This window comes from Dermacentor silvarum, chromosome 2 (genome assembly GCF_013339745.2).
Source record: "Dermacentor silvarum isolate Dsil-2018 chromosome 2, BIME_Dsil_1.4, whole genome shotgun sequence".
NCBI lineage: Eukaryota > Metazoa > Arthropoda > Arachnida > Ixodida > Ixodidae > Dermacentor > Dermacentor silvarum.
Genome location: NC_051155.1, coordinates 22,239,142 through 22,311,230, shown reverse-complemented (window position 1 = coordinate 22,311,230; position 72,089 = coordinate 22,239,142). Strand labels below are relative to the sequence as shown.

The 72,089-nt window shown below is 48.3% G+C and overlaps 1 protein-coding gene and 1 long non-coding RNA gene across 3 annotated transcripts; both read left to right on the top strand.

Annotated features, from left to right (window-relative positions):
• Positions 1-33,262: 33,262 nt before the first annotated feature.
• Positions 33,263-43,179, top strand: LOC119441355 (uncharacterized). Of its 2 annotated transcripts, none has more exons than XR_005189884.2 (4): positions 33,263-33,520; positions 36,003-36,185; positions 37,682-37,845; positions 42,304-43,179. It is a non-coding gene; the product is annotated as an uncharacterized LOC119441355 (long non-coding RNA). The 2 variants fall into 2 exon arrangements; XR_007465421.1 differs by lacking the exon at positions 33,263-33,520 and adding an exon at positions 33,990-34,321.
• A 2,234-nt stretch (positions 43,180-45,413) lies between these two features.
• Positions 45,414-46,654, top strand: LOC125942924 (uncharacterized). The gene is made up of 2 exons (XM_049661183.1): positions 45,414-46,278; positions 46,339-46,654. The coding sequence occupies exons 1-2, from the start codon at positions 45,753-45,755 to the stop codon at positions 46,566-46,568; spliced, it is 756 nt and encodes a 251-aa protein (XP_049517140.1). The 5' UTR covers positions 45,414-45,752; the 3' UTR covers positions 46,569-46,654.
• The last annotated feature ends 25,435 nt before the right edge of the window (positions 46,655-72,089 follow it).

Sequence of the window (72,089 nt, the reverse complement as noted above, 5' to 3'; positions counted from 1 at the left end):
AGGAGAAACTACTGCATTCGCATTTCATAGCACACTGAAGGCCGGCCATTTCACATGATGCGATTTTCAACGCACCGGATATGCGATTTCCGTCGCATGCGACGAAAATCGCAGTCGCAGTGCCAAATCTGCGATTTTCGGCTGCGACCAACCGGTTGGTCGCAGCGTTGCAACGTCGCAGCGATCGCAGCGATTTTCCGTCGAAGTTGTGCCGAGAGCTATTTCGCGGTCGGTTTTGAAAAGTGGCGTCTCGCTCAACAAGTGCGAGGCGCGCGTTGGTGGATTGCTGAATCCGGTACGTACGCCAAGGGAGAATAAAATACTTGTGCCGTAGATTCTATTCTCCAATTTCTATGCATTCGTTGACGCGCTACCTAGCAAACGAAGTGCATTTTCACTTTTGTCTCTGGAGACGAGGCCTTCACGTCAAGCAAACTGCTCGCAAGAGCGCGTGTCCAGTGCCTTGCAAGAGCCGATGGACATATAACTAGTGTTACGTATCAACCTGGTCCAGAGTACACCTTGGACGTTTACCACGAGGCAGCCCCTTTCATCAGCGTCGCCCAGACGGCGACAGAGGTCGACCCCGACGGTGAAGGCTGACAAGCGTCCCAAATCGGGAGTGCGTGCCTTTGGATGTTGCCCCGAGGCAGCGTTTTCATCAGCGTCGCACTGACGGCGACAGCGCCCGACACGGGCCATGACGAGTTAACCGGATTGAGGCGAGAGGCCAACTTCCAGGAATTGCTACCGTGGGAGCGACAACGATCTCGGTTTCCCAGACGACCATGCAGTGGCAGCAAAGACGAGAGCGAGGATTCGACAGTAGAGGATGAGTTGGGTGAACAATACAACCACTCTGATTGGCCGCAGCAAGGTCAGCAGAATCCCCAGTCGAGTCTCCTAGGGAAGACGAAGGGATTAAAAGCGGAGGAGTGGGGAGGAGGTTGACGTGACCTGATACGAACTGAGACGTTGAATGTGCTCCTGATGGAGTGGGCTTCCGTACCCGGAGCCAGTGTACATAATGTAAATTAAACCATTTTCCTATTTCCTTCTACTGGATGTACTCATCGATTAGCTTAGTGGATTCTTGGCCCAAACGCCACGGAGAGCCGCTACACCAGTCAGACGGCGCTCTCAGCGCCTAAGGCACGGCCGGGCTCGACTGGTGCGAGCGCTCGCTTCTTACGGCCTTCGCATCGGGGCTAGTTCATGCCTATCGCCGCTGCTTGGAGGGGAGCGCTGCGACCCCAACCTCTTGCTCAGCTGCTCCCAGCCGATCTGTGCAGCGCGCGCAACGCTGGAAGATTGGGTCGGGCACGCTTCTTACCTCACCGTGCATTCAAGAACAAGTCGCCTAATTGTAGAGGACGCGTAAATGGTTCATCTAGGCTTGTTATAAATGGATACAGTGTAACCGTATTAATACATCGAGCTTCTTTAAATTCACTGGGGATGCATGTGCCGGGAGAACAGCTCTCCGCCATCAAATGCATTTTGAGGAATGAAAATAAATATTTATTGCTCGTATGCACTTACAATGGTTGCCATACTTTCAGGCGAAAACTCTTGCGGACACAGTAGCTCACAAATGTGTCTTATTCACAATTACAATCTAAAGTGTTTCCTTGGCGGCTTGTGTACAGAGGCCGAAGGCTTGTCGTTTTCGTCAGTCAGTTGGTTTGACTGATTTACAAGGAGTATTCTCAGAAACTTCTCGGAAATTAGATTTGCGGATCGTATCGCATGACTGTCGTCAACACCTTCAGGGCAGCTCAAGATGGGAGCGCGTTGTATACTAGGGCTGGACTGCTCTTTCGAGTACTTCTAGTACACTCCTGCGTGGCAGGTGTTCGGAGGCTTTCTCGAAAAAGAAAACGCTATTATTTATTTATTTTTATTTTATATATACTGTAATCACCATGCGGTGATTTTAGCAGGCTGGTTCAAGCATAACGAATACATTGGTATGTACAGAAAATGCACAGGTTAATAAAAAAACTGTTATTTGAATAAATACAAAACGTACAGATTGCGCACACGCAACGTTGCACTAAAGAAGTAAAACACTGTCACTGGAAACTTGGCACAAACGAAATAATGTCACTGTAAACATGATAAGGAAAAAGTTAATGTTGGCGCAGAGACGACGTCATTTTTTAGCTGGTTCCAGTCCACTATTGTGCGCGGAAAAAAAGAATGCTTAAAAGAGTTGCTGCGTGAGGAAAAAGGAGTTATAGTGAAATTATGTATTTGCCGAGTAGCGTATCCGGAGGAGAAGGCTACGATCTTTGCTATGTCCATCTTATAATTCCCCTTTTTTAGTTGACGCTATCTTGTCCAAAAGCGCTAGAAACTCGGGCTAGAAACTCGATCATTGCTTGGGAACTGGTGAAAAGAAACACCGGGTGTTTTCCCGGAACGGGACTTGCAATACGGAAGACAGCAATACACCATCACACAGCAGTTATATACCGATGTGCAATGAACGGCGCCAAGTCTTGGCATTGGCAGCGCGTACTAAAGGCTGTACGACCGTCTTCAGGAGCCCACAAATTACTGCATACTGAACAACACTGACAGATCACCGAATAAAATGCGCGGGAAAACGAACGTGCGAGCGCGAAGGCAAGCGCATGTACGCGGAGCAGGGGAAGAAGGGTCTTTAGAAGGGTCTAAAGCCCCTTGATGTTAGAAAGTAGCGACACTCTCCCCCACGCGCGCGCTTTCCTCCTCAATTCTCCTCGGATTTCTCCCCCTCACTGGGCCGGCGCGGCGCTGAACCCTCCAGTGGGGAGAAGCGCCTGCCTGCACTCGCTGGAGCAAGACGTGTTTTTCTTGCTCCCTTGCGCCGCTTTGTTCCCCTCCCAGGACCACGCTCTGAGCGTAGCCCTTATCAGGGCTCCCAAGGGAGTGGGACGTTTGGAACCTTAGCTCTAGCTGAGTTATCGTATAGCTAGGCGGCTACACTCAACATGTAGCCATCCAGCCCAGCACTCTCACGATGGGTGACCTCTCGGACGGCGAGTCCGGTTTCGCGCCCAGCGGCACCCCCGGCCGCTCGCGGAACATGGAGGCTCTCCTCAGAGCCACTCGACGGCTCCTGACCCATGACCTGCACCCACCGGCTCTCCAGTCTGCATCCCAGAAGGTCGGAACAGTGGGTAAAAAAATGCGCATTGCCAAGCGCCTCCGGCCTTCACCCAGACGCACCGGCGCCCCGACCCCTGCAACGGCCCGAAAGCGCAAGCGCCGCAAAGTCGCCGCAGCCCCCCGGGATGCTGCATCCCCACCAGCCACATCACAAAGCCGCCCCAGTTTGAGAGAAGCTGAGACCAGAACCGGTTCGCCACAGCACACCGAACTGGTCTCACCTCCCCCACCCGCGCACCACGAAGTGGCCACGCACTCCCCCCCCCCCCACCCCCCCAGCAGCCTGACACAGCAGGGGACGGTGCGGCAGACGAAAAGAGCCCGCATACAAGTACGCTCTCCAGTCCCCCCCTCTCATCCGCTTCCACGAGCCCTTCCGAGAGCCCCTCCCCCCCGCCATCGACCGAGAGCACTCCGAGCAGCGAGGACACCTCCTCTCCAGCTTGCACCCGATCCCCTTCCCTATCGGATCGAGAAGCCTCCGAGCTGTCAGAGGGAGAGGAACCTGTCCAGCAAGTCCACCCCCCAGTGGGTTGACGTGGCTCCCGAGGTGGCGGAAGTAGAGGAACCGGCTGCTCAACCACCCGCACATCACGAGGTCCCCAAGTTCCCGGAGGGAGACAAACCGGTTGAGAGTCAACAACTCTCAGAGCACGTGGCTCCCAAGCTCCCGGCGAGAGAGAAATCTCCCCAGCGACACCACCCGACGGCGGACCAGGTTGACACTGCTCTACCGGAGAGAGGGAAACCGATCGGACAGCTCCCTTCCCCGGCCGGAACGGCGCGCCCCAGCTGTGTGCTTGGTACCCGCGCCCCCCTGGTCGAGGATGCGTTCCCACCTCTACCCCCTCCAGGCAAGCCGCCCCTCCCCCACCCTGGCACAAAGGCAAGCCTGCCACAGGCAAGGAGGGAGAGAGACAACCAGCTGAAGGAGTCAGCTGTGGCTCCAAGGAAGCAGCCCAGCGACCGGGCCGGCACACGTGCACTCAGCGGTGCCCCGCCCCCTTCAGCGATGCGAAACCGCAAGCGCCGCCGCCGCGGAGGCCGTCGACAGCGTCCTCGCCGTGCCCCAGCCCTTCTGCCTTTGCGGGAACCCTGCGACACTGTGTTGTATCGCCCCCTCGCCAGGATGACAAACTTCCTCGCACACTCGCAGGAGGCGATTGCGGCACAGCTGTCGCGGGTGGCTGGCGCGCGCCGGGTCAGAGTCAACTTCCGACTCAACATTGTCGCGGTTGACGCTGCCACCGACGCTCCACTGGACCCGCTCCTCGCTGTCACGGAAATATGTGGCGTCCCGGTTCGCGCGACGTCAGCCCCGGCCGAGTCCTGCACGGGATACGTTTTCGGCGTCGACCGCAACCTCAACGACGACATCCTGCTGGCGAATGTCGAGTCGGGTGTTGCGGTACTTGGATGCGTCCGTGCGGGCGGAAATGTTGTCCTCCGCTTCGCGGGCAGGAAGCCCCCTGCTGAGGTCGCATTGTTTAAGGTGCGCCGGTCTGTGCTCCCGAAGCGCCCGCGTCCTAGGCAGTGCCACCACTGTGGCGCCTACGGCCATATAACCGCGACCTGCACCTCCGAGCAACAATGCCTGCGTTGTGGGGGCGCCCACAAAACGTCCGGCTGCACGGCCAAACAAGCCACCTGCCTGAACTGCGGCGGCCCGCACGCGGCGACAGAGCCGCGCTGCCCCAGCTGGCAGCACGAAAGGAAGGTCGCTGAGACCCTCGCCTCGTCTGAGCTGCCCATAACTCGCCGCCAAGCTACCGTCCTCGTCCGCACCACGGGACAGCCCACCACACAGGGGCCGCAACAACACGCCGCCTCCCTTGTCCCGTCCCGAGTGCAACCTGGCCGGAGCTACTCCGACGCCGTGGGCGACCGCCCGGCGAGGCCGCCCCTCGCGGGCAACACGTCGACGCCTGCGCCCCGATTGCCCTCGGCGTCTCCCGACTCACGCGACGCCGTCATCGCGCTGTTGACTGCCGCGCTCGCGTTCGCGACAGAGTTTTTGCCGCAGGACTGCCCCGCACGCCCACTGTGCGCGGCCGCCCTTGCCGCTCAACGAACACTCGCCAGCCATGGCAGTTAGACCTCAGGGTGCCTCTCGGCCGCGCATATTGCAGTGGAACTGCAACTCCCTGCGCCGCCGACACGCTGAGCTCGCAGAGCACCTTCCTCTGCACGACTACGATATTCTCGCTTTACAGGAAACGTACGCGCGTGCAGAGGAGGTCTCGCTGCCGGGCTACATCGGTTACAGCAGTGCGTCGGACTGTGCCATGCCTGAGTGTGACGCTGCGCCGTGCTCTGTTGACGCGCATCCGCCTGGCCGTCCCCGCGTTGCCGTCTACGTGCGAGCCGCCCTTCCTCATGCGCGGGTCCCCACGGACCACCTGTGCTCCGCGATGATCGAGTGCGTGGCCGTCACTGTGCGCGTGCGCGGCACGAACACCTCGGTGGCCAGTGTTTACGTTCGCGCGGGTGCCCGTCGCGCCGACTACTCGTTCGTTGTGCGCCTCACTGCGCTGCTCTCGCCCGACACCGTCGTGTGCGGCGATTTCAACGCTCACCACCGCGACTGGGGCAGTGCCAGGAGCAATGCGCAAGGAGGCGACTTGTCGTCTGCCGTTGCGGCTGCGGGCCTCACCGTCCTCAACAGTGGGGAAGCGACGTTCGTGCGGTGGGACGGAGTCGCCACAGTGATCGACCTGGCGCTTGTCTCGGAGCGCTGCTCTTAGTCCTGGCAGCACCCGATCACCCTGTGCCCCACCAAGCCAAGTCGCGGCGCCACGCGCGTGTACGCTGTCGTGCGGTGGCCGCTCTTCCGCGAGATGTGTGCGAGACCGTCGCACTGCAGTGATTACTTCGCGCACATCGCGGAGTGCGCGGGCCGTGCCACGACACGCGTGATCGTCCCCGCCGGCACGCCCTGCCCCGACATCAAGTTGCTGAACGTCCGCGCGGCTCGCCGACGTGCTCAGCGACGCGCGGTCCGCTCCGGTGCCGCCGCGGACTGGACTACATACAACCGACTTGACGCGGTGTGCAGGCGACACGCGAGGCAGCTGCGCCGACGTAGCTGGGCGGGCCTCTGCTCGTCGCTCGCGAGACCCCGCAACCAACACCGCGGCTGGCGCGTCCTGAATGCGCTGCTGAACCCCAGGACACCACGGTTCCCTGTGCTCGCCATCGCTGTGGTGCAGGGCATCAGCGAGCTCGCGCTCGCCGAACAGCTGGCGGACGCCTTTGCTGCTGCCGCCACCGCTCCCCTCCTTGGTGTGCCTGCGGTCGCGCTGCGGGCGCTCTACGTGGCTGTGTTCGTGCGGGGTGGAGATCAGTCAACCCACGCGCAGGCAATCACAAGTCTGTGCGAGGAAGACTTCACCTTTCACGAGCTGCAGCGCGTGCTGTGCCGCGGGCGGCGCCGCAGTGCGCCCGGGCAGGACGGAGTCACCCACCAAATGCTGCGCAACCTGGACGAAGATCAGCGACACTTCCTGCTCGACGCATTCAACGGTGTCCTGCGCAGCGGGTGCCTCCCGTAGTCCTGGCGCTCCGCGCTCGTGGTGCCAGTACTGAAGAGTGGCAAGCCGCCTCGCAGCCTCGCCTCATACAGGCCCGTCTCTCTAACGTCAGTCCCTGGCAAGACGATGGAGGCGATGGCCCTGTCGAGGCTCCAATGGATAGCGGACATCCGGGGTGTTTTTCCACCTGAACAGTGTGGGTTGCGCACGCACCGCTCCACGGCCGACTGCCTTGCCGCCGTTGTGGGCACGCTGGAGCAGGCAAGTCGCGACGGCCACGCCGCGTTTCTGCTGCTCTTAGACGTCCAGAGCGCGTTCGACTCCCTGCCCCACGACACCATCATCTCGGCTGTGCGCGCTCTTGGTGTGGGGGGCCGGCTCCTGGCGTACGTGCGGGCCTTCCTAACAGACAGGTCGTCCGTTGTTCGGGTTGGGCGTGCGACCAGCTCGCCCCGTTCAGTGACTTGTGGTGTGCCTCAGGGGAGTGTGTTGAGCCCCTTTCTGTTCAACCTTGCACTCGCGCCCATCAGCGAGTGCGTGCGCAGCAGTGGGCACCTCCCTGTGCGTACCGTGGTCTACGCGGACGACGTGGCGCTCTTCGTCCGTGGCCCGCCGGCAACGATGGCACAGATGCGTCTGCAGCTCCAGGCGGCGTCGGATGCGGTCGGCGACTTCCTGCGGGCTATTGGCCTGCGCTTGTCGGCGGCAAAGTCGGAGGCCATCATGGTCCACCCACGCGCTGCTGCCCGGCGCCACACTGGCTGCGTGGTCGTCGACGGTGTTCCTCTTCCCTGGCGGCTGACGGTGCGCTACCTCGGGCTCACCATCGACCATCGCCTGACATGGCTCCCCGCCGTGAAGCGGCTTCGCGCTGCCATGCGCCAAGTTGAGGGCGCGGTGCGCGCGCTCCTCGCGCGTGGTGACGGCTGCCCCTCCTCGTTCGCGGTTGGCATGTACGGTGCAGTGGCGCTGTCCAGGGTCCTGTACGCGCTCCCACTGTGCCATCTACGACCGCATCTGTGGCGACGCATCGACGGCGACCACCGACGAGTGCTTCGCATGTGCCACGGCCTGCCCAGTGCTTCCCGTGTCGCGGAGACGCTCGCGGAAACCGGCGCCTGGCCCGTCTCCCTCACTGCCGATCTGCGCGCCCTTGGTCACTTGGAGCGCCTCTCCCGTGCCCCCGGTGCCGGCCCCATGCTGTCATACCTGCGCGAGCTGCCCAAGTCGCGTGTGGGGATGCTCCTCGAGCTCTTCGACAGCCTGGTGGTCGACGCCCCGGCCTCCCCTGCTGCCTGGCCGCCACCAAACCACCGAGTGCCGTTGCGAGTGTGCCTCGACCTGCCGGGCGTCCGCTCCAAGCACCGCACGCCTCGTTGCGCTGTGGTGCAGGAGGCTGCTGCACGGATACACGACGACCTGGTGGGGAGGGCACACCTGTACACTGACGGTTCTGTCCGCCAGGATGGTTCCGCGGCCGCCGCCTGCGTTGTGCCGCACCTCGATGTCGCGACAGTGCCGCCTGTCCTACCGAGCTTCCTCCGCCACAGCGGAGCTTGTGGTACTACATCTGGCGGCCGACATCCTCGAAGAGTCGCCGTTCCTGAACCGAGTGGCGATTCTTTGCGACTCGAGGTCGGCTTTGCGCCAGCTGCTGCTCGACGAGCGTGCGCCGCCACTGGCACAGCGCGTTGTCTGCAGGCTGCATGCTCTACAGCGACAGGGGTGCGACCTGTGCCTCCAGTGGATACCGTGTCGCCGGGAACGAGGCAGCTGATGACGTGGCAAGGCGCGCCCACGATCCCCTATCCCCGCTGTCGACGCGAGTCAACTCGTTCGACGTGGCACGGCTTCATTTCAAACGGGAACTCGCGCTGCGCCACCCCGACAGCCGCGTCGCGCGCGGTCGCCCGCCACGCCTGCTTCCGGAATCCGGCTTCACGAGGAGAGAGCGAGCCTTCCTCCTCGCACTCCGGACCGGTTCCGTCTGGCCCGCCGAGCCAACACCACCTCCGAGCGCAAGCACCGCCTCCGCGGAGCCTCCTCGCCCCTCTGCCAGGACTGCGGTGCTGTCGAGACGCTGCAACATCTGATGTGCGAGTGCAGTGCTTCGTCGACGGCGCGCGCTACTCTTGCCCGCGTTTACCGCGCGCAGAACCTCCCCTGTTTGACGGTGGAGGACGTCTTGCACCCCTCGGGCTGCACATCGAGCCACGGCAAACTCTTCCGCGCACTGCTGAACTTTGCCGACGACGTGGGTTTGGTCGACCGCCTGTAGGCCTCCCGTGTGGGCTTCCGGCGGCTCTTTCGGGGCCGCCCGGGGTGCTGTGTTGGCGTTGGGGTCTGGCGGGTGTCTCTCGGCGGCTACGCCCTTCCTCTGTTTGTTTGTTTGTTGTTGTTGTTGTTATTGTTTTTATTGTTGTTGTTACTTTTTTTTGTTTTTTTTCCCCTTACGACCTGTTCTTATTTCCGACAGTGTGCGACGTAGACCCCACGCGCCTGCGGCGCCTTAGATGATGCTGCTGCTGCTTCCGCTCCTGCGCCTGCGACCTCTTTCCTTTCACTCCCCATCCCACTGTGCAGCGCGGTTGAGGTGTCCTCTATTGAGAGACAGTTATCGCGCTGCACTTTAACCCAATCTTTCACCCTTTCCAACAATAATCTCTCTTCCTCCAGTGGCTCGCTGCAGCCGCATTAGACAATGCGCGCGCTTGTTTATTCGGCCCTTTGAAGCGTTGTATGGGAATTTATCCCTTGTGAAACTGTCCTGACGAAAGTACGTTTCCGATAGAACGTCGTGCCATTTTTTTAGGACGCTTCGATAAATACAAGCGGAAGCGCTCCGAAAAAATGAGTACCAAGCAGTGGCTGAGCTGTTTACCTCTACGTCGCCACTTGGGTTGTCCGTAACGCGGAGGTGTATTGTGTGCATACACGGTGTAAGAATAGTAAAAATATAAGTAGCGTAGAGTATAAACGAGAATTTGGTTCACTATCTTCGCTCTTAAAAGGCTCAGAGAAGGTAAATAAGAAGAAATGTGATAGTTTACTTAAAGTGAATTCGCCAAAATGAGTGGGCCAAAAGCCTTTGTACCAATGCCACTGTGCGAAATACGTGCTGTGTTTGCGAAACAGCCAACATAGAACTTTACACACGCGCCTGTATTCCGTCACTATGAAACGACAAGAAATTACATTCCATCACGTCTGGGAGTAACCTAAGTCTCTCTCTCTCTCTCAAAAAAAAAAAAAGGCTGATTGCTTACACGGAAACTGCTAAGACTGGCACTTGATAATTAACTTAGACTTCAAGATGTCAAGTTTATCAGAATTGAGGGAGATTATCTGAAGCGCGTGGCTTGTACTTAATGAGCATGCGCGAATAATACATAATACCACTTATCTACCTATATATTGCGGTTCATGCCTTCGCAACATAAAGTACATAAATAAAAAATGCTCGCAGTATTGAAACTTTGTATTGAAAGTATAGAATAAGCACGCAATAAGAGTAAAATAGTTCCTTGGCTTCACAAGTATCAGGCGCAAGGATCACACGCACACACACACACGCGCACATACATACACGCACACAAGCACGCACATACACAAACACGCACACACACGCACACAACTACAAAATATGAGGTGCAGGCATTAACTCACAAATTACATACATTTGAAAACTAACGCACGCGCGAAAACACAAAAAGCTTTGTCATGGCTCGAAGAGTCAACGAAAATTTCCGCCGACTCAATTTAAGAAAAAACTATATGCACAGTTATCCGTGCTCTGTATTAAACTGAACGAAGAGTCCGGCTATGCGAAGAGCATTAAAATCTCCATGCAACTTCATCCACAAATATGAGGAAAGCTGCAACATTCACCTCGAAAAGAACGGCGTGCTTAGAAGGGGCGAAATCCCTTTTCCCGAGGAGCCACTGCTTCCGACGCACGACATTCCGGTCACCTCGGGGGATATAAAATAAGGCTTGCCCTTTCTCTGGCCTGCCGCTGCATTGAAACGCGCAGCAGCAAGGCATTTTCACGGAGAACGAATCTCGGATTCCTACGAAAGGATGGAAAAACTTGGGAAACACACGTTCGGAGCGGCAGGGCGACCACCACTTGGACTGCTCATGGCGAGCGGGAGAAACTAAAGGCGCGCGAAAGCAAGTTTCGCGCCGTTTTCGTGACGTCAGGGTCACCTGACGGGGTAGTCTCGAGCGCCGCAGCCATTCAGCGTGGCGGATGCGCTGCTCCGCGAAAGAGGGGGAGAAAAAGAGGAGGTTGACCGCGCCGGCGAGGGTGTTGCGGCGTAGATCAAAGCGTGTCGCTACTTTCTAACATCAAGGGGTTTTAGAAGGGTCAGGGTCGCAGCGCCCCTACCGCCGACGGGCGGCGAAACGTGCTGAGAAACTCTCCCATTGTTTCCCCGCCCGACGGGTGAGAAGGCCGTAAGAAGCGAGCGCGCGCGCCAGTCGAGCCCGGCCGTGCCTAAGGATAGAGGTGTGCGCCGTGTCGGTTTCGACCGGCGGCGGCGTGGTGGTCGTTTCTGGTCGGCGGTGGCGGCGGAGTCGGCTTGGCGCCGGGTCTTTGATCGGCGGCTGCGCACTGCCATTTTTCGTTAGCGGCGGCGGCGCCGGCGCCGGCGGCGTGGGAACCGAAACCACAAAATTAGAGAGCTGTTTTGCTACATCCTTCATTGCTACATTGATTGAAATTCTGGGCTTTTCATAATAAGGGCGGAGAGGACGGAATATAGAGGCGTTGAAAGTGGGAGAAACGCAAAACGTTTTGATAATCTTTTTGCTTTTTAGCGGACACATTTGGAAAAACATTGAGGAAAAACATATCTGAAGGCGCGTAAAGTGTGTTTGTACATTTCAACCCCCACTAATATGCCGATCCTTGCTTATTTCTTGCGTCGTTGTCGCAATTGTTTTCTGCTTTGCTATGCCTCGGTTTATCATTAGCATTTATAATGTCTATACTTAAATCCGGCGACAGTTCCCTTCCTAGCAACTACAGGCCGATCTCATTAACCTCAATTAGCTGTAAGATATTGGAACATATAATACACAAGCATATTATAACATATCTAAGCGAAAACAACCTACTCCTTATCAATCAGCACGGCTTTCGGAAAAATCTTTCCTGCCAAACGCAACTCTTTGAATTAATAACTGATCTTCGCCATTCACTACACTCATCGCTATACGTCGATGCAGTCTTTGTCGATTTTTCAAAAGCTTTTGAACGCATCCCCCCCATAACCGTCTGATCTTAAAATCCGTAACCTTAAACTTGATCAGAAAACAACGCAATGGATCGAACAGTTTTTAACAAACCGTCATCAGTGCGTCAAATTTCAAAACCATACCTCGAACGCCGCACGCGTCATATCGGGGGTACCAGAGGGGTCAGTGTAGGGCCAACTTCTATTTTTAATTTATATTAATGATATAGCAACTAACATAAATGCAACGATTCGACTATTCGCAGACGACTGCGTAATTTATAAGAAAATAGCAAGCCCTACCGACATTACTCACCTGCAGTCTGCCCTCATCAAACTATCAGAATGGTGTTCTGTTTGGCAGATGCAAATTAACATAGACAAAACATCTAAAGTTTAGCCCGGCATTGAAAACACAGGTCAATACTTACGCAATTAACAATATACATATTGATTGAGTCTCTACATTTAAATACCTAGGAATAAAATTTAACTCTAGTTTAACATGGAACGATCATATAGAACACATAAATTCTAAATCATTAAAGAAACTCGGCCTACTCAAGCGGCGCCTTAACTTCGCTACACGTGACACTAGACTATTAGCATATAACTCGCTCATTCGGCCTTCGTTAGAATATGCTTCCATCATTTGGCATCCCCATCACGTCACCTGGACTAACCATCTCGAAGCGGTCCAAAACAAAGCCGCATGGTTCATCCTGTCATCTTACTCGCGATTCCAAAGCGTCACCAAACTGAAAGACTCCCTCAAAATGCCATCACTCGCCATGCGCAGAACATCTGCCCGATTAGCCTTTTTTCACACTATGTACCATAGTAACACGTCATTCTCCCGCTCACATATTTCTCCAGCGCATCACATATCCACTAGGTTAGACCACGCGTACAAAGTCAAACCAATTTTCGCTCATGCTGAAAAATACCGGAACTCACCTCTAGCACTATCAATGCATCAATGGAATTCATTGTCTTCTGGCATTGCCACTATCAATGATCCTCAATCTTTTCAGTCGGTGCTGCAATCCTTTCTTGAACGTCAAGGCATTTCACAATAGTTTACTTTTTGTATACAGTAACAGTTGGCGTTTTCATTGGAAACTGACACAAATCACAAACGTTATCCACCTGATGCTCGCATTGTTTTGTTAAGTGCTGCCATGCATGGTTTTACCTGAAACGTATTTCTTTTTGACACTGAACTGACTGTGTATTATGCATTGTTTTTATATTTTATATTTTTGCTTTGTATCATTTTGTTTAGGATACGATGTGGACTTGTCCTTTGTGTTAGTATTATATCTTGTTGCGTTTAGTTTTCGTTCACCATGCTATATATGTACTTGCATTCTTGTGTCTACTCGATTGCCATTTTCACCTGCACTGTGACTACTTTTGTTATTCCCGTTTCAATACCCCCCCCCCCCCCCATGTAATGCCCTTCTGGGCTTTTAGGGTATCCAAATAAATAAAATAAATAAATATGAGATATTGTTCCATTGAGCAAATAGTCAGTGAATTCGTCTAGAATTGCTAAGTCAGCACCGACGCACGTGACACTCTCTAGATATGTTAATCTTGCTTCCACTTCTCCTGAATGCTTTATGTAAAAATAAATAAATAATGGAACAGAACTCTTCTATGACAATCTATTGCTGGGTTCAACTCTTAAGCAGTCAACCAATCACCAGATGCTATAACACACATTCCCGACTGGACAGTAAGGGAAATCACTTGTTCTGAATATTATTGACCCTTTGCTTAAGTAATTTTTCTTATAACGGCCTTTTTCCTGGAAGAAAAATGAATCAAAATACTTTTTTTTTGTTTTTGCTTCAAATGAATATTTTTTCAGCTGATATATGTTATGATGCGGTTCAAGACCAATGTGCTCAATTTGATAACTCGTTATCACCAGTTTGGTAGATCCAAGTGCGGATTAGTAGAAATGCAGGCATTGCTCGAATGCACAATTACTTCAGGGGGGAAAAAGTTCTTTTTTTTTAACCTGCACGTCGAAATTGTTTTGTAGTTCAGTGCAGTTATCGGTGTCGTTGCATTCAATTTTTCATGTGAATGCTCCAAAGAAACAGCACCATGCAGTAGACATGTAAAAATATTTTTATTTAGGAAACGAACAAACTGGGAACAAAACAATGATTGGATCAAACAATTTCTTTCACAGGCAAGATTTGCAAAGGCTGTAGTTATCATGAATACACAAGAGTACCCACGACTGTCAAGCCGTCATTGCGACGTTCTGAGGTCGCTGTACCTTCTCGTCGCTCTATATTGCGCTTTTCAAAGAGGAGTTTCGGAATCCCACGTTGCGCTGACTGGTGACGACACGCATGCGCAGACGCGCGGAGCGCAGGGTTGCTTTTGTTTGTTTTATGTTGCTTCATTGCTCGCCTATGATTCAATGCCTGAGAAGGAAAATAATTAAACAAGACAACACAAATCTCGAACGAAGCTGGATTTACTTTTAAAAAATCTTTATTCCTACTTAAATTGCGCGCCGATCGCGCCGAGAAAAAACGTCGGCGGCGGCGGCGGCGCGCCGGTCAGTTTGCGTCGTAGGGGGCCTGGCATCGAGGCACCCTATTTGCGTCGGCGGCGGCGGCGACACAAACACAGTCGGCGGCGGCGCGCCGAGATCTCGGCGCACACCTCTACCTAAGGAGCGGCGAGATTGTCGCGACCGCTCCAAAAAAGAAAGATCGCGCATCACTGGGCCCGGCAAGGGCTCTGTGAGCTAACTCATCTCATTTAAACACACAGCACAAAAAAAAAACACTTTCAACATGAATACACAAATAATACAGTAGAACGTCAGCGGTCTCCTCCACAACCTCGATGACGTAAAAGGAATCCTACACAGGTTTAATGCTAAGGTGCACTGTGTTCAAGAGATACACCTTAAATCTACACAATGCCACTTTCACCGTCAATACGCCATTTTTCGTAAAGACCGCGATGACGTGTCATCCGGTGGTGTTGCTATAGTAGTTGACGGGTGTTGCCTGTCGAAAACTGAAACTTCGTACGCCCCTAGAGGCAGTTGCTGTCCGAGGGGTGTTGTTTGACAGGCTTGTCACTGTTAGCTCTATATACATACCTACAAATTATCACTTTACTAAATCTGAATTTCAAAACTACATAGATGAACTTCCGGCGCCATACATAGTCGTGGGAGATTTAAACGAAATTGTAAACTTTCTCTTTTCCTCATGAGCATGTAAACTCAATAAGAAAGATCCAATGTACTAAAGCGTGGCGCACAACACATACTGATCCATAGATTTAAGTATCGTGTCGAGTACACTAATGCCTTACCTGGAGTGGTCCGTTCTCAAGAACGCTTTTGGAAGTGACCACTTCCCAACCATGTTAAGCTTAAAAGAAGATGGATGCTCGCCACATGCTCCCCGATGTAAGGTTGACACAGCTGACTGGTAACGTTTCCGAGAACTTACATATTTAAGCCGGGATGATATTGCCTCATTTAATATAGACGATGCTGTAGCGTATATAACAGACTTTATAATTGAGGCTGCCACAACATGCATCCATGAAACTAACGGACAGGCGAATAAACGTCGTATCCCGTGGTGGAATGAAGAATGCAAAAAAGCACGGAGGAATCAAAACAAGGCTTGGAGACGACTTGGCGACTCCCCAACTGCCGAAAACTTGATTAGCTTTAAACAAATAAAGTCCCAGGGTAAAAGAACACGTCGACATGTTAAAAGGGAAAGCTAGGAGAAATACATCTCCAGTATAAATTCTTACACGGATGAGACGAAAGTGTGGAATCGAGTAAATAAATTAAAAGGCCTGGAGGTACACCCACTCCCCTTAGTAAGTACTCAAGGAGAGAGCCTGGAAGATCAGGCAGGTTGCCTGGGCGAACACTTTGAATATATCTCCAGTGCGTCCCACTACACACAAGCATTTCTGAGGTTCAAAGAACGCGAAGAGCGCCATCCCCTTAAACGTAAAGGTTCATCGAGTGAGGCCTACAACTATCCATTTACTTTAACTGAACCTAAGGCATCCCTCGCTTGCTGCAATAACTCGGCGCCAGGCGGTGATCGTGTCATATATGAAATGATTAAGCACCTACATCCTGAAACTCTGAAAACACTCCTGTATCTTTTCAATGCCATGTGGGCGGATGGGTATATCCCGTCCTCGTGGAAGGAAGCTATAGTCATCCCCGTGCTTAAACAAGCCAAAGACCCATCCCTAGCCAGCAGCTACAGGCCAATAGCACTAACAAGCTGCCTGTGCAAACTATTCAAAAAAAATGATAAACAGGCGCTGTTTCCTTGAACATAACAAACTACTAGACCCCTTACAATGTGGTTTCAGGGAAGGTATGTCCACAACAGACCACCTTGTTCGCATTGAGTATTATATTAGAGATGCTTTCATACGTAAGCAGTTCTGCCTCTCAGTGTTCATCGACCTAGAAAAAGTTTACGACACGACATGGCGCTACGGCATTCTCCAAGATCATTCGGCGATGGGTGTTCGTGGCAAAATGTTAAACACAATTGCAAGTTACCTATCTAATCGCACATTCCGCTTAAGACTGGGTAACGCTTTGTCTAAGTCATTCACCCAACAGACCGGTGTGCCACAGGGAGGCGTGCATAGTTGCACACTATTTATTGTAAAAATGAATTCCCTGCACACAGTCATTCCACGCACAGTGTTTTATTCCGTTTATGTCGACGACGTGCAAGTCATGCAACATTGCCATCTGCGAACGACAAGTGCAGCTTGTAATACACAAATTGTCCAAATGGGCAGATGAAAATTGTTTTAAAGTAAATGCCCAGAAGAGCACTTGCGTACTCTTTACTAACAAGAGAGGCGTAACGCCAGTCCCAAGTATACAAATCAAAGGAACTGCGCTCTTTGTGAGCAGCGAGCACAAGTTTTTAGGAATCATGTTAGATCCTAAACTCACATTTATTCCTCATCTCAAGCATCTGAGGGCAAAATGCCTGAAGACAATGAAATTTTTAAAGCTTCTGTCGCGTACGACATGGGGTAGTGATGGAAAGTGTTTGCCTACCAAGGTAGTGCGTTGGGCGAGTTGGTTGGTGCATAGCTAAGCAAATGAATTGTGGCGCGAGGAAAAGAAGAAGGAAAACCAAGGGGAGACAGGATAGGGCGCGAATAGACAGGATGGCGCCCTATCCTGTCTCTCCTTGGCTTTCCTTCTTCTTTTCTTCGCGCCACAATTCATTTGTTTAGTGTTTGCTTAACTTGTATAAGTCTTCTCCTCTCACGCCTTGATTACGGGTCGAAAATTTATATTTCTGCAACGCCAAGTGCATTAAAAATTCTAGACCCCGTTAACCACTTGGGTATCCGTCTCGCGACTGGTGCTTTCAGGACAAGTCCAATCCAGAGCCTCTACGTAGAGTCGAATCAGTGGTCACTTCATCTGCAGCGGTCATACAGCAGTTTTACATATTTTTTTGTAAGTACAAGCAAATATTGAACATCCTTCTTATTCAACAATAAACGATGTAACCGCTGCCACACTCTTCCATAACCGACCATCAGCGAGAAAGCCGTTCTCATTGCGTATAAGAAACCTTAGTGAGGAAATGGGTGTTCTAATTCTTGAACAGTGTCGTATGGCTCCAGCGGAACTGTTCCCTCCGTGGCAGCTGATAGATTGTGACACATCATTTATAGTGGTCACGAAGCACGCGCTAGAGGCACACATTAAAATGCATTTCCTAGAACTTCAGTCCAAGTACTCGTGCACAGAGTTTTACACAGACGCTTCTAAGTCACATGCCGGGGTTTCTTATGCAGCCGTCGGCCCATCCTACTCGAAATCCGGTGTACTCCACCCGGAAACAAGTATCTTTACGGCTGAGGCCTATGCAATATTATCGGCTGTAAAGTATATAATGAAATCAAAACTTAAAAAGACTATCATATTTACAGACTCGTAAAGTGTTGTGATAGCATTGCAATCACTCTGTAAACACAAAAATCCTGTACTTAATGAGCTCTATTCTATTCTGTGTAAAGCATATATATCTAACCAGCATGTGATTATATGCTGGGTGCCGGGCCATAGAGGCATCGAGGGTAATGTTCGAGTAGATCAAATGGCCACATCAGTTACATCTCAGGCATTACATCTCCCTACAGCTGTTGTTCCTGCAACATATTTGAAGCCTTTCGTGCGAAAGAAATTGCGAAGCCACTAGCAACGCTTGTGGGATGCGGAAAGAAATAATAAGCTTGATTTGATAAAACTTCAGTTATGTTTCTGGCTCCCCGTAACTAAAACACGACGAAGTAATGTCCTGTTCTGTCATCTAAGAATAGGACATACTAATGGCACCCACAATTTTTTGCTTACTGGTGATAAACCACCAACCTCTCGTAGATGTTGTGAGAGGCTGACCGTCCTCCATGTCCTTGTGGAGTGTCGGGAAGCCGAAACAAAGAGAAAGAAATATTTTCCACAAGCGTACCGATATCATGTCCCTCTTCATCCCATTATGTTTCTTGGTGAAGAACCGGTTTTTAATGCCAAAGCAGTCGTCGATTTCTTGAACTATCTGGTCCTGCATGTTATTAGCCCATTAAGGTCGTAGCGCATCCTCTCTCCAGAGGATGCCGCTGTGATAGTAGTTTTTTTTATAGCATATGCCTCCAGGCCCTTGTGGTTCAAGGGCTCTGTTTAGGCAGTAGTGCTTCTTGCCAATTACTGCATCTTAAATATTTTAAATATCGTGTCATTCTTTCTCAATGCATTCTTCATTTCATAGTACACCTCATTACTCATTGCCATGATTTTAGTACATGTATATTTTACGCACTTTACAGCGATTATTTTAGGCTCCTTAACAGCCATGCTTCATCTACTCAGAATTCATCGCTCCACTGTACACTCACAAACACTGGCATGGTGCATTTGTCGGTCAGGAGGCTCACTCATCGTTGCATTCCGCGCTTTCACAAGCGAAACAAAACAAGGCACGCCGCGAATATGATACGCGCGCCAACTTCTCGCTCACGTGGGATGAGCTAATCTAGGGTGCCTCGATGCCCAGCGCCACCGCTGGCATCGAGGCACCCTAAGCTAATCCGAACTAAGGCGCCGCACACCGTCCGCGCCGCCAAACAGGGAGGAAAAAAAAGACCATGGTGATACGTCATCGAGGCGAGGCCCCGCCCCTGCACGGATTTGTTGTGAAAACCGTCGCACCCATGGCCTTCACACTCCGGCTCCAACGGCGGCTTGCCGGCGCCGGAGCGTGAGCCATGGTGCCAGCTGCGTAGGCGCGCGCTCACGCCACGTGCGCAGCCCATCAGAGCAGTTTCCCTTTTGCCAGGGATAGGCGCTGAGCCGTGCTCCCTCAAGGGCTGCAGAAGATAGCGCCAACCTTTCCCTTTCCCTCAAGAACCACTTATATCCAGGGAGGGAAAGGCTGACTCCGAAAGGGCCGGACGTGTTTCGTGCGCGCTGCTTTAGCGCTGCGCCCGCTTCGTTTCAGTTCAGTTTAGTCATGGGCGTCTTGCGCTGGAGTTTGAGGTATAGTAGCGGCGCCTGGTGGCGGCGAAAAACGTTATCTGGGTAGTACCAGCTTGGATAGTATTGAGCCCTGGCTGTGGCGAAGCACGTTTCTGGGCCGCGTTTTGCGTGGATTCGCACTTTTTTCTGCCCTGTTTCGAGTGCGAAAGGGCTCGTAACTTCTCATAGACCATGGCGATCAGGCTGCGAGCTGGCCGCAGCCAATAGTTATACGAAAACGGACTCTCCGTGTGCCGTAATGCTGGAAGCAGAAGACATCGGCGACGCCGATCCGGAGAGACCTATCTCAGCCTCAAAAAGGCGTCACCGTCGTTACTGCTGCGTCGTGGGCTGCCATGAACAAGAAGGCCTGAATCCCAACATCAGATTCTACCGTTTTCCTTCAAGGCCTCACGAAGTGGAGCGTCGGGCGCGCTGGATAACTGCAGTTCGTCGCGCTGGGTAAGCGAAATGGAAGACCGACATAGCAGCAGGCATGGCTCGTGATTCACGATTCGAGACCCGGCCACAGCGACAATTAACAATTCGACCGGTGCGAAGTGGTGAAGTGACCAGGTGTGTGCAAATGACCACAAATGGTCGGGCTGATTCGGTGACAATTCACTACCCCACTACTAGCAGCACAGGTTAGAGAGTTGAATGTGCTCATCCTTGACCTCAAGCCAGCACGTTGAGGCAGCACAGCAAGGTAGTATTGATTACAGCACATCGATGTTCGAGCGCTGTCATTAAAAGCTACGTCAAGCGAGCAGCGCACGTACGAGCTCGCGCTAAAGAGCGATTTGCCCGTACGTACGTTACTGAGAGCTTATGTGCATTGCATCAGTTATTTATCAATTGCTAAAGGGAGATATGGCCGCTACTACAGCGCACGCATAATTACTTGTCTAGAGGATGCAGTCAACAAAGATTGCACGAGACCCGCTGTTTCGCGGCATGTGGAAAGACCGCTGCCGTCGCGGCGCGTATACGATCGTGCGCTCGAGCAGTTCGTACACCGCGGCATGCTGAAAGACCGCTGCCGTCACGGCGCGGACCGTCGTGCGCTCGAGCAGTTCCGTACACGTCTGCTTATCGCTGCTGTGAATTCATTTATAGAAAGCATTTCCTCGCGTTTGTGCGCCTGAATCTAGCAGCGTGCAAACCTTACCTGAAGTTCAACTTCGCACGTGTGTGACTCGCTTCACTTGCGATTGACACCGCGCTAAAACTTCGCCGCTTATTTCTTGAACAGCGTACACGTATTCGGCGTTGCATAATTTCTTGCCTTTACGCAACATGCCACCCATGGAAAAATCTTCGGCGCCCTATATTCGCTACAAGCCTTAGTACAACACAACCGAAAGTGGCGGGTCCATATTGTAAACGTGCTTCCCGAAGCAGACGACCGAGCTTGGTACTACCCAGTTTCGGATTGAGGGCGCTTTTTAGCACCATTTTTGCAGCGCCCCCTGGGCAACGCAAGAGCCCCATAGAGTAACATGCAAGGATAAGAGAGGATATTTTCATAGGCCCCTGCGGCCGATTTTAAAATCCCTATATAAGAAAAGTACCGCCATCCTTTAATAAACGTCGCTTCCCTCTCTCCTGTATCTCCGATTGGACGATGATAGCGCGCGCTTTGCACTTCTTTATATGTTCTTTTTTTTCCGCCTCAGAGCCATGTTGAAAGTCCTCTGCGCAGCCGCAGTCGCCGGCGGCGGCGGCGGCGCGCACCCTGCCTGAAAGCTTCAACGTGGACTTTCTAGGTGCGCCACCGTCGACTTGGTTTTCGCAAGCAAAAAGTAAAGAAAAAAAGCAAGCGCTTTAGGAGAGGAGGCGGCGGAGGAAAGAGTAAATGGCGGTACTTTTCTTATATAGGGATTTTAGCCGATTTTGGTTCGCAGCGCGCCTAGCGGGTGTGTGGAATCTACACAGACTCAGAGATTGGTGCCGCAGCAAAACTAATCTTAAAGGCTATCTTCTGGTGATAAGAAACATTACACGGCCTCCAAGATCGCTTCCGTGCGAGTGCTCGTCCCGGAGGTTATACTTCGATTTTTTTAACGCGTCGCTTGCATGCATCGAGTAGCTTTGTGTAAGCTGTACCGCCAGAGCAGCAAGCACACGATGCCACTGTGTGTTTATGCAGACATTTTAAATAAACATGACATGTGTTGGAAGAGACGAAAGATTTTATTTTCAAGTCATATTCTCAGTAAGCACATGCACACTTTTTTTTTCGCGACGTTCGATGAACGCAAGCACAGAAAGATGGTTGCATGCAAAGTGCAAGACATGTCAATACAGGTGCCATATGGTGAGAATAGATTTCACAAAAGGAATAAACAGGCGATATTATGAAAAACTCCACAGAACAGTAAAACTGCAGAAGAAAGCATTAACATTAAAGAATAAAACAATGCTCGTCCTTTGAAGCTTAACCTTTCTTATTAAGTGGTAGTTTCAGGCTGCATAGCAAACAAGGAAAGAAGGCTGCTCACTGCAGTTGTGCCAAGCACGCTTTCTCCCTGTCCTGCCGTTGTTACTGCACCACGCAACACAGCAGTAATTTCCGTAGTACTTGACTACGGACGGCATAACCTGAAAAAAAAGTATTGGTTGTGTCTTCTTCCCCGCCTTCGAACAAATTTTCACCTACGCACTTCAGATCGCCCTTTCGCGAAAAGCGTCACGTGCAATTGTCGCACCTAAAAAAAAAAAAAAGAAAGAAACCTTCGGTGCCATGCATGCGCTACTGGGACAGGAGTGTTAAATCAGAATACGTCGTAGCCACAGCTTACACACATTCATCTCAATTCGCAAGTTCTCTCTAATTGCGCTGGTAACAACGGCTTCAAGCAATCTGAGCACTCCACGAATAACGATACTAAGCATAACTGCATTCTTTCACACAATTGCACACACTTGCATCGAATTCAGACTACATATACCGGCGTGTGCCGACTCACTTTCTCGCGCCAAGAAACGATTTTCTCGCAAACGTGCTACGCAGCATTCCTAATTGCTGTTTCTTACATAACGTGAAGTAATCCACGTACACCATGCGCGAAGTGAAGAACACAAAAAAAAATCTCTCTGCGCCGAACAGCACAATGAGACAAATGTCAACTTACGGCTGAAGTGACAAATACATGAGCAATTTGCAAAGTAATGAAGGGAAAAAAGAACGTAATGAAGGCCTTCTTACCAAGCAGCAGCCAAGCAGACATTCGTTCTGGCAGACGAACCCAGCAAAGACCACGCAGACGTTATCGCACATCTTTTGTAGCGTCGCCTTGCCTGATCACACCATGGCCGATATTTTGTAGCGATGCATGCTTTATTCTATACACTAGTCTTATCATCCACCGCTCACGGCCGGCTGATCCCGTTGATAACGTCTACATCTGCAGCCACATAGACAAGTAGACGTATAGTGCACTAGAAAAGTTGCTACAGTAGATAACGTGCGTTCTCTTGGAGACAGGGAGTGTTGTATTGCCCTCTAGCGGGTGGCATGAAGCTGCGTAGCTCGACCGCTTTTAGGCTGGAGTGGCCACTCTTGTAACCGGTATGTTACCGATTACATACCGATTACATGCCACCATTTCAAGCAGACGGAGCCGCGCGGGCGGCGCGTGGATTGGCTCATGCTTCAGCTGCGACTTCCCCTGAGTGACAAATGCAAATCTCGAAGGTCATGCTCCTGAAGCGATGCGAATCGGGGAGGCAAGTTCCCCTTCTTTAACCGCAGTGTGGCGCTGCTGCAGTGTTTTGCTGAATCTCATCTACAAAGGCAAAGGAGATACGGATAAGACGAGCTCGTACAGGCCAGTTACAGTAACGTCGGTGATATGTAGAATGGCAATGCAAGCCATAAAATAAGAACTGTCGAAGTGGGTGGAGAAAAACGACGTATTGGGGGAACTATAGAATGCGTTCAGGCCAGGCAGACACTTAGAAGACAATATATTTGTACTAACTCAGTGCATAGAGATTTCAGTAGCTGCGAAAAGACCTTTATGGATAGCATTTCTAGATATTAAAGGAGCTTATGACAACGTAGACAGGGAATTGTTCTGGGATATTCTTCAATACGAAGGCATAGATGACGATTTCGTGGAGCTGCTGAGGGAGATATATAGAGACAACCAAGTACAAGTGGTATGGGAAGGTAGAAAAGGAAATGAAATGGTGGGAATTCACCGAGGATTGAAGCAAGGATGCCCTCTGTCACCATTGTTGTTCACGCTTTACGTCAAGGGTATAGAAAGACGACTAGAAAACAGCGAATTAGGTTTTGATTTATCCTACATGCGTAATGGACAAATGGTGCAACAAAAGGTCCCTGGACTGATGTACGCAGACGACATTGTGCTACAAGCGGACAATAAAAAAAGATTTACAGATACTTGCGAATATCTGTTGGAATGCAGCGACAAATCTAGGCCTTAAGTTTAGCAAAGAGAAATCAGGAATTATGATCTTTAATGAACACACGAGTAACTTCGTGGTGTCAATTCAACAGCAAGTAATACCCATAGTGAAGCAATTTAAGTACCTCGGCGTACAGATAAACCAAGGAAAGAATTACTCAAGCAACCACCAAGATAATCTGAAAATAAAGGGGAAGCGGAATGCAGCAATAATGAAACACAGAGCACTGTGGGGCCACAATAAGTATGAGGTGGTGCGTGGAATCTGGAAAGGAGTAATGGTGCCAGCGCTAACATTCGCAAATGCCATTATATGCTTAAAATCGGATACATTGGCGGGTTTGGAAGTTAACCAAAGATCAGTAGGCCGGTTGGCTTTGGGAGCCCACGGTAATACCACAAATGAGGCAGTGCAGGATGACATGGGTTGGGCCTCTTTTGAAGTCAAAGAAGCACAGAGCAAAATTAATTTTGAAGAAAGGCTCAGGAACATGGATGAAAATAAATGGGCGGCTAAAGTGCACAAGTACCTCTACATGAAAAGCGCGGACACAGAATGGAGGAAGAGGTCAAGGAAGTTGACAACCAAGTACAGGATAATCGAAACTGTAAATAGACAACCAGGGGTCATCAGAAATAAACTGAGAGAAATAGAGACCGTGAATTGGATGCAAAGAATGGAAACAAAAAGGACAATGGAGATTTACAAGAAAGAGAAGAAAGAAATTAGAAGGGAAAATCTGTACGATAACACAAAGTGCAGTGCCTTGCAATTTGAGGCTCCAGCCGGTTGCCTAAGGACCAAAACATATCGGAACAAATATTCGGAACTAGATGAGACATGTTTATGCTGCAGTAAAAATCCAGAAACCACTCAGCACATCCTGATGGAATGCGACGGGATCCACCCAGCGAGAGCCGTAGGTAACGTGCAACTCCCAGAAGCGCTTGGGTTTAAAGTGGAAGGTAACATAAACAGATCAGCCGTAGAGATCAGCAAGAGATTAGAGTACTGGTGGAAAAAAAGCAGGGAAAAGATGGATACGACCTGATGTCTTACAATCATAGGCAGCGGCACAAGGTAAGTTTTTGAAAAAGAAAAATAATAATGAGAGGTATACAAAAATGCTAGATAAAGAACATGTATAGTATACCTGATTAAATCAAGCAGGCTAGGTGACTATTTGTCGCCGCCCCGTTTCAAAGGGGATGCCAATAAATCATCAATCATCATCATCAGCTCAATAAATCCAATCCAATTCAAGTTGCTGTAGTTTATGGACCACGTTGGCTGTGCGCAAGTGCTCGTGGCAGTGAGGCGGTAGTTGAATTTTATAAGTGCCTAGGCAAAATGTGCTCCTTATCGTGTGCATTAATCATCGCACAACCTCTGGATTCGTGAAATGCCGTGTGTTCGCCGTGTGTTTCGTGCGATACGCCAGTGTCAACAGTGGCTTAGTACAGCGCCCGTCCGGGCTGCCTTTGTTCCCGCCTGCCAGCGCTCTCTCGTGATAAGCCTGGTACTGGAGCTTCGAGTCACAGTGTATGGAAGAATTTTTTGAAGGTTGTGCTTTCGTGGTGCTGTAGTTCATCGGCAGTTCTACAGTGTTTGCGCCCGTAAGAGAGTTGGTGCCACGGTACCTGTGAGGCGGAGAGTTTGCTGACTACGTCTTGAAAGGTAAGTTTGGCGCTTGTGCGCCTTGTTGTAGCTTATGGTCCATGTAATGAGCTTTGTGTGACTAGAGCAGAGCGCATTTTAAGCGTAAGTTGCCCATGTTTCTGCGCACATTTAGTAAGCAATTTTACGAACGTTTCTGTTGATGTTATCGCGTACTTGCATTTTCCTGTGAAGTATGCTACCCCGTCTGATTGCTATAACCGAATGGGAACACAATTGGATCATGCTATGCGCACTACGGAGTGTACCTCTGCCGGAAGTGGCTCGGATGGATGGATGGATGGATGGATGGATGAAGCTGAACCCTTTAAATCGGGCGGTGGCATACGCCACCTAGCCATGACTATTAACATATTTTGTACTTTGTGGTGGGTGAAATTTCACCCCTGGGGGCCTTGGTTTTATCCACCAATCATATAACCTCCGTTTGGGTATTTCTACCCGCGTAATGTCTATTTTGCCTTCACTGTCCATAATCCCCAATGCTTTGAAAAAATCAGCCCCGTTGCTTTGCACTGTAGGGTTAAGGCCTTTACAAAAAAGTATAAGGTGTTCAGCCGTTTCCTCTTCTTCTCCACACGCACATCACAATGTGTCTATACCTTGGTACTTGACTCGGTACATCTTAGTCCGCAATACTCCCGTCCTGGCTTCAAACAACAAAGAGCTTCGCCTAGAATTATCATAGATATTTTCTTTGGCAATTTCTTGCTTGAAAGTTCTGCATGTTCCCAGTGCTGATTTCGTCTGCATCCCTGTTGTCCATAGACCCCTCTCAGTTTCATTAACCTTTTTATAACCGCTGTTTCCTGGTTCGCACCCCTCCTGCAGTCCAAATGTTTGATTGACAATTTTCTGGTCGGCTTCCTCCATTTTGTGTCAACATCCTCATGTACAAATAACTGAAAACTCTCCTTGCCCACCGCTTTTCTGCCATTTCTCTCAATCGCTCCTCAAATTCTATCTTGCTGCTGGCTTCCCTGCCCTCGAATGACGTCCGTCCCATGTCACCCTGTACCCCCTGATTTGGTGTATTTCCGTGTGCTCCCAGAGCCAGCCAGTCTACCTACCCCTCACTGCTTAACTTCCAACCTTGCTCGAACCTCTGATCTCATGCACAGGACCGTATTGCCGAAAGTCAAACTAGTGACCATCACCCCTTTCCCAATCCCTCTCACCACTTCGTACCTATTGTAATTCCACAGTGCCCTATTTTTCATTACAGCTGCATTTCTGCTACCTTTAGCCGTTACATATATTTCATGTTCCGTTAGGTACTCAGCCCCATTGTTTATCCACACTCCAAGATACTTGTACTTATCCACCACCTCCAGCGTAACCTCCTGTATCCTATGCTCGCTGCCCTGATTATCATTAAAAATCATGACTGCCGATTTTTCTTTACTAAACTTCAAACCTAAGCTATCTCCCTCTTTACCACAGATGTCCATTAATCTCTGCAAGTCTTCCTTGCTGTTAGCCATAAGTACAATGTCATCCGCGTACATCAGTCCTGGTATTGACTGTTTAATCCAGTCTCCTTGCTTGAAAAAGGAAAGGTAGAAGCCAAGTCCGCTCCTCTCTATTTTTTATCTAATCCTTGTAAATACAGCATGAACAACAGAGGTGACAGAGGGAACCCCTGCCTAAGCCCCTGCTTTATCTCTATAGGCCCAGATACCTTGTTTTCCCATTGTATAAGCACTTTGTTACTTTTATAGATACCTTTTAAAAGATTACTTACTCCATCTTCCACATCTGGAGTGCCCAGTATGTCCCATAAATCCTTTTGGATTACACTGTCATAGGCTCCCTTGATATCCAAAAGTGCGAGCCATAGGGGCCTGTGTTCCTTTTCTGCTATTTCAATACACTGCGTCAATGAGAAAAGATTATCTTCTAAGCTTCTTTGTTTCCGGAACCCATTTTGTAGTTACCCCAGCACCTCCTCGCTCCCCACCCATGCCCGCAGTCTGTCCTTTATAATCTGCATCACCACCCTGTAAACCACTAACGTCACTGTTATGGGACGGTAGTTTGTCGGCTTTGTCCCCCTTTCCCTTACATATCATGCTCATCCTGCTCAGTCTCCACCCGTCGGGGGTTTTACCGTCCATTATCATTTTGCTCACTGCCTCTCTTAATACTTTCTTAGATTTTGGGCCCACTGTCTTTATCAACATAATTTGGATGCCATCAGGACCTGTCGACGTGCTATTAGGAACGCTCTTCTCTTCCCTTTCCCACTCGCTTTGTGGAAGTTGTCGAACTAGTCTAACTAATCTAGCTAACTAACTAATCTAACTAGTCTATCCTCACCTGATTGAGCATATGCTATGGTTTGTTCGTTAAATTTTTCTGTCATCATTGTTCTTATATGTTCCATTGCCTCATCTCCCTCTAGCCGAACACCTTGAGCTGTAACTATAAACCTCTGCTCTAGGCTAGTCTTGTTACTCAAGGAGTTGAGATGTTTCCAAAATTTCTTCGCTGCTTTTCTATCCTTTTTGTTTACTTCTGACAACCATTGGCTCTCCTTTCTTCTAATCTTCTCATTGATCAAATGGGATGCTTCCTTTCTACGGTTTAAGAAGTTATTCATTTTCTGCCTACATCAGCTTCTGGTTCACCCCTCCGTCGGTGCACGAATATACAGCGCCATCTAGGGAATGGCAATTGTAGCTTGGTGAAACTTATTTTTATTGCGATAGCAATTATATGGACACTTCAACCTGATTTCTGCCGTCGGCGTCGCCGTCGCCGTGAGGTTCCGTATAGATAAAATCTTCACCGGGCGCCGTATGCCCGAGCGGAAGCTTGCGGGGACGCGCGCTATCACGGAGAGCGAATGCACTCAATCTCCCACGCGCAAGCAACGAAGCGGGAAGCCAGCGCCGGAGGGAGCGGGGGGGGGGCACTTCCACTTTGCCAACAACCGCGCTCGTCGCTCGACCGCACCGTCTCTTATCTCTCCCACGCGCAAGCAAGGAAGCGGGAAGCCAGCTCCGTAGGGAGCGGGGGGGGGGGGCATTTCTACTCTGCCTACAACCGCGCTCGTCGCTCGCCGCACCGTCTCTTATCTCCACACGGCTCTGACCTTTATGCACTGTGCATTCGCCGCTCAGTTTCTGTTGAAGCGATAGACAGCACGTACCTTCACCCGCTGCAGCGTATGGGCTTGCTGCCAGCGTTTTGACAGTCGTCTGCAGTCATTCAGTGTGATCTATTCATGTTTGTTTGTGCGCGCTCACACCACGCTTATTCATTCAGTTAGCGATAGTCGGGCCACATTTTCCAACGCACGCTACACATGTAATGCTGCCCGGATCGGCAGTGCAGCGCTACAGGTGTGTCCCTTCGCACGCGCGCTGCCCACGGGAAGCGCTTCTCATCAACACCACCGTTTCACACGCGCCTTCTCGTGGTCATCGAGTCTCTCTTCATGGCATCTACTTACGCCGCAGCACACCTGCTTAATCAGCTCATGTTTACTACAATTCATATTGCTACCAAAGCCGCTCACCTTACTTCGTATGACATTGCTGTGTTGCTATCGCATTCATTGCTTCGCCCTTAGGGCGAAACTGTGACATTTTTTTATTTTTTATTCGGGTATTAATGTATTATCAAAATAATTGGTCTGTTTTCACCTGCCGAAGGAGTGGTAATTTTGTTTTAGAAGACGTCGGTGATAGCTAGCACTATCTACGGAACCGCGGTGAAAGCACGTGTTTGTCAGTCCAGCGCTTTGGTGAGTCTCTCCGCTCACGTGCGCTCAGCGGATCGGGTGTTTACGCACGTGTTATCATGGAGATTAAGGTTGGTGGAAGGTTTGCGTCGTATGACGACTTTGAAAGGGCTTTGCGCAAGTTGCAGCTGCAGACAAACGCATTGTTCGTCAAGAAGACTACAAAATCAGTAGAGGTTGTCAACGCACACCTGGCATCCGGAGCTGTTGAGTTGGACAGAAAATTGAAGTTCGCCAACGCAAAATTCACATGCAAGCACGGCGGTAACCATAGAACAAGGGGCACGGGGATACGCCGAAACAAGAGGTAAGTCAGTCCCTTAATCGAAGCTGGCTCGTGTATTGTAACTTTTGACAACGTGCGTACGGGAGAACGAAGCCATCTTTTTTTCTTCTTCTAGCACAATGAAGAATGACTGCCCGGCTAGAATTGTGATTGCTGCCAGGCGTGCAAGCCAAGAGCTGGAACTCACCTGTGTTATGCTAGAACACAATCATGACACCACATCTGATGTTTGCCTCCTATCCGGAGTGCAGGAAGCTGGATGACAATGAGGCCAAGCTTGGGGGGGGGGGGGGTGCATCCACTTCTTCAGATGAACGTGCGACCCAGCCTCATCGTACAGAAGCTCAAGGAAGACGCCGGTAACACTATTCTCACAGCATTGCTGTAATTGTAAGTAAGCCTTGTACCTTCTGTCTCAATTGTTTTACATGAAAAGTAATTATGAGTAAGCCTTGTACATTCTGTCTCAATTGTTTTACAGGAAAAGTAATCATTGCAAAGGACATCCAGAACATAAAAACTGGCAAGAGCAGAGGAAATGATGTAGAAAAGCTCATGCAAGTGATCTGTGACCTTCGTGAAAAGGAAAATACAACAGTTATTTCAATTACAGATTAAAACAAGGAGCTCCAGGTTCTCTACGTGCAAACAACACAAATGCACAGGATGTTTAAGGGTTATCCTGAGGTTTTAATCCTAGATGCTACGTACCGCACTAACAAGCACAGATTGCCTTTGTTTGTGTTTATAGTTGAAGATGGCGTAGGTGCCAGTCATGTCGTCGCATATGCCTTCGTTGCATCCAAACAACAACATGTTGTCACTACACACTAAACAATTTCTCACCCTTAAGGGTGTAAAATAGGGTGCTCCCTAAATTTACACCCCACTGCACACCCTTCGAGCACCCTATTTGGGCCGGAGCACCCTACGAGCAAGACGCAAAGGGTGCATTTACCGGAAGGGTGTAAACGAGGGTGCAAGAAGGGTGCTATAACAAATGGGTGCTTAAGTGCTCATAAGGGTGTACAGTATGGGACAAAATTTTGTGGACCACGTGATCAGAAAACGAAGCGGATAGCTTTTAGCGGTCGCCTGGCTAGCCACCGCGGCCTCACTAGGAGCCTTGCTAAAGTAGTGATCGGCTGAGCACCGGCAGCATCCCGCCGAGGGGAAGGTCCATTTTTTTCCTGGCGCTCGTGCAGCCTCAACCTCTGCGGCTTGCGACCGGCGCTGACGAAGCATGACGCGCAAGCTCATTACCGTCGGCTGTGTACGGCACTTGGGGAGCTGAAATAACAGCATTTTGACTTTCACCGCAAGTGCGGCCTCCAGCCAGCGGTTAATAAATCTATCGGCTTCGTTTGCAGAACACGTGGCCTACAAACTTTTGTCTACGACTGTACATGTAGTGTAGTATATTTGTACACAGGTTACAAAGAAAGATTAAACCAACGGGAACACAATATGGCTTTTGTGCAGGATAAATATTTATTTGTCTTGCAAAATACGAGCTTGTTATGTCATCCTTCGAAAATGCATTGTAATTCCATATGCATATTGCTCGTGCAAATATATAGCAGCGGCAAATACAAGTGATAAATTTTCTTGCAGTGAATGGTGCAACTTCTGTTTCCACATAGATTTCGGAGATTCACAAAATATAAAAAGCCGACATCTCAGTCATACCCAGTGAACCACGAACCTCTCTTCAAGGTCTATAATTGATCCCAACGTCAACGTCTTGAGGTGACGTACATATTACGTCTCGAGTAGGTACCTTTTTATAAGGAAATGCATGGATGTCTAAAGATGTATTATCTACATGAATGTTAGACTACCAGATAACGTACTATGGATGTACATAGGATATCATTCAGGCACCATAAAATTAATTGGTACACTTAGCACTTGAACCATATCTCCTACGTTTCGTAGGCGTGCAGAATGTATGTATGAATGTATGTATGTATGCACTTACGCGGTGTGTACTGTTATTGTTATTATTGGGTTTTTATTGTTATTATTATTATTGTTATTATTAATATTTAACACGCCCGAAGTTAGGGATATGAAATTACGAATAGATTTACCCCGACGTTAGGAAGTGCTATAGTATAATATATTTTAATGCCTGAGATGTTTAAGTAATTAAGAATTATATTGGAATCTCGGGCAGCAAACAAAAAATGGAGGGAAGCTTAAGCTTCGCCGTTAAGAGTGGAACGCGATAGTTATCGGGCCCCGTTCGCATCGCATTTTTCTTTATGACTAGACTTCACTGCAACACAGAATGTGGGAAATCCAGCTTAAAAGACCAAACTTACACAAATCCCCTTAAAGTGGGCTTCACTTTTAAACAGAAATGGGTTGCTGGGAAGACGTTTTTACAGGGGCAATATAAGTGGTCTTTTATTAAAATGTGAAGGCCCTGGGACCTTTTTAATTATTTTATTAATTGTTTGCTATTGCCCCGACGCGCCCGCACATGTTCAGAACGCATTAGGCAGGCTAAGTTCCAATTTGACCTTGTCGAGGATGCGAGCGACATCTGGATAGGATTTTTGCAAGTAAACTACCCGAGCGCGCCACTGTTGGTATAGTAAAAATGCTGGAAAAGGGGTTTTTGTTTGCGTTTCCTCGTACCAGAATTGTTTTCTCGTACATTCAAATTATAATCCGATGCCACCATGGCTGTAGGTTGTGGTTAAGTCGTACTTTACCATTTTTTTCTGACGGATTTTACTGTGAGAAATTCAATTTTTGTTCACTAACACCTTGCGCCACACGAAGGGCCTGCGCGGTCGGGGTGGTCCGGGATGATTTTCTCTACCACGGACGCCGGCGCTTACGCCGACACCAACGCCGCATTTTCTGCGACACGGGGTCCTTAACGCTGTCGTGTTAATTTATATGATTGACCTTCAAGGCTTATCTGCAATCCACTCCATAATATAAGCATATTCCCCGCGCAGCCTCGTAATATTGCACACGACATTGTGTCTAAATCTCTATTATATAATTGCTGTGCTATTTTATTTTATTTTAATATCTGATGCCCTATTTTAATATAATTGTGTTGTTTATTTTGTTGCTTTTGTATAGTTTAGATCACAACCTACTGGTTTAAATAATCTCAAGTAGTGACAAATCCCTGAAATATAAACAATATTACATAATTGCTATCTTTTTGTTTCGACGCGCTATAAATCATTGCGTCCAAAGTTCGCCTTTATCTCTTGCCTACCCCAATTCGATAATTTTTGGTTGGTGCACGTGTAGGTATAGCAATCGGTATTAGTATTGTGTTAATTTATTTGTTTCTTCGAAATAACTTTTTCTAGCAAATGAACGTAATATTTCAAATTTCACGCCAAACTCCTGTAAATTGTCCTTAACAAAATGGCGCCTACAATAATCAACAGCTTTTCGTTTATACTTTAAAGATAAAACCTTCTGAACGTTGTGTTTTTTGTATAATTATTATTACATAATATTACATTTAATATTAAAAAATAATACCGTAATTATAGTAGCAATTATAAAGAAGAATTGGCAAGAAGCAGCTGTGGCGCAACGTCTCGCCTTTTCCTTCTGCCTGCTTTGGCGGCGTATTTGCGTTGCGATGGCATCATTCTTCTCGGAGCCGGAGTGAAATTGAAGTCGCGTGTTTGCATTAGTTTTTTGAATTGCTGTTGGGGCTGGGGCTGCGTGATCGTCACTGGCGTCCTCCAGAGTGCCCACCGATCGGAAAGTCGTACGAACAGCAAGCTTTGAACGTCTGTTTATCGCAACATCGAAAGCGGCGGCACAGAAGACGCGATGTGAGCTCCTGTGGGAACAGCAGCCCTTTGTCTCGTAACGGTAAGTAAACGTTTGTTAGCGCAGCTAGCACGCGTATGTGTATTGATTATGAACACTATGTTGAGATATGTCAAGAGCAGAGCACGCCGCGAGGTTGCCGAATTGTTTGAAGCGCTTGGCCAGCCTGTCGAGGCCGGCGACAGCCTTGCGTACCGGCAGCTCAGTAAGCGTTCGCGACGGGCTAGCAGTAGCGTGCCCAAAAGTGAACCGCAAGCGAGCTACTCCGAAAGCGAGTATCCTAGCTTCAGTGCAGTAAGCGCAACGCCTGTTAGCAGTAGCGCGGCTACAGTCTATTGTTCAAGGCTGGTATTTTGTAGCGATGCCTTTCCGGATGCTAATGCACCTTCGCGCTTTTCGCGCTTGGTCAGTGGTCAGAGCGACGGTCCGTTCACGTTATCAACTGGATCAGCTGGCCGTGAGTGGTGGAAGTTAAGACTAGTAAATAAAGCATAAGGCATCGCTACAAAATACCGGCCCAGGTTGCACAGAAAGCAGCTCAGATTGTTCAGATCGTAATGCGGAGGTTTCCGTCGACTGGTGACTATCCGAAGCCGGTGAGGATTCAGAAGAACGGTTTTCCGATGTATTTAACGCTGACGTGCCGGAAACCGCAGAACGGGCAGGAAGCCAAAGCACTAGCAGCTAAAATTTCGCAGCTTCGCTTGCAAAGTGGGCTCTACAATGTAACATTACTCACAGGTCCCTGACACCGCCTCTCCGACTTCTAAGAGCACACGGGTTTTTCCGGAATCTTCCAAAAGATGCTAGAACTTTTCTGAAGACCCCGGTGGGGCTGTCGAGGTATGTGCATGTGTAGCCTTAAACTAGCTTAAATTTCGTTGAGAAATTTGAAGACAGCACGCTTCCACTTCAAATGCACTTGCTACGTGTTTGCATCTGCTGTTTGATAATGACAAGAGCATATGTAGGTGGAACGTGGTTGGAGTGGCAGCATGCGTATTTTGCACATTGTATACATCAGAGCATTTGGAGCACCGCCAAATTTTTTTGTTATCTTTTTTATTGGCCGAGTTGTTGAGATGATAAAATAGTTTTGCTGGTGAGAAAGTTCGAGATGTAGTAATTTGCTTACTGTGTGCTTACAGCCCACAACTGAGGGACATAGTAGAAAGTAGAGCTGTAAGTAAATTGTTATTTTACTTGGGGCAGCCAGCTGTGGGGATTCTAGACAATGTGATCCTGGGCACATCCATTATCGTAAAAATCCTTGAGCGTACAAATTCATTGAGGCTGGAACAGAGAGCAATATTCCCATACACTCCAAACGTAATAACTGCGGACAGAAGCTTCCAGACGTGCGTTTTAATATCAAGGAAAAACACCTAGGGAAACCTATGAAGCTTTCATCATCTACATGAGGGGAGTGACTTGCGTCAGCCCGCCTTCGACCACACTCGTAAAGAAACTGCTCTACCTGAAATCTTAAGTTCTTTTCTCTCAGAAATTGTGTCTGACTTTTGTTTTTTGGGGTGTCATTAATCTTTCTGTTCTTTCTTGAGAGAACTTATTGCACATGATCATAAAACCACTTTCAATTGGTAGTATCAGCATGTGTTCTGTCATTTGTGTTGTTTGCACTGCTTTGCCTTTTCCTTGTTTCTATGATGCTTACTAAACATTTCATTTGGCCCTTTACAATAAGTGACCTCTGAATTGGAGCACAATATTATTCTATTGTTCATGCAACTCGCGGGACTCCTGGAAGGTAGCCTTGCGCTACAGATTCAAGAATCAGCGAAGAGTTCTCCCTAGGGATGGTTGTGTGGGTGAGAACCACACGAAGTTTGGGTCACGCAGGAAGGGCAGTGAAGAAACAGCCACAGTGGAGCTCCAGTGGCACAAAGTGCAAAAGATCGTGGGGGGCATTCCGCAGTGAAATACAATATGTTGATTTGTTTATCTAGGATGACGCGTAGCAAGCTAATGGTGACCATAGTATTTTCATTTGATAATGCTTTCAACTATTTCTAATTTTCACTGAGTAGAAGCGCTCAGAATTTAATTCTGTCTTTTTAGTGCTCTCTGTTTTGAGGTGGTATCAAAGTATTTTGGATTCGTGATTCAATTTAGGCTGGCCAAATATTTAACAAATCAATTTAGCTAGGCAAAACTAAATACCATAAATCAGAAAGACCAATTGCAACAAAATGCAAGGATACAGTTGAAACGAGGCCTTTGGGATACTAATAAAGTTATTTGGTGCTCGACCATAGTCCTTTGTGGGTTTGCTGCCTGTCTAGCAGGTGGGAACAAGGCCATATGTTAATCCACCTAATTAGCTATTTTCATGGTGGACGAAATCCTACGTAGTTGTGTGTTGGTGTAAATGTATCACATAAAAAGGATTGTAAATGAGGCCGTTAACTTTTGACAATACCTCTTGAACATTACTGAAATATTTCCTTGCATAGTGCAGGTGTATTTATGCTGCAATCAGCTATATTGGTGTTGCTTCCCTCAGGATGTTGCTATCTCTACAATAGCCGGAGAAGACGAAACAAGTTTTGCAATGCACACGGACTGGCTCAGTTATGAATGTCACAAATGCTCCCCTAACGAGGATCAAATCAATGAAAGGATGGCCTTGATAAATAATATTCATGAGGCGAAGAGGAAGTACCCATACATGATGAGCTTTGAGAGGGTAAGTACTTTTGCTACTATGTATGAAACAGCATTTACATTAACTTAGCCTGCATGGTTGTGGAGGCGGCTGCATTCAAAAAGAACTAGAGCTTTTGTAAATGGTTTAAAAACTAATTTTAATGCACACACATGTTCTAGTGTACTAAAAAAAAGACTACTGCTCTCTACATATTTATCTGATGAAAAAGTTAGTGCTCTAATGTATTCGGGCAGAAGACTCATTAGCTATGTCACCAAGGCTGTCCTTGCGCCACAGACGCTTGGCCATCAAAAGGTACACCACAAAGCAATGAAAGTCGTTCAATGCTTGTATGAAGACACTGGCATTTGTGATGAATACTGACTGAACTACATTGTGTGTGTGTGTGCATAGTGCTTATGTGTGAAAAATACTAGAGAACTGTGTTCAAGAGATAACTTTTGAACTTACCGAGAGCAAGACTTTCTTTTTTATTATTGCGATAGCAATTACATGGACACTCCAAAGCGGATTTCTGCCGTCGCCGTGAGGTTCCGTATGACGTCAACGGTGATGAAATCGCCGTATGCTGTATGTGCGACTGAAAGGGCGCGAGGGACGCGCACTTTCATGGCGAGCGAACACATGGCGGAAGACAAACGCGCTTCTGCGCTGTGCTCCATGAAGGGCTGCAGAATTAAGCATCTCTTTTCTCCTTTACAATCACCATATATATATATATATATATATATATATATATATATATATATATATATATATATATAGAGCAAATACGACTTCTTCCATGGCGTGAAAGGCCGGGGGGTGGCGGAAAGGAGGGAGGGGAGGCGACGTTTAGCTGCCGCACCAAATCCCTATTTATGTAAAACGTTGGGAGACAGAAGGTGGGTAAAGACTTCCGGCGCTGCTCGACGAGTGTCCTGTTCAGATTTAATCGAAAACCTCCGAGCCACCCGCAGAGGCACCGGCAACAGTCACCAACGCCGGGCACGTTCGGTGCGAACGCAGGCACGACGACGGCGTCGACAACAGTACTGTGCGTTGCTGATGCTGCTGCATGTCCAAATTTATACAGCTGATAAAACTACTATGCTTACTCCGTATAGCTCTCTATTAATTTGCTATCGCAATTGATGCTTCGCCTTTCGGGTGAAACTGCGACAATTTTTTAAAACTTTTCTGTGTTAAGCGAAAAAGGGTAGTGGTGGCTAAGACATGGGGACAACTCGATTCATTTTTATTTCAATAAAAAAAGAGTAAACAATGAGCACCATAACTTGGTTTTCTTTTCTGTGTGACTAGAAATTTTCAGTTTCTCATACACCTTCAGAAGAAAAATGCTATTTCTATTTCGTGAGGTCAGAGTGCTCACTTGGATTGTTTACATCTGTCGTTTGCCAAATCTTCAATGTAAATTGTGTGCTTGTAGATAACATGATGGTAAAAATAACTGCTACGTATTTGCTTGGTTCTTGTAGTGCACTTCGGACACATCTTTTTTTGCAATTTTGCAGTGACTTTGCAAGACGGACTAAGATTGACCCATCACCTTGTATTGCAAAAGGGATCAACAAAATTGTGAAAATGGCAGAAATGAAACACATCCCTTGCGAAGCAAGTGTAATGGCATCACTTCAAAAGGCTCGTGAGATGTCACCGGAGAGGCTGCGAACACGACGTGAGTACTGTTACAAAGGCTTCATCGGCAGCTTTTAGACCTACACTCCGTGACATTATTTTTGCAGGGTTTCGTCTCATGGGCATAACATTAGAGTACATCTGTGTTCAATTATTTGGTTCTTTTAAGACAGTTCTTCAAGTTTTCAACTCATATCTTCTCTAAAACTTAAATTCTTTAATGGTAGGTTGTTTGATCTGTGGAATGGAAATAAACTGGCGTAGTGTTGCACAGTTACATGCGTAGATCAAGAATATTCTGTGCCATGGCAGGCACAGAATATTCTTGACGGGAAAGGTCTTCAAGGTGCAGTCGACATAAATAAGGGGATGTTACCCTAGCACCAGTGTTCATTTGCTTTTAGTGACAGAAAATCACAGCGTTAATAGTTTTCAAAACCAACCTTTGTCACAGATTTAGGGAACTTTAGGAAGATACTAAACAAGTGCATTTAAGTGTTCGCTATAAACCTTTCGCTTTGGAGGCATCCTAACAGTTGCAGCACTTCGGATTCTGTCTTTCAATGTCAAAGAACTTAATGGTCTGTCATCTTTGTGCAAGAGCAGATAAGTTTCTTGCGAGTTTGTTCTGCTACAATGAATATTTAGTACCCATGAGCTTAGCTCAAAATTCATCATAAACGCACTGTGCTTTACTGTGATAGTTCTGCGTCAAACACGGCAAGCTTAATTTATATCGGAACAGATATCTGGGCCCATTAAAAAAGGAATAAACGACTTTTAAATGGCCGACCTGAATTCCTGTGAAGATAAGTTCTCAGTCTGCGTAGTCAGGTCCACGTGATCTCTGAAAAAACTAGATTTTTCGAGGACATAACTGCAGCACAAGACCTCGCAAACAATTTCTTGCAACATGGCAGGCTAAATATAAACGCTGCATCGTGCATGCATGCACACAATGCAAAACGAAAGACGTGTCCCAATGGTGAACTTAGGGCCGACATACACTCTAAGGTGCAGCTTATCTTGAGGCAGAAAAAGGTCTTATTTTGATCTGTACAAGAAAACTGAAGCTTTTCTCACGGAGGTATTGCATCTTTTCCTCGTATGATGCGCTTCCAGGAGTTTACGTGTGATCTTTGCTTTCATCTAGAATGTTAGCACTGTCAAAGTGCAGCGCACCATTTTTGCAACACCTGCAGTGCACACGCGAGTGCATATCTTAGTTATAAAGGTAAACTTCTACAGAAGTCTGTCAGGCTTATTAAAAAAATTGTCAGTAAAGGATGACTCTCCAGCCAAGGTTTGATTTAATTTAAAACTGACGCTCGGAAAGACCACACATATCGTTCTTGAGCAGTCTTGTGTTGTGCTTTCCACCTTTCCTGGTCTAGGTCTCTTTGTTGTCGTGCTTGCCGGTGGCTTTGAAGGTCGTGCAGTTATACGCTTGGAAGTGCTCCCGTGGATTTGTTCAGGTTTCCTTGCATGGCTTGCATATACCACGATTCTAGGTAGAGCCTCCTCATGTGGTTAGCTTTAGTGCCAATGACACTGGTGCCGTCAAAGTTGATGCGATGGTCATGCTTCTCACAATGTTCTGCGAGGGCGTTGCGCTCTGCATTGAAACTGCCTACATCATTTTTGTGCAGCTGAATTCTTTCTGGGAAGTTCTTCTCACCGATGTAGGAGGTGTAGCACTCAGGCACAAGGCACCTGGTAAACTAATCATGGGAACTTCTTTTGGAGGCCGATCTTATAGTCGTGGTATGAGCCGCTGAAGCGTTGATGTGGGTTTTTGCACAACATGGATACCCTCCTTTCCCAGCACTCATGCTAGCTGTTTGCTTATACCATAAATGTACGTGACAGAGATCCGAAGGGATGGCTGATGGAAGGCAGTATTACTGACGGTTCGTGTAGGAAAGTGTTTGAGGGGTGTGTGGGTGCCCAGGTCAAGTTGTTGCAACACGTGGTGAATGAAGCTTCTTTTGTAGCCATTGTTCAAGAGGTCCATGATAATCGCTTTCTCCTATATTTTTCTCTCCTCTCTTGAACTGCAGATGGTCTTTTCAGTTGCGTTGCGACTACCAATGTATTGTGGGATATGGAGTGGTTTGAGCCAAACTGCAGGTATCTGCCGGTGTGTGTGTAGGCTTTCGATATACACAAAAACTCGAACAGTTTCCACGAGTTTCACTAGCACATCAAGGGAAAAGGGTGTTTTTTTTTACGTCATGTCATTTGCTGAATCCACCGTGACCAGCCTAACATGTCAGCCTATAGTCCTTAGAGAAGTAAAACTTCCACTTGCGGTTTTGTCTGTTGGCTACCTTACTTAATTCGTGTTATTTTTTTTAATGATAGCAATTCCTTCCACAAGCATAGCTCGAAGCATTACCATTACACGATAATTACTGGTTAAACTTTTCACGCGAACAAGAACGCTGAGATTTGGATTCTTAGTGACTTTTGAAAAAATCAATATTTCATTCGTCAATAATTCACCGAAAAAAAATAAACATGCTTGACAACAACCACAGGAAAAGTTTGTAGAATAAAAAAATGACCAAAGGTCCTACTCCCTAAATATATGGTTGTTATTCTCGGACTGCTGCTGTCTGGTAAGGGACGTCATAAAACCTTGCCATATGGTGCGCCTGTGATAGTTACAAAAACTGCACTGAGATTTCATTCTACAGCTAGTGCTTGAGGGGAACACTTGCCAACTGGTGGTGCGCTTGGTTAAATCAAATAAATCACGTTGGACCTGAAGCAGCCATGACTTCTCTGGGCAAGAGAATCCACTGTATAATTTGCATTTGTTTGCGTTTTTACTGATGTTTTTAAGCAGTGTTTCTTTTCAGGAAATTTGTACTTTTCTTAAGCAATTGTTGGTTATTATCTTGTGTATTTGCTACCTAGCAACATATGGCACATAAACATGGTAGATAAATACCATATACGGACAATGGCTGCACTATTGTATAGGTGGCTCCCCCAATTTTGGGAGCCAATAATATAAAAACAATCTTAAGAATCATATTTCAAACAAAGTAGTGAAGAAATACGTAAAGCAAGTACTCTAAAAGCATAAAGGTGTTCCCCGGGGAGCTGCCAGTTACTATTATGAATGCACAGCATGTTGCGTCTTCAGACTTTATACGCTTAACCTTACTGGCATTTCCAATGTCAATGGACTGAAGAGATTATTTCATTTACAAGGGGGATGACGACCAGGGCCTGAGCAAGCATAACATTACTGGAATTTTGAATGCCAATGGACTGGAGAGAGACTTCATTTACAAGTGTGGTGATGAGCAGGGCCCGAGCAACCACGAAGTAATAGCGACAAAGAACCTGAAATATGTCTTGGAACTAGGTGCCAGAAATAACATGAAATTGTATAGGACAATAGTTCACCAAGAATTTATAGTTTAAGGACCAAATTTTTGCATGCATATTTTCTTCTTCTAAATGATGCATTGGACATTAATATTCATGATCACCCAGTATTATTGGCCTACGAACGCTGAATAATTTATAATTGAATTTATTCCATGATGTTTGTTTTGATTTCATCCTAACGATGCCTGTGATGTGTAGTTGGTGTTTAGGTCACACAAGACAGCAAGAAAGCTGCAATATAACTGCTGATACATCATTTGTGGTCTATAGCTCTTGAAACGTGTTTAAGCGTTGTAGTGAATTGAAACTATATCAGTGATTATATTGTCGTTTTTTCATGTCTTGCGGGACCTCAACTGCACGCCACAGCCCTCGTTGGATTGATGAAACTGAAATTGGAACATGAGAAAATAAATTCAAATAATAATTATTTGGCAATGCGAATACCATATGGCCAACCATTTATTATGTCTACCGCATCATTTAAAAGAAGAAAAAATGCAACTAAAATAAGGTGTCTACTCCTTTAAAAATGGAACTGAAAATGCCACTTTCAAGTAAGGGCCAATCACCTTCCTAAATTGCAAAAAGTATTTATTTATTCAATATATATATGCCAGATAGTTTCCAGTGTTGTCCTCAGTGTTATCACATGAAGGATTATGGATGCAATTTTTGCTTCTGCCTTGTAATGCACTCACTTTTTTGTGAAAGTGGAATTTAAAATGGCATGCACAAAACAGCTTGGAATAGAAGTGCGCTGTTTTAGTTCTCAGCAATGTTTAAATTAAGCAAATTCTGTGCAAATTTTGGCCTCAGCAAATCCTGTGGAACATATTTATTATAAAATAAAGCCTCCATCTCAAGAAGTCTGGACACTGCTGAGTGTGGTCCCAAAATTTGCGTCGGTCATAAACCAAAATTGGGTCCATAAATGTCAACTAGCCATTCGTATTGTTAACATTGTTTTTTTACATTGAAATCGTGTATAACCTGCATATAGCTTTATAAAGGGTGAATAAGTAGGAAGAGGTGACAATATACTATTCATGGTCTGTTGGTGATGATGCAATATTTTTTCTTGCCACTACAGGACCCGAGCGTTCCTGCAACCTCTTGCATCGTATTTTCTGGAGAAGACGTTGAAGAGGCTGACCTCCACATCAAGGTGGACCGCGAGATGTTTGCAGTGAAAAATGGGGAGGAGGGGCTGGCGGCTGTTTTATCTGCTTACTGGCTCTTCAATATCCAGTACGACCGCAAGCTATTCAACACTCTTCTCGTGTTGGAGCGCCTTTTCCTTGGGCTCACATTGAGTACCCCTAGAGTAGTGGCTACAAAGTTCTTGAACAATGTTGCCAAATGTGTGCCATGTTTAATGTGCTGAAGCTGTGCACTGTTACCTCATCATGAGTTTAGCTGTAATTTTCAGATGCAAGTTTTGTTTTGTCTAACCATTTCTGCAATACATATGAAGGAAGCCAACAGTCACCGATAACAAGGCAAGCTTATGGCAACGCTATTCGTTTTTTTTTATTTGCAGTGTTAGTAGTTGGAAATTATTAGTGTAATTATTTTCAGATGTGGTTAGTTAGGATCCCACTGGCAGCATGTGGTTTTCTGCTTTCTGATCATTTACCTGTCAGCCATAAAATGATTACACTAACAATTTTCTATTGTCAGCACCACAAATTGTTAAAACTTAGAAGCATTCTCCATGTGGGGCGTTCCTTGGTCTCGGTCACTGTTGGCATTTTTCATATGCATTACAGAAAGGGTTAAACTATTCAACACTTTCTTATCTAAATGTTACAGGTAAACTGTCTTTTGTATTACATCATTAGCTCTTTTTAACTTTCAATAACTAAGCAAGATTCTAGTCGTAAAAAAAATAAAAGCTCTAGAAGGTTGATACGTACTTCTCGCTTATTACGTAGTTACGAAAGCTGATCTCATATACAGTTGTGGTAGGTCAGCGGAGTATACACGATGCTGCGGATCATTTCCCATATGCAAAGTTAGCAACTGTTCTTTTTGAAGTTGAATGCTGTATTGAAATAGGTCAGGTGATATGTATTTGTGTTGCGTTATTTTACTGACTTTCTTAATAAATTTACTTTGATACCAAAACTATTCCGCAATCTTATGTGTACAAAAACCCACCTGTGCCACGCATTTCTCAAATGAGCAAGAGATGACCAGGTGCTGTATAGTGTATATTCTCTGCCTTTGTTGCAAGGGAAATATGACTGTTACAGTTCAACAATCGTATATTTCCTTGGAAACGAATGGTCCCTATGCATTGTTTTCCTGAATCAACTTTTTGTTTGCATGGCATGCATGTCTGGATGGAGACCAAGCGTCCATCTCCTGGGCATGCATGTGTGCAGGTACGCAGGAGCCTTGGATTGATGCTGTGCATTTTGGTCCACAAATAGGTATAGCTATACAACATTTATGAAATGCGTGACAAGTGTCATTCATGGATGGGAAAGATGCATATTGTCCCACTACATATATATATATATATATATATATATATACATACATTGTTTTGTCCAAATATCAGTTGCTAGCAAGCGGCCTGTCACGCGGCATTGTCTGCGGAGTAGAGCATTCTACCTTTGTGGACACATTTGCGGTCGTACATCAATCCTCGGCTTTTTCTTCTCGGGTGAATCAGTGTAGAGCACCCTTCCAGCACCCATTTTATAGGGTGTTATGGTGAAATAGCACCCTTTAGTAAGGGTGCGACCACTACACCCTTTAAAATTTTATGCTGTGCACCCTTCCTTAAGGGTGCTGGCCTCTGCACCCTTTTCTAGCACCCTTTTTTAAGCACCCAATAGGTGGCAAAGGGTGTTCGTCTGGGGACAAGCTGATTTACACCCTTATGGGTGAGAAATTGTTTAGTGTGTAAGCTGCTCGAAAGTTTTGTTCATGCAAATTCAGCTGCAGCTCGCACTAATGTTGTCATTGTGGACAAAGGCTTCATTCACAGAAATAGCTGCAATACCAGAAAGGTTTCACTGAAGACCTGCTGTGCAGCTCTGCCAATTGCATGTGATGAAGGCTTTCCGGGCAGCTGCCGGACAGTTTGCACATTCGGCAGAAGAAAGGGAGAGACTAGTCGCCAGCTTCAGTGAAATGGTGAATGCTCCAAATCCAGAAAAATTTGAAGAGGCACAGACAGACTAGGACACGCCAATGCTCAAGCATGTACTTACTTTGAAAAAAAATTGGAGAAACATTGCAAACATGTGGGCAAGACTAAAGCCCCTATATATAAAAGTAGCGCCATCCACTTCCCTCCTCCTCCGTTCCACTATCGCGCTCGGCGCGTACAGCGCGATCGAGGCGCGATATCGACAGTGGCGCCGCCTGCGTCGGGCCTGCCATGGCAGACGACAGCTAACGCGCTACCAGAGGAAATCCGAGGAAAACTTCGATCCCGCCCTGCGGAGACGTTTTTGAGGCGCGATTTTGCTTCGTCAGTCAGTAACTGGTCTTAATAATGCCGTTTTGGAAGTAGCAACGCGACGATGCGAGACGGCGGAAATATCAAGTGTGCAGCAAGCGTTTGCGCACGCCGGATGGTAAACAAAAAAATGCCTTTTGCCCTCGCCTTGTCGGTTGCGGCAACTTAAGGCGCAACCATCACAGCATGCCATCACAACGAAGTTCTTGTCCCTAACACGTTTGATCCGTTTGTGCGTACAGCACTTTCGTCGCACAGGCCCGAGAATGGCAGTCGGAGCGCGCTGGAAAGAAAAAAATATACAAAAGCGCGACGCGAACTTCCACGTAACACGGATTGGCCAATGGGGGAGCGGAGGAGGCTGGGGCGACAGGAGGCGGCTAAGAGAGGGCGAGGAGGAAGCGCCGGGGTGAGCGCGGTGGCGGCAAGATCTAAGAATGGCGCTACTTTTATAAATATAGGGGCTTTAGGCAAGACACCTCTGTGACAAGGAGTTCACTGCAGGTAATAACACCAACAACAGAGTTGAATCTCACGACGCCAAGATCAAGCACATTTTGTCATCATCTGACAAATTACACGAGACATTGAGGGGCGTTGTGAAGCTGTCAAGTGCACTCACGCAAGAAGCTCGACATCGTGCATGTGTCATGAAAACATCAACATTTTACCCGTATGACGCATCAAGTAATATTGAAGCCCTATGTGTAAAGAAGTAAACTCCTTATGCTTGTTCTACAATTTACAAAGAAAGTGCCAAAGCTAGAAACGCACCTCCAGAAATACAGCAACTAGAGCCGGCTGTTTATACTGTATCAAGTGCTTGTGGCACCTGGCATGTAGTTTCAGAGAAAACTTGCATATGCAGGTGCACCACTTTTTCCAGGATGAGGCTTCTTTGTCGGCACATTCTGGCTGTGTATGAAAGAACTGGTGCTATGCCTGACCTGTCCAAAGTTGTCAAACCACGATGGTTCAAGTTTTATCACCTCAGAGTCATGGCTGCTGACAACAATGCTGAAGAGAATTGTGATACATCACAAGAAAGCATGTAACTACTAACTATGCCAAGGCCAGCATTTCATAAATTGAGCAGAACCCAACTATTCAATCATGCGATGAGGACACTGAAGGCAATAGAAGATTTCCTTGCTGACTCTCCGCGTGAGGTCTTTGCGGGCCGACTTCAAATTCTCGAGAATGTTCATGCAGAATGGCTTACAGAAACGTCCTCAGGTTCTGCTATACACGTTGAGCAAACTAAAGCTAACCAGCAAACCAGCAGAGCTGACTCCTCTGTGCTGCCACAAGCCCCTTCAACTCTGCCACAAGAACCTTCCACTCTGCCACACGCAACTTCAATGCCACCACAAGCGCCTTCTATGCTGCCACAAGAACCTTCCATTCTGTCACAAGCAGGTTCAATGCTGCCACAAGCCCCCTCCAGCGCCTCACAGTTCAGACTTCCACTTGCGAAGCCGAGAGGGTGCCCGAAGTGCAAGTCTGTGCAAAGAAGCAAAATGCCAAGGCAACTGTCTGAAATGGCTGCAACACCATTTGTGCAGCTGGGTGAGATTGCTCAACATAAGCGTGAGTAAATACTTGGCATAAAATGGTTCATCGTGCATACTTATGTGTTGCTTCTTTCAGTCCTCCTGACCGAAATTGTGGGGGAGGCTACTGCCAGCAAGGTGCTAGACCATGGCTACATCATTGATGAGGCCGATGTTGAAGTACTGCCAGAGTTGCTCCCAAGTGGACTTTTGGATTATCGAGTTAAGATGCGGCAACTGCTGCCGTACTTTTCGGACGATGCCTGGCTGCTACTTACATCTGCAGGTAATTTTGAGAAAGCAAGTGAAGTGTGCTGCCTCTCCTAGCAAACATATTGCAATACCGTTTCCCTCACGGTCCCGCTAAAATGTGTCCCAATGTCATTTCAGTTTCTACGAAGAAGAAAAACGAACTGTGGTTGTGCCATGCCAGCAAAGAAAAAGACAGTGGCGAGATCAAAATGATTTGCTGTGAGCCTGTGACCACTGCCTGCAATGGTTTCACTGGTATGAATTAGATATGCTGTTGCCTAAATGGCATGGATTTAACATTCCCACTCCTTATGTGCAGGACTTGTGTTGCACTGAAGTAATCAGATGCAAAGAAGTTGTGGTTCTGCAGGCCCTGCAGAGACAACGGCAGCATTTCGTGTAAAGGCATAATAAAATTTGTAATGCTGAAAGCTACCAAATTGTGGCAGCTTTGTTGTGAAACAGTGTGTCTTTTTTAGTGGTTGCTTATGAGCAGTGCACCCGAAAAAGTTCATCGAAACTTTCCCACAAGTTTGTTAGCTTCAAATGCAATCCAACCAAACTCATCAAATTATTTGTCGCGGTAAATGTTATACCATATCAAATAACGTTCACAAGGGAAGGTTGAATGTGGTTCATTCTGGATTTCCTGCATACCAAAGTCGCTACGCCAAAAACAACTTGGGGTTGGAACGAAATATTACTGAAGCTCCCGGATTATCTCGGAATTCCCGGCGAGTGTACGTTGCAATTGGCAAACTACTTACTGTACCGCTGAAATGACGCCTGTCCAGGCAGCTTACCGGCACGCCATTTACGGGCCGCCGTTCGACGGCGGTTTTGCTCGCGAACGGCGAGATATCCTTGCCGTAGAGAGGATCGGACTGGGACCCATTTGCCTGGCAGCTGTACTATAAATAGGTGTTCTGTGGCCGTACAGCGAAATGGCCAATCAGCGACCGCAGAGTGGTCACTCTGGAACCAACGGCAGCCTCGCAGCCGCTGATCGCTCAGCGGCGTCGATATCGTCTGCTAGGCTTTCTCCAGTTCACATCAAAGCTAAAGCTGACGGCGCTTCGGAATGAATCACCGACGCTCACAAACTTCAATATTTTCTTACCGTTGTTGTCACTTTTCACAAAAATTATACACATAGAAGAAAGCACGCTGATATTAACGGCGCCGTCGGCTGCGATGCGAGCACAGCCGAGCCGGTCGTGTGCCATCGGATGCCGTGCATAGCGGTGCTCGACTAGTATCGTAGCTAGCGTTCGTGTTTAACGTTTGACAGTAGATATAGTTTTTCCTACAATGTACAATTTACGCATCAATTTATCTAGCGGAAAATTATTTTGCTTGAACAGAAGCTGCGGTCGATGCCGTAGGCGCGCGAGCAGCTTCGCGGGCGGTGCGCCGACCGCGAAGCGGACAACTCGCGCGACAAACGCTCAACGGCTCCGAAGGCCAGTACGCCGTTACAGCATGTTTGCCGCTAGCGTGAGCGTGCCTTTACACGGGTTGTGGCAGCATCGCCGTGCGGCACAGCTAGAGCGAAACGACCGCAAACCCAGAAGTCAACCAGGGTCAACCTCGGGCACGGCCCCAGCCTGTCAACTGTTGAATATCGGGCCTTACGATGCTATTGAGTGGAGCAGCGTCCATTTAGGCTGCCGTTTTCGGTAGTGTTTTTGATTGGGTAGCACCAGCGCTTGAACGGCGTCTCCTGATTGAATCGCGTGGTCAAGCGGCCGAAACAGCTGAAACCAGCACATTCCCTAGGTCTAGGGAGCTGCCGGGCCGCTATTCCTTAGATGGCGCTGCATCGTCGTGCACTGAGCCATTTCCGGCAGGGGCGCACTCCGTAGTGCGCATAGCATCATTCAACACAATTATGGAAACACTGAAAGTTAGTTTGTTGGGTAGTTTCCCGGCAGAAAATTATTCCTTATATAGGCATTTCCGCGAGTTCACTGCAGGTGTGTATACGTCGATGTGCCATGGGCTTCACGCGTTGGCACAGGATAGCTAGGTTTGACGCTTGCGCACATATTAGCTTGTATGAAGACTTTTTTTGTGTACAGTTCACTTTGAAGGCCCGCGTCGCGAGAACCTGCTGTGTTTTATATTGAACTATGGAACCTGTCGTGTTCTATATTGCAGGGCAGATATACGCTGATATTGCAATGACGAGGTTTCTTTTTAATCGAGACGTCTCAATCAGATGCTGGCTTTTACTATATATACATATTCATGTAAAGAACAGTATGTCAGCTCTTCCAGCCATAGGTAATGGCTGTGCCTTGCAGTAATAAAGTAAGGGCTGCGATTTCGTAGCGATACTTTGCACTCGATCCTACGTCACTCTTACCACCCACCGTGAACGGCCGGCTATTCCAGTTCATAACATGGGCGGAGCGTCGCTCAAACCACTGACGAAGGGCGAGACGGCATACCATCGCTATACAAACACGGCCTAGGGTTCTAAAGACTTTTCATGTGCTCAATAATTTTAACACGAAAGCGTTTTATGCCGGGGTCCACCAAGACTTCACTGACGTATTTCCGTCACCGAAATACGTCATAGAACATAATACAAAGAAACCAGAAGAAAAGGTTCCACAAACATGCAAAATTTGGAAATCGAACCCACGACCTCTCGGTCCGCGACGATAGATCGCCGAGCGTTTAACCCATTGCGCCACAAACGCATTTGCAGAGAGCTACACAGACGCGCCTTATATATCTAACACTCCTCCGTGTACCCGCGCTCTTGCTCGGGGCGGTGCCGCCGCCTACGAGCAGAAAAGAGAAGTACTGCATTATGACACTAACGCGCACCGACAGTGAACGCTTCGGTGGTCTCAGCACTACGACGCCTCGATGCCAGCATTCGAAGGGACGCTGGCATCAAGAAGCACTACCAACGCCACCTAGGTGGCGTTCACCGTACTCAGCACAGCGGAGCGTGGCCTCCGCAATTAGCTCTGAAAATGTTTCTGAAGTTGATCGCGGAGGCTGCAATTACGACGCGCTGTACGCGCTGATTTGACTCGGTGACGATTCAGTTACGTGCTTTGTCTTGCGCGTTGTATTAGTGTGTCAGTTACGTGCTTCGTCTTTCGCGTTGTGCTAGCGTGTGCAGCGTAGTGCAGCTTCCATATGCACGACGGTTGCTCATGGTCATCGACGTTGGTAGTCGTGATGGAGGAGACGTGCCACCAGGCGTCAGCGTGGGTGCATCAACGCCTAAGGGCGCTTTAGCCACAAAACACCAATAGACATTATATATCAATGTGCAATAAACATTACACTACTTCTGTGAAGACACGTTTCACTTTCGTGTTCTATACCGATTCCTATATAAGAGGGATCAACCACATTTTTCATAATCCAATGCTCTTTTGTCTTACTACATATCTGAGTTTTGGTGATTTTCCTGGTAGTCTTATGTTTGCTGCATTCCCGCCTGGAATCACACTTGTTACAAAATTACCGTGTAACTTCCTGAGATATAGTGAGAGATATGTACGAGATGCACATTAATGTAGCTGCTTGTGTGAGGCTCTTTTTGCAATTAAGTATTACACTGATATGACAGGTTCCAGATTCCCATTGAAATAAATTATTCATTTCTTGCAGTTGAAGGCTATGCGGATTCTGGAGGCATCCCGCAGGAACCTGCCGCACTGCTGCAAGCTGGAGAGCACCACGATAAAGCCCCTGATCTGCGTGTTTTCATAAAGGTGCGTACAAAACTGTCACTGCCTTGTGTGTTGTAGGATATCTTTGTGTAATATGCAGCCATTTTACTGTGTGTGCCATTTTCATTATTTCTAGTGCAAATCACTTGCATTTCACTTTTGGTCATCTGGAGGGCCCTCAGTTTAATGAACTTACCTTTAACTAGCCTCCTCTGAGTTAAATATAACTCTGACTTGAGTAACGGCATGATATAATCTGTACAGACTGTAGATTGTCCGAGTGTTTCCAGGAAACACTCGGAGGTAACCATGGTACCCAAGCCGAACAAACCCATCTCCATCGCAAATCTCCGTCCCATCTCCCTTACGTCCTGCGCCGGGAAACTGTTTGAACACATGATCAACGAGCGGCTCACCACACATATCGAGGACAACGATCGCTATCCGCACACTATGTTCGGCTTCCGCCAGATGCTCTTCACGCAGGACGTCCTCTTCCAGCTCAAGGAAGATATTCTTGACCATTTGAGCAAACACAACAGGACGTAAAGGGCGCCTTCGATAACGTGAGCCATGAAGCCATTCTCCGTAACCTAGAAGATATCGGCTAAGGTGCCAAAACATACGCCTATATGCGCGCTTTCCTCACCAACCGTACGGCCACGGTGGGAACTGCCAATCTCCCGAGCAAGAGATTTCACCTACCTAACAGGGGTAAGCCGCAGGGTTCGGTAGTCTCGCCACTCTTCAACGTGGCCCTCCTCAAACTTCCCCGCCTCCTAAACACCGTCCCAGGAATATATTATTTACAATATATTTACACTGGTATCAAACCGAAGGGCCGACACCTTGCTCGTGCCAAAGACCCGCTCCCACGTATCGACGACGCCTTTGACTGCCTTCATGGTTCCAGCTATTTCTCTTGTATTGATCTTCGCTCTGGATACTGGCAGATTGCTGTTGACCATATGGACAGAGAAAAAACCGCGTTCATAACACCTGATGACCTATACCAATTTAAAGTAATGCCGTTTGGATTATGCATTGCCCTGCCACCTTTGAGCGTATGATGGACTCCTTGCTCCAGGGTTTTAAATGGTCCACGTGTCTCTGTTACCTCGACGACGTCATCGTCTTCTCGCCAACGTTCGACACTCACCTTGAGCGTCTAACAACTATACTCGATGTATTTCGAAAGGCGAAGCTGCAACTCAACTCGTCCAAATGTCGTTTTGGCCGCCGCAAAATTACTGTTCTGGGCAATCTCGTCGACGCTTCCGGAGTGCAGCCTGATCCCGACAAAACTCGCGCCGTCCGAGACTTTCCGGTTCCGAAGACAGCCGCAGACGTTCGCAGTTTTATTGGGCTATGCTCGTACTTTCGTCGTTTTGTTCAAGATTTTGCGGCAATTGCTACCCCTCACTAATCTGTTGAAGAAAGGCGTACAATTTTCGTGGGGTACTTCCGAAGCCACCGCCTTCTCTCGTCTCGTCACTCTTCTCACCTCACCACCCATTCTCGCCCACTTCGACCCTGATGGCCCTACAGAATTGCGTACAGATGCCAGCGGTCATGGCGTCGGTGCCGTCTTAGCCCAGTGTCAGCGTGGCCAGGATCGCGTTATTGCTTATGCAAGCCGCCTCCTATCACCATCGGAGCGCAAGTATTCCATTACGGAAAGGGAATGCCTTGCTGTAGTCTGGGAAGTTGCGAAGTTTCGGCCTTACCTTTACGGTCGTCCTTTCTCCGTAGTCACTGGCCATCACGCCATCTGCTGGCTCTCATCGCTAAAAGATCCTATACAGGCCGGCTTGGTCGATGGGATTTGAGGCTACAAGAGTTTTCTTATTCCGTGGTCGACAAGTCTGGCCGCCTGCACCAAGACGCTGACAGCTTGTCGCGTTACCCTGTTGACGACTCTGACTCCTCCAATATTGACAGTGCTGCTTGCGTTTTCTCAGTATCCAAGCTCCTTAATTTCGCCGACAAGCAACGTCGTGATGCCTACATCAGAGCACTCATCCACCGCTTTGAATACGCTCCGGCCGATGCTACTCTACGCCTCTTCGTCCTCGGCGACGGCACTCTATACCGTCGTAACCTTCATCCGGACGGCTCTGAGTTCCTACTTGTACCTAAACACCTCCGCTAAACCGTTCTAGAAGAGCTTCACGACGCTCCAATGGCAGGACACCTTGGCGTATCTTGAACCTATGACCAAGTACGTCGCCGTTTTTTTCTGGCCGGGCCTTGCACGTTCCGTACGGCGTTACGTTGCCACTTGTGAACTTTGCCAACGACGCAAGAAGCCTTCCCAGCTCCCCGCTGGTTACCTGCAGCCGCTCCGACATCCCTGCCGAGCCCTTCCATCGTGTCGGCTTATACCTTCTCGGCCCATTTCCGGAATCTACATCAGGCAACAAGTGGGTTGCCGTCGCTGCGGAATACGCGACCCGCTACGCCATAACACGCGCTCTTCCGACCAGTTGCGCTACTGATGTTGCGGACTTCCTCCTACACGATATTATTTTGATGCATGGTGCTCCGCGTCAAATGCTCACCGACCGTGGCCGTACGTTTTTGTCCAAAGTCATTGACGACATCATGCGTGCCTGCTCAATACAGCATAAAATTACCACCTCCTACCACCCACAAACGAACGACCTCACTGAACGTTTGAACCGCACCCTTACAGACATGCTATCTAAATACGTTTCAGCCGACCACCGTGACTGGGACCTGGCTCTACCTTACATTACCTTTGCGTACAACTCTTCCCGTCTTGAAACTGCTGGCTTTTCCCCGTTTTACCTCTTGTATGGCCGAGAACCGACGCTACCACTAGACACTCTGCTTCCGTCCACTACTGCTTCAACTGGCGATTATGCCCGTGATGCAATCGCCCGTGCTGATCATGCTCGCCAACTTGCGCGTGCTCGTCTGCAAGTGTCTCAAGACAAACAGAAGCAACGCTACGACCTCCGTCACCGTGATGTGGATTTTGCGCCCGGCACCCTCGTGTTGCTTTGGTCACCATTGCGTAAAGTTGGCATTTCTGAAAAACTGCTCTCTTGTTACACAGGCCCATATCGCGTGCTCCGCCAAGTGACCGACGTCACCTATGAAATTGTGCTGGCCACGCACACTACGTCCTCCGCTGTGACGAGTGATATTGTCCACGTCGCCCGACTCAAACCCTACACCGCTCAAAGCGCCTTGGATATTTAAAAGCACCGTGACGGCGCTTTTGCCGCCGGGGGGGGGGGGGGTAGTATTACGATATCATCTAGAGATGCTCGAGACGAGCCGCCGCGAGAAAGACGATGAAGTGTGTCTGGGTTTTTGGCGCGAGCAAGGTGTCGGCCTGGCGGTTTGATACCAGTGTAAATATATCGTAAATAGCATCTTTCGTGTGTATCGTTCCACATGTAACAATATCATGCTCTATATGCAGATGATATCACACTGCGGACGAGAGGCGTGAGCACAGGCGAACAGGAGGACCGTCTTCAGGAGGCGGTCAACATCATCGAACAGTGCCTGAACACCTGCGGCCTCCACTGTGTCCCGGATAAATCCGAGCTCGGGGCACGCAGCCGGGGCCGGCCCCCAAGCCACGACGCACCGGACCCACAAACCCTTCTTCAGGGAGTCCCCATACCGAACGTCGACTCACTTCGAATCCTCGTACTCCATATACACAAGGTCCGGCTCCGCCACACTCCCTAGGCTACAGAACACGGTGGCACAGCTGACTCATGTGATACGACGGGTGGCAAATCGCTGCAATGGCCTCAAAGAGCACGACACCTTGCGAATGGTACAAGCCCTCCTTTACGGCCGCATTACATACGGAACTCCTTACCTCAACCTGAAGACAGACGAGAGACAAAAGCTAAGCCTCCTAATACGAAAGGCCAGGAAGCTCGCCCTCAGACTGCAAACAACCGTCTCCACTGACCGATTGCTTCGCATGGTAGTTCTGAACTCCTGGGAAGAACTCGCGGAAGCGCACCTCATCAACCAGATCGAGAGACTCAAGCTCACAACCACAGGCCGAGCAGTCCTCCGACGCACAGGATACGCAACCAATCTATAACTCGATGGCGAACGTAAGGAAAAGATCATGTCAAAGCTCCGAGATGGTCTATAAGTTCATCAGATCCCTCGGAACATCCATCCAGAACACCATCGAGGCTGACGGCTCGCCAGGGTAAACGCCATAAGACACAAGCACCGTAACGATCCGCAGGCGCGGTACATGGACGCAGCCAAGTATCCGGGCCGAAACGCCTTCACCATCAGCGTCACAGACTACAGGGGCACGACACTGGCGTTGGCGACAATTCTCGCCCAACGCCCGGACACAGCAGAGGAGGCCGCTATAGCACTCGCTACCCATACAAGCGAGGATGCATAGTGGTCTTCACCGACTCTCAAACAGCGGCACGCAACTACATGAAGGGCACGATCTCTATCCATCAAAGCGATGAACATACTGAAACGTGGCGACACTCCTCCCCCTACACCTGCATCATGTGGGTTCCGGGACACGAGGGACTCGAGGGGAAAGAAGCGGCACACACCGCGGCCCGCGCAAGCGTCAACCAGGCCTCCCCGCACGAGATTCTCGACATGTCTCACGCACCCATATCAGCGGAGGAAACGGAAACAATACCGCTAACTCACCAAGCACTACTGCAGCACTTACGGCTTGAACGCAGGGTATACCCTCCACCAAATCCAAAACTAAAGAGAAACGAAGGCACCGACAACAGGCGACTCCAGAGCAATACCTTCTTCACCCACGGAAGCTTACTCCATCATTTCCACCCGACGCTATACAGCTACACCTGTCCACGCTGCAACGTGCCAGACACCCTGGCGCACCTCCTATACTGCAATGCAAGCACACCCGAGCAAGCATCACAACGACACAACCAATAGCAGCAGACGCAGACCCAACCCTCCTCGCTGAGACGTGGTAGGCTGCGATCTCCAAGCCGAACCTGGTCGACCAGCGCGAACTCGTCGCCCGGTCCCGGAGGGCGATCCAAGCCAGAGGGTTCCTGGAATAAGGGACCCTCCCACCTCGACTGCCAATTCATTCCTTCAAATAAAGGTTTATTCATTTATTCATTAGTGGCGGAGAAGAATCACAGAAAGCCAAAACTGTTATGCATTTATTGGGTACTTGTGCCAAGAAAAGAATACTCGAAGCACATCAGAAGTAATGCAAATACGTACTCACGGGTAAAGTCTATCTTCTATTATATGTGTATAATAGTAAATTACACGCTCATCGCCTCGTGTTTCTCCCTTTTTGTCCACACTTCTGACCGATGCTCAGGTGTCAGCCTCGCGCTTGAGAGTTTGGTTTTGATCAGCAGGCTTTCCTTTTCTCTGTCAACCATCTGCCTTTCTTGCTTCGCTCAAAAGAGTTCGTGCCGCACGCACTCTGCTTAGACTTCACTCATTCGCTACAGGGCCCACGAGAACATTCAATATCTTTCTGGCACCGATCTTGTGCTGATTGGTACTGTATCACAGCAACAATCGGGGGGAAAACAATTCTAGGAAGTAAGCAACACGATGTAGGCGTGACAACATTAAGTATGGTTGTTTTGTTGAGAGTATCGGCCATTAAAAATGCAATGGGAAAAAAGCTTAGTGATAGAACCACGACTGCAGTATTTGCGCATCTTTCGCAGCTTTGGTTGATAATTATGAAACGGAGTTAAATATTTTGAATTATAGAATACCTTGATTTTAGTTGTTTGAAATAGATGCATCCTAGATATATATCTTTTCTCAATATGAAACTAGCCAAGTAGTTGCTCATTATCATTCTCAATGACCTTACAAAAACATTACGAAAAATTGGCTGAGGTTTAACTCTTCTAAATAAAGTTATTACGAGCGAAAGGTCTACCTGGCTTCATTTTTCAGACTTTTCAAACAGTGTTTCATTATTGCGCGCTTCCGCGCTTGGTAAGCTTCTCTATAACGTGCTAATCTGGCCTCCCTTAGCTCCAGTGTTTCAGCAGCCAACTTTGCCTTTGCTTGAGATTTCGCAGCCTGCCGTTTAGTTACATCTACTCGATGATTGGACTCAGCCTGTCGCTTGCGCTAAAGCGCACGCACAGACGGCCCCGCCGACGCGCCATTCATGGCGAGAGTGAGCGACCAAGCGCCGGCGAAGCAGCCGTTAAACCCTCGCCTTGTCACGTGGTACCGCAGCGACGAGGTTCCGAGCGAGCGCAGCTGCGACGCCTTTCCGCAGCGGGTCACGTGGCATGGCGTCACACCTGCCATACTCGCGCTCCGGCAGCTCAAGGTCAATGTGACGCGATGAATGACCTTGCGAAACATGGCGTAGTAGAGCTCTCGCTCAAAAAAATCCGTGTTAAATGCATTTGGTGTGTTAGATGAAGTACAAGTGTTACTGTACCTTTTTTAAAAGCCAGTTTTGAACAATAGTGAGCCAACTATAAAGCAATGTTACAGCTGCACATGTTTTCAGAAATGTGGAACATGTCTACGTTGGATAGCATTGTCCTTAAAGAAAATCGCTATAGGAAAGGGTATAAAAAGGCGTCTGTTCTGGATTAATCTGAAGTGACTAGTGTATAATAAACTGAAGAACAATAAAGGCATGGAATAAGATCAGTTTTGTACAAAAATAAACGCACTACTCTTAGCAAAATAGAAAGCAAAAGCCTGCATAGGACAAGCTATGGTAAAAAAAATTACACCATCTTCCCGTAGGGGAACCCTGAGTAGTATGCGAAGCGGTCGACTCAAGGTTGTTTTATCAGCTGTATAAACTTGGACATGCAGCAGCACCAGCAACGCGCAGAACTGTTGTCGACGCCGTCGGCGTTTTGCCTGCGTTCGCACCGAACGAGCGCGGCGTTGGTGACTGTTGCCGGTGCCTCTGGGGCACCTACCGTCGCGTCTCTAACCTAACCTGCTTCGCATTATCGCGCGCGGAGCCGCAGGTGTTGCCATTCGTTGCGCAATCCGGAGAGGAGAGGAGCGTCCGAGAGGAGAGGAGGAGGATGCGCATGAATGCCGAGAGGAGAGGAAGGGGAGGAGGATGCGCCTGCGCAGTAGGGGTGTGGACGCACGGCGGTTGGATGGATGGAGGGAGGTAGGAAGGGAGGGAGTGACATAGACACGCATCCAAAATGGATGCATGCGTCATGCATCCTGTATCCAGAATGGATGCATGACGACCAAACACATCGTCTTTGCATTCCATGCTCCAGAGCCGCCATCAGAGAAGGACCACACGTAGAGGTGGATGCGAAGCCTTATAGGCATCTTTCAGCTGCACATTATCCACAGCGACTCTCATCCTACAGCTTCAACCACTGATTAGCGCTGAGGTAAAAAGCCTGGCTACAAGAGTAAACACAGCCTAGCAGACGCTTGTGGCAGTTCAGAAGCTCAATTTGTAATGCGACCTAAATAACACTCAGGTAGCGGCGCTTTTCGTCAGAGGCAAGTTATAATGCATTAGCTGCTTTTAAAGCTAAGCTTGTATTGCCTCACTCGTGTCGGCGCCGGTGCTGTTGGTGTACGAAAAAAAAAGTTGTCGCAGTTTCACCCGAAAGGCGAAGCATCAATTGCGATAGCAACTTAGTAGAGAGCTATACGGAGTAAAGATAGTAGTTTTATCCGCTGTACAAACTTGGACATGCAGCAGCACCGGCAACACACAGCACTGTTGTCGACGCCGTCGGCGTTTTGCCCGCGTTCGCACAAAATCAGAAGGCGTTTTGCCCGCGTTCGTCAGAAGAAGGCGCGTTTGCTCTACATATATGGTGATTGTAAAGGAGGAAAGAGACGCCTACTTCTGCAGCCCTTAATGGAGCACGGCACAGAACGCGCGTTTGTTCTCCGCCGTGCGTTCACTCCTCGTGAAAGCGCGCGTCCCTCGCGCCCTTTCACTCGCACATATAGCGTTCGGCGGCGCGCGGCGACGATTTCATCTCCATTGACGTCATACGGAACCTCACGGCGACGGCAACGGCGACGCCGACGGCAGAAATCTGCTTTGGAGTGTCCATATAATTGCTATCGCAATAATAACTCCAAGCCACGCGAAAATGAAAATTGCTCGTCGGGCTGTGGAAACGAACCACCTACCTCCGGGTTACGAGACCTCCACGCTAACCGATTCAGCCACTGTCGTTTTTTTTATTGCGATAGCAATTATATGGACACTCCAATGTGGATTTCTGTCGTCGTCGTCGCCGTGAGGTTCCGTATGACGTCAACGGCGATGAAATCGTCGCCGCGCTCCGGACGCGCGCTTTCACGGGGAGCGAACGCACGTCGGAAAGCAAACGCGAGTTCTGCGCGGTGCTCCCTGAAGGGCTGCAGAATTAAGCGTCTCTTTCCTCCTTTACAATCACCATATACAGAGAGCAAACGCGACTTCTTCCGTCGCACGAAAGGCCGTGGGGGGACGCGGAGGGAGGGAGGCGAGGCGACTTTTAGCTGCGGCACCAAATGCCTGTTTATATACAAACGTTGCGAGGCGAGAAGGTGCAAAGACTTACGACGCTGCTCGACGAGTGTCCCGTTCTGATCTCGTCGAAAACCTCCGAGCCGCCCCCAGAGGCACCGGCAAGAGTCACCAACGCCGCGCGCGTTCGGTGCGACCGCAGGCAAAACGCTGACGGCGTTGACAACAGTTCCGCGCGTTGCTGGTGCTGCTGCATGTCCAAGTTTATACAGCTGATAAAACTACTCTCCTTACTCCGTATAGCTCTGTACTAATTTGCTATCGCAATTGATGCTTCGCCTTTCGGGTGAAACTGCGACAAATGTTTTAGATGCGGAGCATCTTATAGCGGCGGCCTGTCCCGCGGCGTCGTTGGCTTCGGCGTCCGTCCGCACCTCTCCTCATTCTCTCCACGCCAGCTGTGCGAGAACGCCTCTCCTCCTCTCCCCCTCTCCACGCCATCTGTTCGATAACGCGCTTCTCCCTCCGTGTCTTCATCCGCCACCTGTGCGATAGCGCGCATGCGCGCCCCTCTCTCTTCTCTCCGCGCCAGCTGCTTATATAAACCCGGTGCATGCGCCGCTGCCTCAGTTGCTGCTTCGGTTTAGTCACGCTGCGCCGTCCGATGCGCTGAATGGACGCCAACGAATCTGTCAACGAACTGTCTGGCACATCTTCAAACAGCAGCAGCCAGTTCATTAACAGAACCGCGAGCACCTCTGAAGACAAGGCTGCGCACAGAAGAGCTCGCGACGCAGAACGTCGCGCAGCGGATCCGGCGACGCGCAGCGGATCCAGATTCAGTTCGCCAACGCGAAGCCGCTTCGAAACGTCAGCGTCGAGCAGCGGATGCCACACTTCGAGAACGCGAAGCCGCTTCGAAACATCAACGTCGAGCAGCGGATCCTGAGCTTCGAGAACGGGAAGCCGCGTTAGTTCGTGAACGTCGAGCAGCAGAATCTGAGGTTCGGGACCGTGAAGTTCAACGTAAACGTACGAAGCGAGCGGCGTAACCCGACCTTCGAGAACGGGAAGCCGCGTTGGTTCGTGAACGTCGAGCAGCAGAACCTGAGGTTCGGGACCGTGAAGTTCAACGTAAACGTACTAAGCGAGCGGCGGAACCCGACCTTCGAGAACATGAAGCCGCGTTGGTTCGTGAACGTCGAGCAGCGGATCCTGAGCTTCGGCAATTTGAAGCGGCGTCGGTTCGAGAACGTCGAGCAGCAGCACGGCGTTCACACGATCTGATGGTGACCAACGCAAGTTAACACGTAATTAAAACGTTAACACCAAGTTAACAACGTTAATAACACCGTAATAACAACGTAATTAACGCCGTTATAACGACCGCGATGCTCCGCATCAGCCCATGGTTCCCCCCGGGAAGATGGTGTAATTTTCTTTCCTAGACGAACGAGACGTATTTTATTCAGTTCTAAAGAGTACAGAGAAAATCTCTATATGAAGGTACAATCTTTAAACAGTAATGTACTCACTTAGAAGAAAGAACGCGCATTATTCTGCCCTCGAGCGTAATGTGGCGCCATCTGGAAAGTAGTAGTCGCCTTCGCCATCTGGGCACAAATCCCTGCTGTGAGCAGGAACTTCGATGCCACATGTGTCCACGAAATGGTCAATGCAGTCCTGCGGCACCGCGTCCACAAGGAGCATACTTTCAGGCGTGATATTCACAGGTCACAAGGAAAGCTTGGGACGTTTCTCCACGGACGGTTTCCGAGAAGCCGTGTTAACATGGTTCCTCTTCATGGCAGCGTTCGATTTTGCTTTTGGCACTGTACTGCTCACCTCTGCGGTCCTCCATGACGTGCCTTGATCCTCGTCCGAACAAAGCACAGGCATCCTCTCAGCTACAGTGACTGTGTCCTCTGGCTCTGACTCCAAGGATAAGTATGCCTCCGGCGTCCCTCCGTCTATCGGAAGGTCCATGGCTTGAGACGCTGCTGACGTCTTGGGGCGTTCTGCTCCCAGGTCCACAGAGTCCGTTTCCATCGCAGGGACCGCGTCGTCAGACGCCACTGGCGTCTCCGGGAGTTCTGGTTCTCCTTCTGGGTAGATCACTTCAGCCGCCTTGGCCGAAACCACTGGCACTGAAGGCACGGAGCTTCAAGCACTCCGCTGCCCTCTGGTTCCGGCTCCCCCAAAGTTTTATCTGTTATTAGAGAGAGAGAGAGATAAAACTTTATTTTGTCCATGATGGGGTCTGGGGGCGGCGGGGGTTGGGAGACTAACCCCCAGGCCTCCCCTTCCTCAGACGGCGGCCAGCCCTTGTTTTCTGGCGGCGTCTTCGGCCATCCGGACGGCCCAGAGCTGCTCTTCTGGGTCCAAGCTGAGCAGCAAAGTCTCCCACTGCTCGGCCGTAGTTATGATGTGTGTAGTGTTAGTGCGGTGAGTGTTGGTGGGTGTAGCTTTCGGGCATTCCCAGATGATGTGATCGAGGTCAGCGCGGGCCTCGCAGGCTTTGCAGAGTGGGGAGTATGCATCGGGGTAAATTCGGTGGTATAGCACGGGGTTTGGGAAAGTTCGCGTCTGAAGTAGTCGCCAAGTGGTGGATTGTGATTTATTCAGTGTTTTGTGTGCTGGTGGGTAGCGTAATCGCTCTCTGCAGTAGTGGAGGAGGATTTCTCTGAATGTGACCATGCGGTCGCGCGCGTGTCCGCGGTGCAGAACTAAGGGCTCATCAGGACTGGAAGATCCAGGAGACGGATGATGCGCCTGGTGTGCGAGAGCTCGGGCGGCATCGTGGGCGGCTTCATTTCCAGCCAGACCCGAATGACCAGGGGCCCAGATGATCTGTACGCGGCGTTGCCTTGAGGCGGGAGTGTCGGAGAGTATTTTCTGTGCTTGGGGTGCTATGAGTCCTCTTGTGTAGTTGCGAATGGCCGTTTTTGAATCGCTGATGATGTAGTGTGCATTGGTAGAGGCATAAGCCAAGGCGATGGCCGTTTCCTCTCCTTCTTCGGGTTGAGTGGCGAGTATTGATACGGCCGCGGCGAGGCGGTACTGCGAGCCCGCGACTACGGCGACCGCCATGGCGTTCTGATGGGGGTATTCCGCGGTGTCCACGTAGGCTACATCTGCGGCGTGGTCGTAGCGCTTTTGTAGATGTTTAGCTCTGTCTGCACGTCGCTCCTGATTGTGTTCTGGGTGCATATTACGAGGTATGGGCGATATAACTAACTGAGCGCGAATGTTTGGAGGGACGGGTACTTTTGGTCCGAATTGGGTGGTGTAGGTTATGCCTAGGGTGCGCAGAATGTGTCTGCCCGTGGTGGAGTTGGCGAGTCGTTAATATTGGCTTATACGCTGAGCTTCAATAAGCTCGTCTATGGTATTGTGAAGGCCGAGGGCATCCAGTTTCTCGTTAGATGTGGAAATTGGAAGCTGTAGGGCTTGCTTATAGGCCCTCTTAATCATGGTGTTGAGTTTGAGCTTGTCAGTCGCATTGAGGTGAAGGTACGGGGCGACGTAGGTGATCCTGCTAAGGGCGTAGGTGGTTACCAGACGAATGAGGTTGTTTTCTTTCATGCCGTGATGTCGATTTGCGATGCGTGCTATGAGGCGAGTTGTTTGGTGTACATGACTATCTAATTGCTTGAGCATCTCCGTGTTTCTGCCGTTTTGTTGGATGCGTAAGCCAAGGATACGGATGCTAGGCACTGTAGGTATGAGTTGCTGATGCACGTAGAGTCGTATCTCGGGGGGATGAGGGTCTGGGCGTCGACCTCCCCACGTAGGCCTGTATAGAAGGAGCTCCGATTTCTGTGGGGAGCAACCAAGGCCGCGTGGTTCTACGTATGCAACAACCTCGTTGATGGCTTGCTGCAGCGTGTCTTGGATGTCCCAGTCGCTGCCCCCGGTGACCCACAGGGTGATGTCGTCCGCGTAGAGGCTATGCTTGAGGTTGGGGATGCTAGATAATGCAGGCGGTAATCCGAGCAAGGCCACGTTAAACAGAAACGGGGACAGAACCGATCCTTGCGGCGTACCTTTGCTGCCAAGGTGAATAATTGGCGACTGCAGCCCTCCGATGGTGATGGTGGCAGTGCGACCTGTCAGGAAATCCTTGACGTAATTATATGTTCGGTGTCCAACCTGGAGTTGTGCCAGTTGGGTCAGTATGGCCTCATGCGTGACGTTATCGAAAGCCTTAGTTAGGTCTAGCCCCAAGATGGCTCTGGTGTCCAGCCTCGAGCTTTTATCGCCATCGATAATTTGGTGTTTGAGCTGAATCATGATGTATTGAGTAGAAAGTTTAGCGCGGAAGCCAACCATAGTATTGGGGAAGAGATCGTTGTCGTCCATATGTTTGTGTAAGCGTGTGAGAATGACGTTATCTGTTATTAGAGACACAGCGCGCGAAACTGCTGCCGCATCCTTTACTGGAGAATTGACGTTCTCAGTTCCTTTTGCGTGGCTGGTGTTTCAGGTCCAGGCACCCATGAGGAAAGGTTAATGTTACGATGCTGCAATCCTTCTACAGCTTCCTCTTCGTTCATGAACGTCTCTGTATCGCCGTTATCGCCATCTTCCCGTGTCATAGCAGCGTATGTTTTCCTGCAGTCATTGGCTTCATGGCCCAACTTCCGGCATTCAGAACACCGCGGAATAAGACAATCCTTTCTTATATGGCACGATTTCTTGCATCTTAGACACAGCGGTGGTCTTCCAGGCACAATTACAAGAGTATTGCTGCCCTGTATACGAATCTGATGGGAGCATTTCGACAGTAAATCTGTGCTTCAGTTTCAAAATCACTGACCTTGATGAGGTTCGGGCTCCCTTGAATTTCGCGGTCAGCCACGTCTCCCTGCTAATTTCCTCAACTTTTCCAAACGGTTTCAGTGCTTTTCGTATGGCATCGCTGATATGGTAAGGAAGCCAATGAAGCTTGACTTCACCTGAATGTCATTGGGATCGATAACAAGACATCTTTTACCTTTGATGCGCAGTTCCCTTGTTTCTATGTGCACTTGCTTCGCGGCCATTGAATGTGTCGTCATTGCCCAGACATGATACATCTGGTAGGCACCTATCGACACCACGACCTTGACTATTTGTAGTCGCTCACATTCTTCCTCGAAGTAGTTGATTCGGCATGACCTGGCAGACACATCACAATGCAGAAAAACAGTGTTCAATGACATATTTCCAGTTGTCAGTTGGGGCAGAATAACCTTGTAGTCTTCAGCAGAAACAGTAGAACCGCGGCCTGTGGCCCCTGACACCGCTCGGAGAGAACACATGATCCCAGCGTCCGACGCGCGCGAGAGCCGACGAAGGAATTATTCAGCCACTGTCGGTTCATTATACCACGGCCGCTGGATTAAAAAGAAAAAAGTGCATTTTTTTATCCAGCGGCCGTGATCATACGCGCCCTTTAAAGCGGAGTTCTAATGCTTGAAGACGTACACGCGGTACCCGCAGCTGGCGCGCGCGATCACGTCATACCCCCCGCCAATCACAGGCGTCTCCTCCCTCCGGAGGAGGGAAAGGGTGTGATCGCATGTTCGCTCGTCTCGCACCGTCGATTCCCGTCAGTTCACATTGGCGCTGAGCCGTGCTCCCTCAAGGGCTGCAGAAGATAGCGTCAACCTTTCCCTTTCCCCACGAACCACTTACTACTACGTCAGTTCAGGCACGGAAGTCAGATGGGGAGACCGCGTTTGGTTCATTCGGCCGAAGAGCACGCTGTGTTGAAGTAACGGCAGCGGGCCGTGAACGCTAAAAAAACTAACCCACCCCTCCCCTAGGTTTCGACAAGCTTCGCGGGCACCCCTGTTCCCGGTAGGGAAGTGGTTTTAAGTTTTTTTAGCAGTATCGTGGAATCATGATATTGCTCAGCCAGATGTACTATTGTCTTATTCATCTGAAAGCTGCATCGGCTGCATCGTCTGTGAACCATGGATCCTTCCGTCACAGAACGCGCACAAAATCAGCCTTGAGTCTTTCAGCTCGCGTGACCAGGCCGGCGGGGTTAAAAAGTACGGCCACCACCTCCCTATGCCAGTGGGCAATCCAGCGCGTACCATGCAGAGAACTGACTTCTGTTTTATGATCTACGTCAATAGTAACTTGTCAGCTTACTGCTATCAAAACAAAGACTTTTTATTGTATTGTAGCTGCCTTGCCGAAGGTGCCTTAAACACTTTACTGCCGAAATCAGATCCTATTCTATTTTCATCAGTGGTGACGTTGAAGATAATTATGGCTGAGCTACTAGCTCACTAGAGGAGAATCAACACAACTATCCAGCATATGCACTCTTCTCAGCGATAAATCGCTAATGAATTCAGTTTTTAACAGTGTTGACGGCATTGAACACCAAGTTAATAACTTGCGTACGATTGATAAACAAGGAAAGGCATGGCGATGATAATCTCGACATCAAGAACAGTTTTAGCCGGTCTTGCTGCAGAAGTAGACGACGTAGAAAAACGTAGTCAAAAAGATTGTTCATTTATGTCGTTAATGAGCCAAGTAGTGTAACCATCCATGACCTCGAAGGAAGCGTGAAATACATTCTGTGCCTAAGCTAACGGAGAAGTCGGGGACAAGCATAAAAAGATACCACATACTTGAATGCACAAGTGCGAATAGATCGAGAGCTGTCATACGTAGTTTCGTTAATTAACATGAGAAAATCTGTATCCTAAAGGCGTCACTTAGGTTAATGAAAAGCCCGTCCTCACCGGACAAGCTTTTCACAAATTTTCTAGAAATGTGAGGAAATTATTGGAAAGGTTCTGCAGTAAAAAGGTAAAAAGGTGCTAAAGTAAAACTGATATGTAATAAACGTAGTCATGGATGGGGTCTTGTTCTACTGCTATGGTCAGAAAGGACGTGCAAAGTTTAAATAGCTACGTAACAGATCAAAGCCTCAAGTGCTTAATATAAAAAACGTGAGCTGCTGCAGCGTTGTTAAATCCACACAATCGAGAGAAATGTTCGCAACCTGTAAACCAGATACTGAAATATTTATACAAACATGTGTCAATAATACGGTAAGCAATAACGAATGTTCCTCGCGGCTACAGCGTGTACCGAAAGCACTGTTTCATTGTATGCTTTACTACTTTTAAATGTGCATGCTTAATTATGTGCGATATTTGCTGTTTTTTTCCTGCACCTCCCCTTGAAATATGCTCACAAGTGTAAAAACATAAAAAGGAACTTGTAACATCATATAATCCGTGACTAGATTTATATGAACTGCTTTGTACAAAAGTAGATGATGATGATTGTTAAAGTTTATTGGCGGAAGGGCCAGATGTGGTCAAAGAGCGCCAAGGCGATGATAATGGCTCATCAGTCGTATGAATAGTGAATTATTAGGTGGGAATAAAACAGATGTGGCATGACTGTTAAGGGGCCTAATATAGTCACTGTAAAGTGTGTAAAATCTATAGGTAATAAGATTATGGCAATGACTAATGAAGTGTGCTATGGACACGAGATATGGATTCTGAAAGAATGATGGTATACTAAAATATGTCAGAGGCGAAAATTTTCATAAAGCACTACTGCCTTAACAGAGCCCTTGAAGTGCAAGGGCCTGGAGGCATGTGCTATACTGAACTACTATCACAGCGGCATCCTCTGGAGAGAGGATGCGCTACGTATATGTTGGGCTAATAACATGTAGCACAGCATCGTTAAAAAAACCGAGGACTGCTTTGGCGTTAAAAAGCGGTTGTTCACCAATAAACATCATAGGATGAAGAGGAATATGATAACGATATGCTACAGGAAAAGTTTTCCTTCTGTCCGTTTCAGCCTCCCGACACTCCAGGAGGACGTGAAGCACGGTCAGCCTCTCACTACATCTACCACAGGTTGGTGGTTCATCACCAGTCAGCAAATACTGTGGGTGTCATACAAGTGTCCTATTCTGAGACGACAGAATAGGACGTGAGTTCATCGTGATTTCGTTACGGGCGGGCCAGGTATCTAACTTTGGTTTAATCAAGTGAAGCTTATTATTTGTTTCAGCGTCCCACAAGCGTGGCCAGTGGCTTCGCAGTTTCTTTCACAAGAAAGCTTCCAAATCTGTTACAGGGACAGCAGCTGTAGGGTTAATAGCATGCGATGTTATGAACATGGTCATTTGGTCGGCAAGAACATCGCCCTCGATGCCTCTATGCCCAGGCACCCAGCATATAATGACATGCTGGTTAGATGCATGTGCTCTACACAGAACATAATAGAGCTCAATGAGTACAGAATTTTACTGTTTACAGGGTGACTTCAAGGCTTTTACGACGCTTTGGGAGTCTGTAAATATAATAATTTTTGGAAGTTTTGATTTCTTTATATGCTTTACAGCTTCCAATAGTGCTTAGGCCTCAGCCGTAAAGGTACTTGCTTCTGGGTGGAGTACGCCGGATTCCGAGAAGGATGGACCGACGGCTGCATAAGATACATCGGTATGTGATCTACAAGCGTCTCTGTATAATTCTGTACACGAGTACTTGGACTGTAATTCTAGGAAATGCATTCGGGGGGGGGGGGCATTTCTACCTCTGAAGCGTGCTTTGTAACTTCTACAAAGGATAGATCACATCCTGCTACCTGCCACTCCCAAGGTTGTAACAGCTTGGCTGGAGGCATTAGGTGATGTTCGAGGCGGGGGACATCGATTTCTTCGCTAAGCTTCCTGACACGCAGTGAGAAAGGCTCTCTTCCAGAGGGACGATTACACAAAAGTCTAGCCCACGTCATATCGTTAATGGCATTAGAACACGGATGCTCATAATTAGAGTGAACTTTGAGAAATATGTTAGGCTGGTGTATGTTCTCTGCAGATGGAGTGACCACTCATTTCATTCGACGTATAAAGTTTCAATGGGGCTTGTTCTGAACGCCCCGGTGGCCAGGCGGATACCTAGATGGTTGACAAGATCTAGCATCTTTAGCGCACTAGGGGCAGCAGGGTGATATACCACAGCACCATAGTCCAATCGTGATCGAATGAGACTCTTGTAAAGATTCATTAAACACTTCCTGTCGCTACCCCATGTTGTGTGAGATAAAATTTTCAGTAAGTTCATTGTTTTTACACATTTCACCTTGAGATAATTAATGTGTGGGTTAAAGTAAGTTGAGCGTCAAGTACAATGCCTAAAAATTTGTGCTCTTTGTTCACAGGTATTTGTTGCCCATACAGTTCTACACAAAGATCTGGAACCAGGCCTCTCTTTCTTGTAAAAAGAACACAAGAACTTTAGTGGGGGTTCACTTTGAATCCGTTTTCGTCTGCCCACTTGGACGCTTTGTTCAAGCCCTGATGTACTTGTCTCTCACACACTGTAAGGTTGCAGGATTTAAAACCTAGTTGTATGTCGTCTACGTAGACGTAATAAAAAATAGCTGGCTGTAATGAAGCAGGAAGCGTGTTCATCTTCACGATAAACAGTGTGCAGCTGAGCACACCTCCTTGGGGTACACCAGTTTCCTGTATAAATTGACGGGACAGTGTCATGAGTAAGAGGCCTGCGGAGAAAGAAGAGAAGGATGATGTGAACCGAGTGTTCCAAACGGCACGAGACCTCGAGGAGCGTGAACTGAGCCGTATTCGAGGGAGAAACGGCACTGTTCGAGCATTACCGACGTGGCTCAGGGCCGAGAAGGTCGCATCGTCAGCTACGCTCTGGTGACGGGAGACTTGGAGGTTCGGCCGAGTCCGTGACGCGGGCAGTCCGAGGTGCAGTCGTCGACCTCGGAGACGTTCGAGCTAGGGCACTTGGACGAGCTGCAGCATCACGCGGTGGGGCGGGCACTCCAGAGAGGATCCCCATTCAACGGCAGACCAGTGCGGTCGATAATCCACGGAACGCCACGTCGGCACTTAAGAAAGGAGCTGGACGGAAGCAACGGCCGAGAACTTTGTTAGGCCTAGTCCGTCGGGCCTCTCTGCCACGTCAGGAGCAGCGACCGGGTTACAGGCGTCCACCAAGGCATCGTCAAGATCGTCGGGAGCAACGACTCCGAAAGAGACGCGACGCGACTTGGACGAGGATCCGCAGGAGTCAGCGTCCATACGTGAGAACATTCAGATCAAACAGCGATGCAGCCAGACAGGCCGAAAGTGGCCCGCTATGAAAGTGTAGGGCTTAGACTGGCCTTAGGACAGCTCTATTAGCTGATAGTTTTGTATATGCCCGAGAGCCGCATATATGTGTTTGTGTGTATGTGTATGTTCATTTGTTTATTATTTCCAGTTATATTTTAGTGTTTTTGCTGTTTGTTTGGTTAAATCATGTTTGCTGTGTTGCCATGCGTCTCCCAATTTCTTCTCTCATAACACCCACACGGCCCCGAGAGATCAGTGACAAAAGATACTACAGACAGTACGTTGCCGATTTTCACACGGAAGGTACGTTTAGACAAATAGCTTTCTATTATGTTTTGAATATTTCCACGGATGCCCATTCCCGACAACTTTCGCAAAATTCCGTAACGCCAAGTTGCGTCGTACGCCTTTTCCATATCAAGGAATATCGACAAGAAAAACTGTTTGTGTACAAATGCGTCATGGATATGTCCTTCAATGTGCACAAGATGATCACTTGTGGGCCGCCGTTCTCTGAAGCCACACTGATAGGGATCAAGCATATTATTCAGTTCAAGGAAATGTATAAGTCGGCGATTAATATTTTTTTCAAAAAGATACACAGGCAACTTGTGAGAGCTATAGGCGGTAACTTGCCGCCGAGCCCAACTTTATTTATTTATTTATTTATTTATTTATTTATTTATTGATACTATTAGCTCAAAGGCCGATACAGGGTGGAGAACTCATAAAATAAGCTTCAAAGATCGCTACAAACACGAGCGCTACAAAAATCGAACCAGAAAATACAACTGCTTAATTATGCAAATTTTACACAAGAATATCCGCAGATATGAGCACTGAGCTATGAACAGGCACCGAACACTACAAGCAATAACAACTGTACCATACAAAATCAAATTTTTAACATCACATACAGGAACTTCGTCAATATCCCGCAGAGTCATTTTAATCATGTGATATTGCACATGCTGCCTATCATTGCATAAAGAAGCTAATGTATGAGGATTGCTACATAGCAGAATAATAGGCCAGTACCTATTTTTCAAAGTGTTCTGGGGAATCAATTTTCGTTATGCAATGCGGTAGCGCATTCCAATCTTCAATCGTTTTAGGAAAGAAGGAGTACTTAAATGAGTCAACCTTTGCAGTTATGGGCATAAATTGGTCCTCATGGCTAGACCTAACGGAACGTGATATCCGTGACATTCTGTTTTGTAAATACCTTTGAGTGTCGAAATTGAAGCGGTTATGTTTCATTAAATAAATAAATTTTAGTCTAGCTATATTTCGCCGCAATGAAAGCTCGGGCAAGTTTAGTTCAGTGAGCATCTCAGTCACTGAATCCGTGTACCTATATTTTGACATAATAAACCTTGCTGCACGCCTCTGTATTTTTTCAATTTGATTTACTTCATTCTTTTTATACGGATCGCATATTATGCTAGCATATTCCAGCGCGGGACGTACCAATGCTAGATATGCAGTTTAACATCTCGTGGAGCAAGTTTAACCTCGGCGGCATTACATAAATAAGTGATGTGTTTTTTCCAAGATAAGTCATCCGATATCGTAACGCCTAAATACTTGAAGTGGCTCACTTGTTTTATTGGGTTACCGTCTAACTTGTAACTGAAAAGTAACACATTTCTTGTTTTTCTAATTATTCGCGCATAAACAGTTTTTTCTTAATTTATTTTCATTTTCCATCGCGTGCACCAATTGGTGATTGCTTCTAGTGCTGAAGCTAATACCAATTGGTCCTTATGACATGATATTTTAAAATATATTGCCACGGGGATGAGAGTAGCAAAAGGGATAGGAAAATTATATTTACGCAATATATACAGAGAGAGAGACGGCTGGCAAGATGGCAGAACAACAACACGAGCGCTGCCCAGATCGTCGTCTTCACCGTCTTTTTGGCGCATTCTTCCATGCTCGGCATAGCGCGTAACATAGAACCCCCGCCGTCGAGAGCGCCGTCTCGGCGCTTAAGGAGCAGCAGGATCTTGTCCGGCAACATAAGGCTTAAGGCGGGAGACGTGCACGATATCAGTGGCGGACGCGGCAGATGAGCGACTGTCCAATGGAGTGATCTCGTACGTGACGTCTGTGACTTGGCGTAGGACCTTGTAAGGCCCGGAGTATCGGGAAAGAAGCTTTGACGACAAGCCAACGTGGCGGCAAGGCGTCCAGAGGAGGACCAAGGAGCCTGGAGAGTAATTAACGACTCTGTGATGGCTATCGTAGCGGGCCTTCTGGGACAGCTGGGAGGTATGAAGACTATCCCTGGCAATCTGGCGGGCCGTTGCAGCCCGAGAAGCTGCATCGCGAGCGTAGTCGGTAACAGGGTGCACAGGTGATGGTAAAGAGTCTCGAAGGGCAATGTGGGATGGCGGCCAAACAAGAGAAAAAAGGGGGGAAAGCCAGCGGTGTCATGGCGTGACGAGTTGTAGGCGAATGTCACATAAGGCAAGGTGCTGTCCCAATCACGGTGGTCTGAGGAAACGTACATGGAGAGCATGTACGTTTCAAACAGAATGTCACGGATATCACGCTCCGTTAGGTCGAGCCAGTGATATCGAAAGGTTTAGAAAAACTGGTTCAGAAACGTATGACTTCTTTTTTACATAAACACCATATCATCACTTCTTCACAGTTTGGTTTCACTAAAGGCCGCACAACTGAGCATGCTCTCCTAGAGCAGAAGGAATTCATATTAGATGCTTTTGAACGCGAACTGCACACAATCGGTATCTTTATAGATTACTCAAAGGCTTTCGACACCATAAATCATGTTACCCTTTTACAGAAATGCAATCATTACGGCTTCCGAGGTGTCTTTCTAAAATTAATTGAATCTTAAAGTATCGGCAGCAGGTGGTGGTCATCAACAATCACACCTCCAATTTACAAGCAATTTCAGCAGGCGTGCCCCAAGGTAGTATCCTGGGACCCATTTTATTCTGCATATATATAAATGATATTGTAAACATTGACGCCTCTGTAAAATGTGTTATATATGCGGACGACACAACCTTACTACTCACTGCGCAACACTATAAAGATCTGATCAATGACACGAACCAGGTATTATTAAAGTTAGCTTCTTGGACATGCATTAATTCTTTAAAATTAAACACTTCGAAAACTAAAGCAATTTACTTTAGGCCTAGAAATAAACCTTCCCCCTTGCATGCACCGTTAATGTTGGGCACCTCGGAACTTCAGATAGTACCACGTATTAAATGTCTGGGTGTAATTTTCGATGAGCATATGTCATGGAA

What these genes read in the sequence shown, in the direction of transcription:
- LOC125942924 (XM_049661183.1), top strand. Translation starts at nt 45,753, where the DNA reads ATGCCAAGGCCAGCATTTCATAAATTGAGCAGAACCCAACTATTCAAT. An exon ending in TGAGATTGCTCAACATAAGC is followed by an intron (nt 46,279 to 46,338) that starts GTGAGTAAATAC and finishes TGCTTCTTTCAG; the next exon opens with TCCTCCTGACCGAAATTGTG.